The sequence below is a fragment of the Ischnura elegans genome, chromosome 13, assembly GCF_921293095.1.
Source record: "Ischnura elegans chromosome 13, ioIscEleg1.1, whole genome shotgun sequence".
Lineage (NCBI taxonomy): Eukaryota > Metazoa > Arthropoda > Insecta > Odonata > Coenagrionidae > Ischnura > Ischnura elegans.
In genome coordinates, this window is record NC_060258.1 from 13,970,268 (window position 1) to 14,042,356 (window position 72,089).

The 72,089-nt window shown below is 37.3% G+C and overlaps 1 long non-coding RNA gene across 1 annotated transcript; it reads left to right on the plus strand.

Moving 5' to 3' along the window:
• The first annotated feature begins 19,162 nt into the window (after positions 1-19,162).
• LOC124170104 lies at positions 19,163-42,148 on the plus strand. Its single transcript, XR_006867314.1, has 5 exons — positions 19,163-19,269; positions 30,695-30,792; positions 33,593-33,690; positions 38,120-38,290; positions 42,001-42,148. It is a non-coding gene; the product is annotated as an uncharacterized LOC124170104 (long non-coding RNA).
• The last annotated feature ends 29,941 nt before the right edge of the window (positions 42,149-72,089 follow it).

The window sequence follows — 72,089 nt, forward strand, 5'->3', positions numbered from 1 at the left end:
GAGAAGAAGTCAAGACTAACATTAAAATAGGGAAGCATAAACTGATAGAGGTGGATGAATTCTGTTATTTGGGAAGCAAGATAACTAGCGACGGGAGAAGTAAGAAAGAAATTATTAGCAGAATAGCCCAGGCGAAGAGAGCATTCCACCATAAGAGAGACCTGCTTACAGCAGGAAACTTAAATATGGAAGTAAAGAAACAATTTATAAGAACCTACATCTGTAGTATGCTCCTATACAGAAGTGAGTCATGGACAATGACCGCAGTGGAGAAAGCAAGGATAGAGGCCTTTGAAATGTGGTGCTACAGAAGAATGATGAAAATCAAATGGATCGACAGAGTTAGTAACGAGGAAGTCCTAAGAAGAGTAGGAGAGAAGAGAAGCCTCGTGAAAACCTTAATAAGAAGACGGAACAACCTTATAGGCCACACCTTGAGACATGATGGCCTGATGAAGACAATCGTCGAAGGACATGTGGAAGGTAAGAATGGAAAAGGAAGACCTTGAACAAAATATATGTAAAAAGTAATGAGAGATGTGAAAGAGAAGAAATGCGTAGGTGTGAAAAGATTAGCTGATAGGAGAATAGAGTGGAGAGCTGCGTCAAACCAATCCTAGGATTGTTGACCAATGACGATGATGACAATATCTTGTTTTCTATTATTTATGAATACAATGGAATGCCTTTATAACGAACGCCAGTATAACGAAACATTCAGTATGACGATTATTTTTTGTCCCTTATAACAAAATTTCAGTTAAACGAATGTATTTCGGCGGTCCTTAGGATTTCGTTACTAAGACATTTTACTGTACATTGTATGCTACATTTTGGTTTTTACATTAATTTTGTGCAAAATGCCAGGAATCTTCCATATTTTGCTGTTGTAACTGTGTACATACATTGACTAACATGCTATGAAAAAGCAAGCAAAAAATGTGCCATCATGTACAATATTGGTATTATTGAAATTATATTTATTGCATTCAACTTTTATCCCCATATTCAACTTTTATCTCTCAGATATGAAACGAGTTTTTTTTCTTCCCCCAGATGGGATGGGATTTGGTAAACGTGACAGATTCTAAGATTAGTATTATTCGCAAATCCCTAGGGAAAGTATTTTCGATTTGACTTATAAGATTATTTATTGAAGTATATAGTGAGCACTTATTTTTGTAGCATAAATCCTGGAGTAATATTTGTATTTCAATTCACGGCCAAATATAAACTGCAGTCATGTTGTTGGTGATTGGGATAAATGGTGCTAATTTATATTATCACCTCAGATAAATATTATTATTCTAAGATATCACCACAGATGAATGACTTGCGAAATGCCTTCATGGATTCTTTCATGTATGGAGTGTTTACTCTTTCTAGGAGGTATAATATGTACATTTACCGATTTTTTTAGTAAAAAGATGTGTGTATGTATTCATAACTCAAGGTCACTATGAAAAATATTTTGGTAACAAAATTATTTGGATGTTCCATTTTTCCTTAACGAAGTATTTGGTGCCTTTAAAGTTGTATTTATACATTAAGACTGTGGTTGTAATCATGACTGAATATTCAGACAGTCTTTAAAGTTTTGATGGTGTTATTATCATTTCAAAACTATTTAAAACTATAGCATATATATGCATATAAATGCATATAAAACATATATGCATTTATTAAATTGTTCCATTGAATTTGACTCGTCAGATTTGTTACTTAAATATAAAGTCAGCACTTGTTTTTGTAGCATTATTCCTGGAAGTAATATTTGTATTTGAAATCACTGCCAAATATTTATTGTGATCATGTTGTTGTTGGTTGTGAAAAATGGTGCTATCTTATACTTTCGGCTCAGATATTTTTATTATTCATAGACATCACCACGGATGAATGGCTTGTGAAATGCATATATGAATTCTTTCTTCTATGTAATATTTACTGGTACTAAGAGTTGGATTTTGCAAATTTGCCAAATTTTGTAAGTAAAAAGATATGTGTATGTATCCTGAACTTAAGGTCCCTCTGAAAAATATCTTGTTAACAGAAATATTTGGATGTTCCATTTTTTTCTTCACGAAATATTTGGTGCCTTTTATGTCTATTTTTGAAGTTGTACTTATGTATTAAAACTGTGGTTCTGTTCATGAGAGAATATTAAGAATGCATTGAAAGTTTTGAAATAATTTTTACTATGTACTTCAAAACTATTTAAAACTATGCATTTATTAAATTTTTCACTACAATTTGACTTATGAGATTTGTTACTTAAACATAAAGTGAGCTCTTGTTGAAGTGGCAATGTTCCTAGAGCAGTATATTTATTTGAAATCATTGCCAAATATTTATTGTGATCATGTTTTCGTTGTATGTGAAAAATGGTGCTATCTTATATTATCGCCTCAGATAAATATAATTATTCCAAGAGATCATCACAGATGGATAGCCTTTAAAGAGCCTTCATGGATTCTTTCATACATGGAGTGTTTACTCTTAATGAGAGGTGTATTTTCTCCATTTTCCGATTTTTGTAAGTAAAAAGATATTTTTTATGTGTGTATAACTCAAGATCCCTTTGAAAAATATTTTGTATACAAAAATATTTGGATGTTTCATTTTTCCTAAACGAAATATTTGGTGTCGTTAGAGCAGTATTTATACATTTAAACTGTGGTTGTAGCCATGACTGAATATTCAGACAGTCTTTAAAGTTTTGATGCAGTTATTATTATTTAAAAACAATGCCTTTATTAAATTGTGTGCTTGGATTTGACTCGTCGGATTTCTTACTTAAATATTAAGTCAGCACTTGTTGATTTAGCATTATTCCTAGATTAAGATTTGTATTTGAAATCACTGCCTCATATTTGTTGCGATGATTGAGTTGGTGGATAGGAAAAATGGTTAAATCTGATATTTTCAGCTGGGAGACATATTATTAATCAAAGATATCACTGCAGACGGACAGCCTATGACATACCTTCATAGATTCTTTCATCTGTGGAATACATATTCTGTCTCTCTGTTTTGCAGATCTTTGTGTGTGAAGGCAGTTTTTTTATGGTAAAAATATTTGTACTAATATCCGTAACATGATATACAATCAGGGCATACAATCAAGGCATAATAGGCACGTGTCTAGGGGCATCACAGTCCAAGGGGCTCCTTCAGGGGCGGCAGTTCATTCAGTGACAGCAGTACGTGATGTTCTTATTTTTTAAGTTGCTCTTCTGTTTTTATTGTATGAATTAAGGGTAGACATTATTTTTGGAAAGGTTATACATTATGTGTTTTAGTTGCATTAAAGTTAAACTCTTTCATGTTGTTTCACTCCAAGCTGTTTTTCTTTGATTGAATAGGGTGGTTTCCTATCATTTTTTTATTCCCTCAATCGAACGATTATTACTCCTACAATACGTATTTCATGCATTTAGATTTTTAAACGGTGATATCTATTTTTCGCGATTAAATGAAAAGAGAAAATTATCAAACGCGCGAAAACGCGACGGCTAAGTATGAATGCTGGGGAAACTCCGTAAGACATCGTTCTGTTTCGCGTGGCCGCAAGTGAGGCCACCTTAGTGTGAGGCTATGAGCTCCGCTACGACGCAGAATGCTAGCAGATAGCAGAGTACCATGCTAGCTGGTAGCGCTTGGCTTAAATAAGGATTAGTAATGCCTTATCAAACGAAGGAAACTTTCCGACCTTAGGCAGTTTTAATAGTTGATTATTAAAAGATGTTTCCCTGAGCTCTGTGGCTCATTCATGCATTGGTAATCTCAGACGATGTAAAACTCCAATCTACTCGAATAGAAACTAGGTCCCTGTGACGTCACATGGAGTGGCATCCTATGGGCGCCAATATGTCCTTTTTCAAATGAGGATAAAATTGACCACTGCCATTCGTCTAAACTGGGATTTCTGAAACCAAATAATTTGTAATCAGTGGTCAAATAGTAGTTTTCATCATAACGAGCTCTGTGATTGTAAGTTTTGCATGATGATTATAAGAATGATAGTGTCTTCCAGTCTTTTAAGTATTGCATTTGCCTATCCGTATTTCATGATAATATAGAAATAACCATATTGTATGGCAAAGTCTAAACATATGTTTAGACAGTGGTGTATGGTAAATTTTGTTAACATTCTGATAACTTCATTAATGTTTGGAATGCCAAAAAAATGCACCAGTACACACTAAAAAAGGTATGTAGGTAGCAGCGTAAATGAATTTTGCTCAAGATAACCTTTAAATAGCCGTTTACTGCAAATATTTGTTTGTCTACTGTAATTAAGTTGGGGTATTCTCTATGTTTTGTCGTGTGTGTCTTATAAGTTGCACTGTCTTTTGACTGGAACTACGCCTTTGAGTATAAAAAGAATTATTATTTTCCCATTCGTCATAATAGGCTTCAAAGAACTATCTATACATTTCGGTTTCAATTGATTTGAGTGAGGGACATTAGTATAAGTCTCATCATCCCCTCTTAAGTCGATTGAAAAATCGTAATTTTCAATTCTCTTGTGAGAAGAAGATAATATTTACAGAATAGGATTATTATAAGTAACTTTATTCTTCCAGGAATGCAGTATTATATAGTTAATTTATTGTATACATCTCAACAACGGCGTAAAACGTAACGTACCGTCGGAATCAAGAATCGGACATGGGGAAATATGGCAACGCAGCTTCATGGAACAAGGAAATGACGACAGTTTCGAATGGAGGTTTTCCAGGTCTGTGGACACAGTCTGATTGCATTGTGCTTTCCTTACACCCATAGCTCCACCCAATCTCTACTTTCGCCCTCTCCTTCCCCACTCGTTCACCTCCCAAGGGCAAATAGGGTTGTTCATCAATTTTGTTACTGTCTCAAATGAAAGTACACACGGAGGGAATACTGGCGGCAGTGTCAGCGCTTTTCTATTAATCAATTTAGACCTTAAAAGGCTAAGAAAAAAGTGTGGATAACGTGTGAAGGGTCGGCTCAAACGCTCCGAAAGCGCACGATGGTTGCCGAAGGCATGCTGACGTCACACACAGCGAACTTCTCGCACAACCTGTTTAACCCCGTCAATAAGCCTGTGATCCTGCGTCGGCGAAGAGATAACGAGGGTGAAAATGGAGGAAATTAGGAAGAAGGCGCATATATATTGCTTTATACCGCTTTGTAAATCGACCACAATGAGAAATCCGGGAACACTTTTCAATGCTGTGCCCCTTAATTCTCGTATGCGAAGAAAATGGTTTACTGCAGACCAAAAATCAGCGGAAAAACATCGTATTATTGCTGTGAATATCATTTTAATGTTAGTGTTAAATGTATACTAAATTCCATTGTTATATATAAGATTTATAACAACAGTAAACGTGATATACTGTTTTACTTGCGGTCTTTCTAAATAAGTCAAACGGATTTCGATCGAAAACAATTTTTATTGAAGTTATTTGAGGGAAAATTATTTACAAAAGATTAAGAATAATGATTATCCCACTTCTATTCAATGATCACCGAAGTTAATTGATGCCAACTTAGTCTTGGATTAGTACACCAGAGATTGCCATACAGTCGCCAAACATAATGTCTGTTGATGAAATATTCTCGAGCATGTATACACATCAGGGAGTTTTTGAGTTGGTGGAAACAATAATATAATTGACTTAATAATGCAGTTACCAAAAGAGGTACTTAAGGAACACCTAAAGAAACAATGTACGTCATTGATTTGTTCTTTTTAATATTGAAGTTTGCCACCAGAGACATTTTCATCATCATCATCAAAATTAAAATCAAATTACAGCTTGGAGAGATTAGGAGACCAATTCCAAATCATTGAGACAAGAGCTTCTTCTACTTTCCACACAACTTTATCTCTTATTTCAAATAACTTTAGAAATTTAATAATTTTTCCGAAGCATAACAAATTTGATCTACCGCTTTGTGTCTTTTCAAGCCAATTACAGCAATGTACAGAATATAATTGAATGTTTAGAAATTCAAATTCGAAACCCCCTTTGATCCAATAAAACAAGCTTTGAGGTGGAGTGAGCATAAAAATGCAATGCCACCAAATATTTGGTACCTTTTGAAAAAAAATGAATTTTTAAATTTAGTTTCCTTTGGGTATGGCGGAAGAATAAGTGACAACAATTTTTTTCCAGTATTTTTTTCTTAATTTGTGCTCAGAACAAACTCTTCTTTTCATAGTGTACATATTATTGTCTTTTAAGTTCGGTATAACAAACTGCTGAATCGCCGTATTCTTCTCTAGAAGTGCTGAAATAGTTTTCAACCCCCTAGACCCACAGCACACGCCGATTTTTGGGACGGCCGTCCGCATTCCAATGGTGAACAATGGAAGGGCATGGGAGATTGCACATGACCGACCGCGCAGCGGCACCGGTAAAAAGTCGGTTGGCTACTGACCATTGCCACTACGGATCTCCGGCGCCGGCTCAACAACCAAGCAACTTATCTTTTCACCTGTAAAAATCCGGCGTGTGTGCGAGCAGCGCTTCACCGGTGAAATATCAGCCGAAATATTACTGGCTATCCAAAATCGGTGTGTGTACAAGAGGCCTTTCATTAATATTCACAAGAATATAAATATTGACAACAATTCGCAATTCTTTGTTACGATGCAGACGAATCTGAGAGGGACATAATTGATTATTTTACGACATTAGTTACCTTTAATCACCATAGTTTTTATAGGATAGAAATCACCAAAAGCCTTTAAAACAAAAAAAAGCATTGTGTGACAGGGATTGTTATTATAATAAGAAATGTATCCCTCGAGAACCATTTTAACGTTTACCAGGGTATAATTTGAACAAAAATGGAAGCCAGCCAAGGCCGAGTAAATCGTGACAAAATTAAGTATTTGATGAAAAATACACTCATAAGTACAATTACCATATTTTACAGTGTTATCATAGTTAATATGCATTAAATATTACCTTACCCGCTTGACTCCTTGAATTTCCGGAGCACTAAAAATGTCATTATTAGATTTATTTTCTGCGCATTTAGATTGTTTCTTGCCTTGACCTCTATTCATTAATGATTAAAAATGAGCATCAGAGCACTCCCATTAGGAACGGTGTTAGAATTAGCCCTCTCATAACCACAATCCGAAAGCCGTTTCTCGCCACGGCATCCACAAATTCAAGCACGGCGTTCACCGAAAGCGCGCAGTCAGCGATGTAGCTGTAGATGTAGAGTGTGTGACGTCAGAGCCATTCGAGCGTGATTTCCCGCCGGAACTGGCCGTTTCAAAAGCGCACGAATTTCAACGGAGCACAAAGGAAAATGCAATGCACCTATTGCAGAAATTGTTTCACCAATGTGAGTTATTAGCCAAAACTCACCGTTAGCATCTAATTGAATGGGTAATTTCGTCTGAGGTTAACACCCCTAATAGGCAGCAACATGGTCACATGTGGATGGTTACGCCACTGTGATGGATTTGTAGTTATTCGTGTGCCATGATTTGCGATCAACGCCATCGGAGATTAAAAACGTAATTCTTTATATTTTTGTGTGAGTATGATTTCACGTGTGTCCTGTAAATAGTTGCGTGAGTCTATATTTTAATCAGTGTAATTTTTTAATTTCCTTCATTGAGTTAGTGTTGATTATTGCTCATTTTTCGGGTCTGCTGTTTAATAAAATGGATTGTTTATGTTCTTTGAACATGGTCGTACTATTCATCCATGTCTAGCCGATGTGAACTAAATTTCAAGAGAAGCAATTGGTATTACTGATTGTAAAATTACTCCAGGTCCATTACTTTTATCCTTAGCATTGCCCAATTTGTTTCTACTCCCAAATGATGCTTAAATGTCAATTGTCTTGAAAATATTCCATGGTCGTTCAGTTAATTGTGGGTGGAATTAAAGTTTGAATCATGAAGAAGATTTGCAAATGTGTGAGGGTCGTTGATTTTTCAACGAGATTCCTTATGGTTGTGCTTTTTATTACTCGAAACGAAGCAATGGACTCTGTGAAGCCACTTTCTTTAGTAATGAGTTTGATGTTATTAAATTCTTTCAAGAAGTTATTTCACAGAGTGTAACATTAGTTTATCTTGTATAGAGAGCATTGAAGACGTAAAGTTTAATACTGTTCAATCAAATGTTTAATACTGTACTGGACAAACAAATCGTAATAGAGCAGCGAACTTCACAGGAGGGGAAGAGGGGATAGATCCCCCCAAAGCCTAAAAGAAATTAAAAGTTATTAAAACTGTTGCCAAGTTTTGACATATAATAATTGCATCTGCTTAAAGTTAAGTTATAAGTGAGAAAATGATGACAAATGTGCTCCCATGTATGTTATTTTGCAAAAATTTTCCCTGACTGCGTTTTTTACGCTGCCGGGGGGGGGGGGAGGAGGAACCCCAGGTCATACCATTCCCTCAATTCATATTAATAGTTGCGCCACTCTGATGGATTCATATAGTTATTCGTTATCAAAGATATGCAATAGACGAAAATGAAAAGGAGGCTTCGTCTATTTCCACTAATTTATTTTGTATGTACATGTTTCGAACCATAGAGGTCATTATAAAGTACAAAAATTGAATGGTAAGTAAACATATATATACTCTTTAGGTAGCACCTCTTGTATTGCTAAATTGCAATCTGGAGCAGTCCCATTTTGGGAAACATCTTTGGGAAGAAGATCGTGAAAGCGACTTTGTACCTGAGATACTACATTAAGAGAAGAAACGGAGTAAGTTGGACAAAGTGGAGGAGCTAGAAATAGGAGGAATTGACCAACGGTCAATTACCTAACGACATCCTTTTTGAAAGGTTTTAACGAATCCTAAGTGTCCCTTAGCATCACGGATGGAGAAAAATCCAGAACCCTACCACCCCACTTCACTCACTCTAATTCAATACCTCTTCCTTAACCCCAACTCACGGGAAAACCCTTTCCAGTCAACAAACCACCCCCCACCCTCCCTCCGTCTCATCAGCGCCGTCAGCAAACGGTTGATTTCTCAATACAATCCCCACTTGGGGGATTTCCAAGCCAACACCTTCCCCTCCCCCTTCCGACACCCACTCCTTCCACTCTCTCCCCCATCCCCTTCAAAGAGTATATAAATGTACGCTTACCATTCAATTTTTGTACTCGATAATGACCCCTATGTTTCGGAACATGTCGTACGGACAAAATAAATCAGTGGAAATCAACGAAGTGTCCCTTTCATTTTCGAGCATTAACTTCCACATAGTTGAGCCTACTACAATTACACGAATTCACAACAGACGTCATCGGAGATATTTATTATAGCCTCGTGATATTTCATACTCTTTCTTGTTGATTTTCATCTGCGCAAAAGCCTGGAACTCAAATTCGATCTCTTTTTGATGAGCTGGAGCGCGGAAATATTTATGAGAGCTCAAAATTAGACGACAGTAAAATGTTCCTACACTTATACCACAATCGGAACAATGTAAAGTAATATAAATAAATGAAGATATTATATTTAGTTTAGAAAGTGACCGTTATAGCCCTATGGAGGCGCTGCAGTAATTAGAGATTTGATTATTCATCTCTTAGCAAAGGGTAAAGTATGTGTGGATTGTTTTGTTGATTATATTCTATATAAAATGGGCGATTTGCCATTCCTTTTATTATCAACTCTATAAAATTGCATTTCACTGCGTGGAATATTCGTCTTAGCACATAACTTCTGCCGTCTCCATGTTTCAATCAACAATTGAAGAAAACAAATGTTTGCTGCAAAACTATTTCAAATCGGAGTAATAAGTTACGGACATTAATATCGGGAATGAGATAAGACTCTTTAATTAAAGAGAAAATGAAGAAATGCATAGCTATAAGGTGTGTTAAGACCTCAATTTCGGGACATCAGGACAAGGTAGGTTTACTGGATGAACTTTTATTTGGATATTTTATCAGAATATGGCACTCGGGTTAATCCTTTGAAAATTATTTTACCTCTTCACGGCTCTTCTTGGAAGTATTATGTTAAATTAAGATATCTGATGTCGATGTAAAGTAATGAATACTAAGAGAGATACTTTTAATTTTATATTCAGGAAAGAAATAGTATTAAAATTTTGAGGGATAATGCAAAGAAAGTGAAATGCAAGAGAGTAAAGAATATGTGACAAACTCCAAAAGATACCAGCGTGTTGAGATATCAATTTGAGGACATCAGGAGAAGGTAGGTTGGCGAGATTAACAGTATGAATAGAATGTATCGTAACATTTTATTATTCGGGATCAATGAGTTCCATTTACTTTGAACATAAGAATGAATGTGCAAGCGATGGCGTTTTCCAGAAATTTTTTTATGAAACTGTCGACGGCTTTTAATGTAGCTGTTGCATTAGTTCTTGATTTCTCATTTCGATTTAAAGTAATATAAAAACTTTTATATTACTACCAGATAATTGGAGAATCAAAGCAAATGGAAATAGTTTCATTTTCATTTAAATGGGAACTAATGCTTTTTCACTTAATAAAACAAATGAAGTGCATGAAAATAAATAGACAACAATTACTATTCCACTTCATTTGAAGTGCTTATAATATTAAAAGATAATTATTTTGCCAACCAAGTAGGCTCAGGCATCTCTTTTAAGATAGATAAGAAAACTTTTATTATGCCCAGAGTATATTTTAAAAATTATCGCTGAAAGTTTAAAGTCCGGTATTGATGATGAAAAAATTGAGACATCCACTTGGTGCAGGTTGCTCTTAAAATTTAAATTGATTGCAACATTCCACTCCATCAAAACAAATAAATTGTGAAATAATATTGTAGGACAATGCGATTTTTATATGATAATAACTTTAATTCTTGCAGGTCAAAATGCACCGGACTTGCCCTTTAGAAAAAGTAATATAATCTTACATTAACCACATTTTTCGATTTTGATACTTAAAATATTCTTCTAATGGTTATTTTAACATAAAAGATTTCTTTTCTACTTGTATTCATATTAATAATGTATGCAGCCGTTGGATATTATTTTCTTCTTTGTTTTTAAACGTTGCTCCATTTCAAAATTATTTTTTTACCCTTTATCCCTGTTATTTACGTTTTTTTTAAACGACTTTTTCGTGTTATTGATCGAGAAATGGGAGTTTATTGTCAATTTGTTATCATATATGTTCCGTTTATTGGTTTCAGTCAATTTTAAAAAGAGAACCGTGTACGATTCCTACAAAAATTATTACTATTCTTATAATTCCTCTCTCTCATTTGCCGAACATCATTCTCTCCAACACTATCAGTATCCCCTCCTCAATCAGTAATCCTTCCTTCCACGCCTTCTGTCTTTATCAAATCTCATCAAGAATCTGCTTCTACTCACGCACAATGCCCAGCACTATGTTGTACCTCCTCCTCTCCTTCTTATCTTCACCATACTTATCTTTAAACTCTTACACAACGATCCCCTCACATTACTCCTTCCTGTTCATGAACCATGTTGCCCCGTTTGCTAACGCAATTCTCTGCCTGATTTCTTTACTGCTGTATCCGTTCTCTTCCGGCGTGCTGCCTAAAGAGTTGAATACTCTCTCTGGTCAAGTTTTTTTCCCATCTACCGTTTTATCTCTTCCTTTCCCTCTCTCGTTTCCCAAACACAACTCCCTCCAACACTTTTTTCAACATATCCTCACCAAATCAGCAATCCTTCCTTCCATGCCTTCTGTCTTTATCAAATCTTATCAAGAATCTGCTTTTCCTCATCCACCATGCCCAGCACTTTGTCGTTCCTCCTCCTTTCCTTCTTATCTTCACCATACTTATCTTTAAACTCTTACACAACTATTCCCTCACATTACTTGTTCCTGTTCGTGAATGCCACCATTGCTAGTTCAATTCTTTTCTTGATTTCCTAATAACTGTATAGGTTTTACTCTAAAGTGCTGCCCAAATAATTGAATTCCTCTATACGCTCATATTTTTACCCACCTACTATAGTAACCTTCAGACCAGTAGGTACTCATTGTCCAATCATGGTTGGGGACCCAACAAACTCGGTGGGAAACACTTCCTTCTCCACAATATTTTCAATGCTTTAAGGTATTTAGAGCGACATCGCTTGATCCCAGTATACGAGGGCTGCCCGGAAAGAAATGTAACAAATTTTTTCTTCGACATTTATTAATGGAACGTAATGAGAATCACAAACACGAAAGAATGATGTTTCAACTCCAAGTCTCCCTGAACGCTGCAAATCATGGACCACCGCCGAACTGCCTTCTGATGTCCTAGTCCTCTGAAACCAGCAACCAACTGTACATCTATTGACAGCAGATGCTCCATTGACTTTGCACAAACATTTGTGAATTTCCTCTACATTTTTTTCTCCTCAGTGAGAAATTCAATCAGGGCATGCTGCTGGTAACGCACATCACTAACAGATGCCACTTTGAAACAGTCCTGCTGCAAATCTATCACTCGGATAAGCCAAGACTTTGGTGTACGCATCCATAAAACTTCAGGTAAGCATAAGTTAAGTTTCGCATTCACACCATTGTTATCGACTGAGAAAGCAATCGCAGTACATTACATATTGGGAAACCCTTATATATTATCCGAACACATTTACATTTGCCAAAAACTTTGCTCATAATGAATTCTCTCTCCACAATTTGAAGTTACAAACAGCCTCTCTGGCTCGAGAGAAAGACGTGCTTCTCCATAATAGCCCATGTTAAATTGTTCTAGTTGGTGCGAAGGCTTCCGCGGTGCGCTAGTACTGTAGGCTGCATCTTCCGGGTTTCACCGCGTCGTGGTTGTGTTGGTGACAACAGTTTCTCCTGCATTCCAGCAGGCGTCTTCAGGTCGAAGTAATTATGCTGTGTTTTGGCTGCCGTTATATAGGCAGCCCAGTGGTGTAGGTTCGCCCTGATTGGTCGCCTTGCGGCCAATAGCGTGGGGAAGGTTGTTGCTGAAGGTGAGTCTTAAACACGGCATAATCACTTCGACCTGAAGACGCCTGCTGGAATGCAGGAGAAACTGTTGTCACCAACACAACCACGACGCGGTGAAACCCGGAAGATGCAGCCTACAGTTAAATTGTTCTAATTTCACAAAAACGGCACGTGGTAATCCCTTTTTCTTGAGGTCATTGTAAATTCGTCTTTTACGGAATATGCGACCAATGGTTCTTCAATTTCTTCTTATTTTCACCCAGGAAAGGGAAAAATGAGGAAAATTTAGATAGGGAATAGGTAGCAAAGGGAGAGAGAGAAATGGTAGAACGAGGCCTTAGACGGAGAGAGAGAATTATATTGTGCAATGTGGACTTCTCTCCTCAATCCAAAACTGCAGACGAAGCTTCAGCAACAACCTTCCTCAGGATTTCCTAATCCAAGTATTGATTCTTTTCTTTTGATTGCATTGCAATTGATGTTATGTTTGAAAGATGTTTCGCGTCCAAATATTTCGTCTAAAAGGAAGAAGTTAGAGAAAATGTCGGTATAATAGATTTTTTATTATTATTTTATCCAATTTAAAACGTTATTTCAGGAATATAGATGTTAAATCAATTACAAAAACAAACCATTCTGTCTAGAATTGTTTACATGTAATTATGCTGCAAGAATTTAAGTTATCAAGAACCGTTTAGTAAAATTCCTGCATATTCCATCTCCGTGCACATGGAAACGAGCCAAGAAAAATATGAATTTTCAAAAACGACATTGTAAATTCCCTACCCTCCCTCTCCTTATTTCGTTTGTAGATTATTCCATACAAGGGTGTACCCAGGATCAAAAGTATAGGAAGGGGAAAGCCATGGTTATTCAAGTTGTAGCCTTTAATACGGAAAAGATGATTGAAACTGGCATTTTAATAAAACTATCACGGTGCTTTACTACTTTTTTTAAATCATTTGTTAAAAAAAAACTTAGTCTTGTTACATACCTTTCACTACTATCATTTTTCGTGGCTTTAAAGAAACTTTGTTGAAAAATAAAGTTTCAATCCAGTCCTGATTTTCCTTAAAGACATTTCCTTATAGGGGGGCATCTCCCTCCTCTTGCCCTTCGTTGGATACACCCATATAACTTTAGATTCCCGGAACTTTCCGGCCCCTGCTTCCTCATGTGTACCTGCATGAGTGAGAGGTCATTCCGGAGCTTTTGTACGTGAGGAAATAAAGCCGGTCCCATTAAAACTCTTTTTTCAAGGTTCCATTGTAGATGGACGGAACATGGACACATGTTGGTGTTTTTCACTAGCTCTTTGGGTTTCAGACGATTGTATAAGGGGTCCATCATCTGACTTTTTATCTTATCTCGTATCCTTCATTCCATACAATAGATATTAGTGAGTGATGTTTGATAAAGGATTTCATACTGTACAGACTTTTTGGTAAATCATGTGTTCACGTTGGGTCTATCTGTTTGTTTCTTCTGCCTTTGAAGACGGGGCAGTTATTGAAATTACAGCAGTGAGCGATGAAATTTAGGAAGTGTATTACAATTATGGACAGGTGTGAAGGAGGCCAGAGAGAGTAGAGTGGAAAAGAGAATAAGTGAGAGATGAGTAGAGGGTGCTGGATACATAGTCACGGAGACATTGATTCCATTCACGGGGAGTAAGCACTCACAGCGCTGCATCTAAGCAGCTGTTTTGTGATAAAAACCCTTGAAATGCAACCGCTACTAAGCAGCTAAGTTTTGAGCGCTCATTCCCTGCTTGCAGCGGTATTTTGAGTAGCTATTTCACTGAGCATTCGTCGCTGTAAAGTTGAATTTAAAATATGACGTTTACAGAAGTGACGAGCCAGGTACGCGAAAAGCCGTTATAATAGTTTCCTTAGTGCCACTGATATGTTAGAACAGCTCGGATGAAAATCACCGTGAGACCGTAGATTAAAAACTAGGTGGAAAATCTTTTGCCAACTCATAAGCAATTTATTTTCCAACGAAGTTAACATGTCCCACGAACGCCTAAATTGCTGATGCAGATAATGTATTAAAATAGAATAAAACTAGGTAGGCTTATAAAAACAGATAGGCTTCCGAGTATATAGATTAAAAATGCATTTTTTTACTCGATAAATAAGAAATTTTTTATGATAACAGTATTTAGGCGATGAGAGACTTCACAAGATAAGAAATTCCACAGTATCGCCTCGCAGGAGAGGTAAACGGAGATAAAGTGGACTGTGGACAGACAGGGAGAAGCAGGGAGATAACAAATGGTGGATAAAGTTTAAAACAAACAAGGAAAGAACGCTTAAATCACGCCTAGCGCCACACAAGATAAGTGATCAAGGAAGTACCTCCATGTCTTCGTCATGAGATTTTCCGACTCCTGTTTGTTCGCTAAACACCTCGAGCGTACCTCTCTGTTTTCGTAGGGAGAATAATATTGGAAAATCGGCAGCCGCTTCTGCGTGAGTAAATAAAAATAAATCACTCTATATGTGAAGGGGGCTTTTGTTGCGTAATTAATTCAATTTTACTATGATTTTCAAAAAATAAAAAATTACGGTACATTGTCTTGCTTTTGATATATATCAAATCTGCGTTTTCGTAATATATATCGATTTGCAATAACGCATATAACATTATAATAATATATACAAATAGTTGATAATATTTGTTATCACAACTTACTCCTTCGGTAAAAAAAGTCACCACGCTAAAAACATTTGTGATTTCACGTACATTCAAATTCATTTAAAAGGTCTCCACCATCTTCATTTTGAAAGTACTAATAAGGCTAATAATTGCATTGGAAAGAAACTGTGAATAGTCAAAGGAAAGGTGCAAGGCCATTCATCCAACGTGGAACAGACGGAGCACTGTCATCACTCGTCCACTTGTTAAACACCTATGCGCACAGATGCGCCCTCCTCGGTTGTAGAAAGAACCAAAAATGAAAAGACGAGCAGTCATCGCTGCCGAATGAGTAATGCCTCGTTCAGACTACGATTGTTCAAACAATCGTTGGAACTATCGTACATTCACACAACGACGGTTAATATCTGTGCTGCTCTCTAGTGCTGACATCTAAAGTGAATGAGAAATTGACGGTTAGCACAGCTGTTGAGGTATACAGGGAAAAGATATTACTGTGTTCAACGTGCGTTTAACGAATAATTTTTCTTCCGCCCATAGTCTCCCTCGCATGGACGAATCCATGAAGAAAATAGAGCAAAGGGAGATTCACGAACTTTTCGTCTTTCTATTGTCGCTTCCACTTCCGGTCTCTCAGCGCTAAACCATCGTAAAGCGGCAACCTTCGGAACTACGTGAACTTTCGTCAGCACATGCATTCACAGGGTTAGATCTGCCCAGGGGCACAGCAGGAATTAAGGCTGGGGGGTGTATTTAGGAACAACTAATACATGGGTGTTTGGTGGTATGGATACCCATCAGGATAAGTGGTAGGTGCGAGATTAATTAATTGCGGAATTTTAAGATAAACGGTTCAAAATGGTGAGTTTTTCGGCTTTCTGAGGGATATATTATTAATCCTTACACTATTCTATTAGTAACATCAATCCAATTAAGTAAAATGGATTAAATTTTAATATTTCTCTAAGCTCTGAGGGGGGGGGGTTAACCCCCAAAACCCCCCCTTTGTTGCGCCACTGGATCGGCCAACTATCGTTAGGACGATTGTTTAGACAAACGTTATCTGAACGAGTCATAAACACATCCAAGTTCCATGCGCTTTGATTGTCTTTAGTTTCTTTGATGTTCGACGCCAAATGTCAGTGGGATGCTCTCCGAGGCTATTGCATTGCATGGCCGCGAAAGGCGGATGATTGTAGCTGGCAGAGGAATTCAGTGACATCTTGGTGACAAATGAGTATAAGCTCTTGTTTTGTCCAAGGATGCAAATAAAAATTATTAACTTTGCGGAGGGAAACTTGGAAATTTGTTCTGCGTTGGTGAAAGCACCTCGAGGTGCTCGAAGCTGACGGCGCGCTGACACATTGTCATTGTTGTAGATATTTTTATTTAACTAATTGGTACATATATTTTATTGGGGTATTAGTGTACTGCATATATCACCTGACACAGCAATAACATACGCCAAATTGGTCCATATTTACCTTCGGTTGGAAGATAAAATATTAAAAACTCCTTAAGTTTATATAGGAGTCATACGTTGATAACCTCACGTTGTCCGGTGGCGCTTCTCATCGGTCAGCTTCAGCAAAGTATCGCGCCGAAGTGCGTCGTCGGCCATCATTAATGTTTTATAGTGCATCAGTGAAGAAATCTATAATCATCCAGCGACACAATGCTCTCGCTATCGTTTCAAATGTGCATAATCCAATTTATTTACGTCCTTGACAACCGTCCCTCTGATTAAATGGGACCGCACAGTTTTTTTTTCGCCTCTTTTTAATAGCCGTTTGTCCTTTCGCCTCCATTAGAAATGATTCTGTTTTTGTGGAAGAGCCATACTTGAGCAGTCATATCAAGAGTAATACATTATTTGTCCTGCATGATACTTCACGGGGTATGAAGTTACATACAAATATGATATAGATAAAACTTTCCGAAGGGAGCCCTAAAAATTTCTTCTAGGCTGGTGTGAGTACCAAGTGGTGTTAGAAACTGACCGGATGGTAAAACAGTAACTTCGTTCCTGCACCTTCAACACCAACTGCGAAAGGGTATAGGGAATGTTTTAATATCTGTTATCATTAACAAAAAACTCAAACATTTATTGGGTGATACGAATGAAAAAAGTCACCCCCATTAAAGTTTGGAATCTTCAAAAATAATTTCTCCTTGTGTAATTGAGTTTATGCCGGCCGAACCCTGAGTAATATTAAGACCAGTTTCAAAAAACCTATGGCTCATATTAGAAACGTCAGGCAAAATATAGAGTGCTATCGACTTGTAGATATTTAATCAAGATCATCGGAATTTTCAAGGCACATGGGATGATGAAAATTGACTAATTCAGGCAAATGAAACATTTTTCATAACCCCAATAAAACATTCCGTCGCTATTTATCTTTATCAGCGCATTTAATGCATTTCCATCGGCGGAATATATTTGATAACGACAAAACTCAATCGCCAACACGCGTGGTGGGGCATGCCTGCACAAGTTGGGCTACATCCAACGACCTCGTTTTTGTAGGCCAGGAATTGACTGCATTGCCAACGAGGCAAACACTTATTTCTTCGGCCGGCACATTATTGCAAACTTGTTAACCTCATGTACTATGGAGATCAAGACATCACTATAGATGTATAGCGTTGATAAAACGGATAATTGGAGTTAGGAAGTAATTAAGCATTCGTGCATGTGTCAAACCGATCAAGAAATTTAGAGTCCGCACGTAGACAGCAGATCACTCATTTATTCATTAAATTTTCCCAAGGGCTGTATAAAATAATATGAATCGTCCATTAAGAAATTGCTTGGCTAATAAATATTTTTTCAAATCAAATTCAATGAGCATTTTTTAATATAAATGAGAAATACACTTTCTTAAAATAAATAGATAAAATATTATTGCATGAAAATTTGTTACGCTGAGCCAGCGATCGTTCCAAATATGAATCCTTCCAATGACCCATTAGATTAGTAAGATGAAACGACGTTATTCAGTTGGAAACAATCAAAGTTATGCTTCCGCAACTAACATTCCTCAATTAGCTGCTCTCCTCTGCCTTTCTTAGACATTCAAACTTTATGCTTCACGACCCCTTATTATACATATATTTTTTTTAAATCACGAGATGTGGGTCAATATTTTTTCTTAGACATTATAATCGACTCGTACTACAAAAGGTTCATTTTAAAAAGATACCGTTTTTGTCTATCATTATCGTTTCTCACTCAAAGTATCTGTTTTTTAATAGCTCACTTCAACATATCTACTTTTTAGAAGTATTATAGTCATCTCAAACTTGCATTTTATCAAGTATTTTATCATTAGTGTACTCGGTATTTCACTCCAATAAAATCTCCCCAATAATACGCCATTTATCTCTGTTTGTTAAGTCAACACCTTATCCAGGAAATCTTCCTTCGGTGTGGAAATCGCACACCTTCCTCACGTGAACGCATGAATCACATGACATCTATGATCGCCGTTATTGCGAGTACTTATAGATAAATAGCAAAAAAAACGGAGGATATGAAATGGGTGTAAGATAATCCTTCGCTTACTTTCCGACCGGAGAAGACGCCGTTTAGACGCACCTTGAAGACACTGAGCTAGAAGAAGACTGCCGAATTAGCCTGCCTTTTCATTTGCGAGGTCCAGTTTTGCTGTGAGTACAACTCCAATAAGTTTACTTTGTGGTATTTTTATGCTCCGACGTTTCTAATTATTATATACCATTAATTAGGACATTAGAATAGTTCCCTCGGATGTAATCCAAGATGGCGATCCCTGCGTTTTAAAAAGTTGTTTGCATTGACGAATATTGAAAGATTTGAGTAGGATGCATTGGGTTGTAATAAGTCATAATTTGTCTTCCCTAGACCCCAATATCTTTCTCTTTGCAAATGGAAGTACCAAAACTTCCCTCACGTTTATCACCTTTAATCTTTTCTGGCTTTATTGCATTTGCCTTCCTATCTCAACTCTTGCCACGAATGCAGTGCTACCAACACTGGAAAGACGACCTTTCTTCCAATATTATGGCGTATGATAGAGAAGACTGCTGGCTTCAAAGATGAGGCTTAGTTAGGGATTTAAAGGAATGCGTGCGTCATCCTGCAGACATAAAAGATCAAATGTTGATTCAAGTAAAATTTTATAAATGTATTGATTAAAAATGGTTTTAGAATGGGAAAAACTGTGAATACGCCCACAAAACGGGGCACGGGAAAGTGAAAAATCGCAACGTATCCACCTAACATCACCAACTGTGCATTCCATGCATTTGCATGTAATACAATTTTCTCTTGCCATCTATGCAGACGATATTTATTAGTCCCAATAATTCGCTCCAGATGATCTGGGTATATCTGTGCCTCATAACAAACTTTCTCTTCTCCCAGAGCTGTATTTTATCCGACGACTTTGTTTCCGTAACTTTCCCGGCATTACCTGCAAGAAAACGAATAGGGTATTTATTATTGGTACTTTCCATCCACCTTAGCAACCATTTAACAGTAAGTACTAATAACTTTACACCTCCTTGTATACATTTCCGTTGATTTGCGGAGCGATATAATTTATTCTGTGGTAAAAAAACATGTACAGAATCTTTAATGATTGGGTTGAAGATTTAAAGCACAAAGCGATACTAAAGTTTTTCTTTGTGCAACAACATGAGAAGTATTTTTAAAATTATCCAATGGGATGAATGCGTCTACTGATGCTCTTAATATTAGTCGCGAGGCGAGGCGTCGGCCGATAGGAATACTGTTCGTGGGCTGGGCGTGGCCGAAGCTAATGGCGGACATTCAAGGCTACTTATCTCGAGTAAAAATCAGATATGAGCTCCTAAATTGACCTCTATTAATTTCCCATTAGAATGAACAGAATATTTTATTGCATTTGAGGATTTGGGATCAATAATTTCAAATAATGTGAATATAAAAAATAATGTTGATAATAGTATTCTACAGATACTCTCGACGGCTTTTTATTTCACTGTTGCAATAGGTCTTGATTTAAATCCTTTTAGTTTATATGACGATTTAAAATGCTGTCAAAACTTCATAAGCCTTTTTCGGCCAAAGTTGCGAAAACACAACATTATCAGGAAATGCACAAAATGTTTCCATTTACTTTTATTCATATAGAATTCGCAACGTTCGATAAATTTATGCTCAAACCGATTTTATCGAGATAATAATGACATTTAATAAGTATCTCGATATTTTAGAAAATACTCAAAATGTGTCAATTTTTATGTCACATGGTACGCAAGAGAAATATATTTTCCTAAGAGTAAATAATCCCTTTTTCAAGTTTCTAATTCGCCCATATAAACCTCTAAATTTCTGTTATTATATGTTACGGCTTATAGGTATTTCGTCAGTAATTTAAACGAAAATCGGATCGCGAACAAAATGTCGTGTTTTCGCTACATAGGCCCAATTAGGTATCTGTGGGCAATTATCCAACCCACAATACCTTACAATGCTGCCTCGTAGGAATATGCCGGTTTTATCATCATATATGATTCTACGCTTTTCATGCCACGTATTTGACAAATATCTTTATATTCGGTAGTTAAAGTTTTTTGATATGATGTTGTATTATATCCGGTGAGATATTGTATTATTTAACCTAAATCCACTATAAAATAGAAACTATTTACGATTTGAAAGGAATTAGAGATATCAGAAGAGAAAATATTTGCTTTATTTCACATTTTAATTGGTACTAATTTTATCATTGCAGATTGAGTTATAAAAAAATTAATGACTATTTATGAAGTACAGGGTGGGGCAGAATGGACTACCTAGTTTCAGACAGTCACTGTCGAGTGCGCAGGTGTGTTAGCGGGGTGGGAATAGTGTCGTTTGGTGGGGGAAGCGATGCCATTTTTTAGTAATCGCCATGAATTGATCTGGTGAGCATCGAAGCTTTGTCATAGAAACGTTCTTTATTAACAATAATAGTGTATTGGCAACGCAGAGGGCTTTTCGTAGGCAGTTTGGTTTGGCTCGTCATAACAAGGTTCCTGATGTAAAAACCATGACGAAATGGATCACTAGTGTGCGGGCGACTAGACCTCCACTTCCTAGAAAACCAGCAGGGCGACCTAAAAGTGTTAGGACACCTGAAAACATCGTGGCAGTGAGAGCGTCCATTGAGCAGTCCCCATCGTGCTCTGCGCGGAAACATGCTGCTGCCCTTGGAATATCGTCCAGAACAGTAAGGCGAATTTTACACACTGACCATCACTTACATCGCTGCAAGATGATGGTCGTTCAAGAATTGAGTCCACAAGACTGAAACGTACGGATGCTTGCAATGCAATTTTAACCTCTGTGCAACCCGACGCTATTCTGTGGTCTAGCGATGAAGCGCCTTTTCACCTCTCCGGCACAGTTAATAAGCAAAATTTTCGGTACTGGGCGACTGAAAATCCTCATGAACTTCATCAAAGACCTCTTCACAGCCCCAAAGTGACAGTTTGGTGCGCCGTGTCCTCCATAGGCATTATTGGGCCTCACTTTTTTGAATCTCGAGGTTTAACTGTGACTGTTATCTCTGAGCGTTATTGTGAAATGCTGGAGAATTTTTTCAACTTAAAGTGGAGGAGTATGGTCAGCAATATGACACATAAGCCTTTTGGTTTCAACAGGACAGTGCCACGGCTCATACCGCCCTTCGTTCACGCCAAGTCCTGCAAAGACAGTTTCCCGGCCGCCTGATCTCATTACGAGGCGAGGTTCCGTGGCCCCCTCGCTCCCCGGATTTGAGTCCATGCGATTTTTTCTTTGGGGATATCTCAAAGCTGAGGTTTACAAAGTTCAACCAAGGACCTTGGAAGCTCTTAAGGAGGCAATTACAGATGTCATCGTTGGAATATCAGAAGATATGCTGAGAAGAGTTTTCGAAAACTTTTTTAAACGACTCAATATGTGCATTGCTTGCCAAGGTCGTCACCTGGATGAACAAATTTTCAAATTCAAATAAAATTAAAATGGCATTGAATGCAGTTTTGGGAAATATAAACGTTTTAAAACTATCTTTGCAATTTTTTTTACAATTCACCCGTCAAATCAGGGAGTCCATTCTGCCCCACCCTGTACATGAAAGCAGTATTGGTGGACTAAAAAAAACAAATTTTGTAAATTCATATGTGGTATGGCTTTTTTTCTGTCGTTTCGGCAACTACTTCTGGTCTAACTATTTGAAGTCCCTTGCCAAATTCGTCCTTTCATGCTTCACGAATCCGCGATTAATTCTTAGACCTATCTTTTGCAATGTTTATGGACGTGAATTGCATACGGATATGTCATCTACTTACTCATTTACTTCACTTTTTAGATACGTCCCTGCTAGATACGATTTGAAGTCTACCAGTGAAATTTACTTTCTTTGCATCGCATGAACAATTGCCGGTCGTCAGTAAAACACTTTTCATTAAATTGATAAACTAGGACCTATTACCCCTGAATTCTAGTGCGGCAATTTACATTTGCATAAACAAGTAGGTCCACAGCTTTGATTCATTTACAATACTCCCATATCACATGAGGCTATGGAGTAGTGTTTTCTTTTTCTGCTTAAACGTTTCCATGTGCCCAACGGGAGCGTTGAACTGGAATAGCTGTCCACAGTGACAACCGAGTGTTCATTCCATCAATAAATGCTAAGACCTACAGCTTCATCAAATGCTTGTTTTCACATTCCTCTTGGTCAAATGCCGATATTTTTACTGTATTCTATCAGGGCCTTTTAAATTTGAATAAAATTTTTGCATTGTGGAATTGCTGGAAGTTAGGCATCCATTTTGTCATTACTCCGGATATTTGTCGGCCTGGCCGTAAGAAACCCAAAAAAACTTTACTTAATAAGCGCCTACCTTATTTATTCCTTTCATCTTAACTCAATGAATTCTAATATGCTACCTGGGATATTGTTGTGGAAGTCGGTGATAACCCTAAATATTAAAAAAAAAGAACTTTTCCGATAACTATCAGTGACAGAAAAAAAACTTTCCCAAATGAGGTCAATAGATTATCTATTTGAGTAATACGATTTTTTTAAATAAAAACTCTTTTGACATTTAAAATGAAGAGTATCCTTGCAATTCATTTTTGATTTTTTCCGCACATTTCGATTCTAAACAAGTAGGAGAAAACGTTAATGTAAAATAAAAGTCATTCCTCCCCTAACGAGACAACTCTGCTTTTTGATAATGAGTTTAATGAAAAATACTAATACCTTTTCTAAGGAGTTACAAAAGAGCTCCGCATTAATAAGTCTCTACATCTGATGTTTCGTCCTGTATTTCAAATGTTCCGTAAATGTCAACGTCTATATTTTGGTCTTCAACCCATTATCAAAATGTATATGAATGTACAAATTTTGTGTTCCATGGAACTCAAAATGCTTTCATGTATTTCATTAAAAAGTCATAAATTGTTGTATTTCAATCTGATATTGATAAAATTAATTCCAATAAAATAATTTTAAATACAGGCCGTTCTGAGATATTATTCGGTTTGACTAATTTATACACAGTAGAATTGTTTAGGAGGTAAAAATGTATTATTGATAAGATTTATTGGATCGAAAGATATATCAATCATGGCACAAGAGAATCTTAAAAGATATCAACTGATTTATTTATCAATATATTCTAAATAATTTCAATTTATGTGTAATTACAAACAAGGACGTATCCAGAATCAAAAGTTGGGGGAGGGGTAAGCAACGTTTGATAAAGTTGTAACATTTAAATGTGGAAAAGTTTAACGAAAATAATATTAGAATCATAACACAAAGAAAATTATAATAGCACTTTCATTAGTGTTTAAAATAAATTGCTTAAAAAACTTAGTTTGGTTACATGTCCTGCACTAATAATTTTTAGTGAACTATAAGATTTCGTTTCAATCCAGTCCTAAAACTGCCTGAAAGACTTTTCTTTAAGGGTAAGTCGTCTCCCCTTCCTGCTCCTTGCAGAGTAAGCCCATGATTACATATATAAATAGAGTATAACTGTTGATTCCATACAATCTCCTGCTCCTACTTCCTCATATGTATCTCTTTTAGTAAAATAGGACATTCCGAAGCATTTGTAAGTGAGGAAATAATGCCGGTCCCTTAAGCTCTCCTTTATCAAAGTTTCACTGAAAATTGATAGAAAAAAGGCGCTTGTTGGTGTTATGACTCTGGTTACTAGGGGTTTAGACGGTTGTATTGGATGTCCTCCGTATGAATTTTTATCATTTCTCGTCTCATTCATTCCATACATAAGTATGTGTGAGTGATGTTCGAAAGAGGGTTTCATAGTATGCAGCCTATTTGGTGCGTCATGTGTTCACGTAGAATCTATCTGCTTGTTTCTTCTGCCGCTTTAAGAATTTATGAAATTGCCACATATACCGATAACATTATGGATGTGCATTATGAGGATGTATAGGTTATAAGGAGGCAGGACAGAGTAGAGTGAAAAATAAATTAATTACGAAATATGAAGACGGTGCTGGATAAATGGTAACGGAGGAAGGGACATTGGTTACATTCGCGAGGATTAGGCAATTAAAGCGTTGCACATCAACAGCTGTTTTCTGCTAAGTCCCTTAAAAGCGCTCTGGTTTTCGAAGCGTATTTTGGGCCACTATTTCACTGAGCAATCGTCGCTGATTGGTTAGAGTTCAAGTATGACGTTTATGTAGGAGTAAAGAATTGTAAGTTAGAAAAGGTTATAATAGATTTGTTAGTGTTACTGATCTCTTAGAACAACCGTATTTGAATCACTGTCATACCTTAGGCTTTAAACTGGACTAAAACTATCAAATTAATCCATTAGAAATTAATTTTCGGACGAAATATACTACGTATTCTGAAAAAATTACATGCAATAATTGATCAGATCCTAAGAATAAAATAAGATACAGATACTACAGATGATTTGAAATGTCGTACGTTTTTAGGTTAAAATGTCGTATTTTCCGCTTACACGGCAAAAGACTTCTCATAGTAACAGTGGCTGTACGATAAGAGACATAAGGCGATATGAGATAACAGTTTGGCGCAATCGTAAACCCGTCCGTAAGAACCTATGCACTCGAGTTTGAAATTGGATTTACAATTATCTCAGAGTGGATTATTGACTGTGGGAGCTGGAGGAAAATCATTAAATGAGAAATGATTTGAAACGCGTGTGCAACTGAAGAAGAAAACTATATTGTCAATCTGACAAGTACCCGGATTTCAAATTTCAGCGATAATGATAAATTAATATAGTTTAAATATATTAGAGAAGTGATACTAAAACACTTCAAATCAAATAGCACAGTATTATTGTCAAAGATGTTCTATTTCATTCCATTTTAGTTTAACCCTTAAGTGCACGCTAGCGGGGTTTTTGCCGCACTTTTACATTTTTGATTTTCCCAAGTATAAATTCAAATTTGAGGGTATTTTAACGTATCTAAGTTAACTTCAAATAAATAAAAGCACAAAAATATTTTTCCCATTCATTTATAAACTAAAATATCACATAATTATATGCAAATTTCTTGAAAAATACTTCGACTAATTTTTCAAAAGGAATTGCAGACGGCAATGTAGAACAAAGGAAATCTGGAATAAAGTCAAAAAACACACAAAAAAAAAAGGAAATGTATATGCTAAATCGTTAATGCAATAATTAAAATTTTAAAAATAACAAAGTATACTAGCAAAATTAATTTTTCAATTTTTTCATCCTTATTGGCCATCACTGCCTCTAAAATGACATTTGTGACATTTTTTGACGCAGATGGAATGATTATTGCATATTAATAGAAAACATTCGTATATTTACCGTATTATAATTTTTACATTTTCCACGTGTAAAACAATGACCCGCCCTACATTGACGTTCATATGCAGAAGCCGATAATTCAGGAATTTTCCCAAGTCTCATTGCTAGAAAAGCCTGTGTCTGCTGGAAAATTACCTTTTTTCACCCTGGACTTGAAATGTTTATCTGCAAGGCTAAATGCGAGAGCTTCCATGAACTCCATTCTTGGTATTCGATGGATTTATTTCTAAATTCTTAGCTGCAGAGATCACGTGGCCGCTAAGAGTAGCTATAAAAATAAACCGGAGAAATTGTGATAGAGGTCACCTTCGTATTCGTCTTGAAGGGGAGTAATTTACACTCTTCTGGTCCACAAAATCGACACCTCCCTTGGTTGAGTTGTAGTTCAGGATCATTTCAGGTTTTTGCAGTTCGTTTCGATTTCCTCTTTGCAGGGCAACGTAGAAAGCACTTCAAAAGAATTTCACATTTGTTTCGTTTAGTGCAGTACAAAACAAGAGTTCAGGTATCCTGGAAACCAAGAAATGAAGTTGCAGCCTATCGAATTTTTCAGGGTAGAAACTCCTTGTGGGTTTAAGGATTTTTTCACGGTACCTAATAAAGTTAGACCATTTTCTAGCAAATAAATGGCTAAATCAAGACTTGAATAGTAATGCTTTGCTGTTATTTTCCCATTTGAATTCATGAATTCCCGTTGCTATCGCGAACGCTGTTCTGTAAATCATCAGGCCTGTTCCATCTGTTTTAAAAGCTCTTCTAGCATCTCCCTTTCAACTTTTATTTACAGAGAGAGTGTATTTAATTCCAAACAAATATATTATTTCTATACGAGAAGTAATGATGCAACCTCTGATTCTCGAGTACACATGAGATAACAGTTTTCCTTCAATATACAAGTTGGTATTCTCGACATTTTTTTCAATCCCGTTCAGTAAAATCGTTTTCGGCAACAATTCGAGTTCAGTTGCGGCATTCTTAGGAAATGATGTTTGCCCTGGTGAAATACGAACAATGTATTTAGCTTTTGTTTGGGTGTTTGCAAATTGTATCTTAGAGTTCAGCCAAAAAGTTTCACCGTTTTCTGTTGATCTAGACAAACGTTGAAATTATGTGGGCGGCTAACAATATTATTATCATCAGACTGCTAACTCTCGCTGGAATGTAATGTGTCTTCAAAAAAATTCTTCCTCCCCTTCACTTTAATGTGAGAAATCAAAAAAATATTTTCCATATCGTGGTTTACCTGCCCTCCCCTCCCTTCTTCATTATCAAGCGTTTGAAGCACTCGTTAGAACTCAACAGGGTGATAAATACGTACTGACCTTGGAATATCATATACTCTACATTAGTCATCACCGGCTCGATTTGTTCACAATTCTATAAAATCATAATGCAATTTATGTCCATAAGGAGGTTACGATTCCTGAATCTTGATGCAATGCCTTTGCAGCATTATGGTCTTTTCCCGCAGGTAGATACAAAGAGTGCCGACCCTTGGTCTTCAAACTCCGATGCATAATACATTATAATAAACGTGCATCACTTATTTTTCGGTCACTAGTTGAGTGTATGTAGTGCATTTTTACATAAATGTAATGCATATTTGATTATGTAGACGAAATTTTTAAATTACGACATGTGGTTTGAGGTTGACATAAATTATGCAAATAATAATAGTAAAGAAATGATAATGCAAATGCTTATAAAAATATAATAAATACGAGACAAAATATTAACATAGTATTGCAAAAAGGATTATGCTTCCAAGTTTCCACGGTGATGACAGATTATCAGTAGCTCCTTAGTATCGTGTGAACGCCATCTAGCGGCAAATCTCCCAAAGTTACGTCGTTCTCACTTTGTAAGATTCTAACGCAATAGTTGGTCGTCACATTGACGCAAACATATGTTCTTCGTGGAGGGAAAAGTACAGAAATAGAATAACAAAGTATGCCACAAGTGATCCATTCACAGTAAACGCGCTATTTCGAATTTTTGAAAAATGCGGCAAAATCCCCGCTTAGCGTGCACCTAAGGGTTAATGGATCAGGTGAGACAAATTATCTCGATTACTTAAAAAATGGATGCATTAACAGTTACTTTCATTCTCCAATTATGTGAGTGTAAGATTTATTGTAGTTTTTTATTTATGTCAATTCAAATCGACAAGAGAAATAACGAATTTATTCAAAACGTTTGTATCAAGAGCCTTCTCAAATTTCGTAACGGCTTTACAGATATTAAATATTAGAGGTCAGTATTATAAAAAAATAAAGTTGTAATCATTTAGATCTGCGACATCCGTGAATTTTAGTTAGTTTTCAGCTAATCAGCAAATTGTCAGGAATCCAGTTGCTAGGATCTCTCCCTAAGAACAAACAAACCAGTCGGCGAGTTTGATACAACGAGTAAGCAATAAATATTTCATACGATTTCCGAAGCAAATCGAAACTTACGAATAACTTTATTATTCTTTCTCACATAACAGGAACAAACGCAGTTTTGCTCACCTTTTGCACAGACTATTAAATATTTTTGCCACTAAAACCAAATATTTGAAGATTGATCAACATCATTACTAAAGAACTTTAATCATAACCAAAAGCAAACCTTCACAGAGTATATTATTCGATTTCTAGTAAATAACGACAACCATAAAAATGTCTTTTTCAAAGCGCCACCACTATTACGCAGAATAAATATAATGAATGTGGCAAACTTACGTTCGACCAAAAATTTAAAAATTCTAGGGAATATTCTGAAAGCAATTTATAATAAAATATGTATTATCAGTAAGAATAACTACAACTTTGTTCAGTAATGCAAAGGATAAAATTGATCCCTCACAAAAGTCTAGTATCTTCGAATGTAGTAGCTCCTACTGTAATTCAGTTTAAGCCAACCAGACAATGAGAAGTATTAAGGCCAGGTTCAAAGATCATATGCCTCATTTTAGATACGTCAGGCCAAATACAAAGTGGTATCGAGTTCAGTATATTTAATCAAGTACATAGGAATAGACAATGAACATTTAATGATGAAAACTGACTATTTTATCCATATGAAACCGTTTTCATAACCTCAATAAAACATTCCGTTGCTATTCATCTTTATCAGCCCTTATAAGGCATTTTTATAAACGGAATGTAATTGATAACGACCAAGCTCAATCGCCTACACGTGTGGTGGTGCATGCCTGCACAAGTGGGGCTGCATCCAACGACCTCGTTTTTGCAGGCGAGGACTTTAACCCACAGCCAAATAGGCAAACACTTATTTCTTCGGCAGGCGCCATATTGAAAAAGTATGAATCTCATGCTATCTGTTGAGCAAGACATCGTGGACGCGTTATGTCGAGTGCCTATGGATATGTAGTGTACATAAAACGTTATATATTGGAGTGAAGAGGAAATTACCTTACGTGCGCGTGTCAGACCGGTGAAGACGTTTAAAGAATTCACGTACACAGCAGATAACTCATGTATTTACTTAATTTTGCCAGAGACTACAATAAATAACCTGATTTGTCCGTTCAGAAACCGCTGGGATCATAAACATTGTCCCAAATTGAAATTGATGAGCGTATTTAATATTAATGAGAAATACACTTTCTCACAATAAAGGAAGAGAATACTACTATCCTATGGAAATATGTTACGCTGAGATGGCCATCTTAGCAAACAATGAATAATTCGCATGACCATCTGTATCACTAGATAAAAAAGGTGAAACAACATTATTGAGCTGGAAAAAATGTAAGCCATACTTCTGAAATTCACATTATTTAATTAACTGATCTCTCGCTCCTTTCTGAAACTCACAGATTCGCTTTGTGCCATTAAATTGATCTTTTTCAAAAGATATCGGCAATATTTTTGTCTATCATTATCATTCTTCACTCAAAGTATTCGTTTTCTATAGCTCATATCAGCAATAACTTTCCTTTCCTTTTTAGAAGTCTGACAGTCATCTCAATCATGAATTTCATGAAATACTTCCTCAATTCTGCACTCCTTATTATTTGCTCCAGTAAAACCTCCCCAATGAATGCGTCAATTACCTGTGAGTCAATAACTCATCCAGGAAATTTTCCTTCGGTTTGGAAATCGTAGACCTTACCCGACCTGAAAGGCATGAATCGCATGCTATCTATGATCGACGTTATTTAGAGTACTTAAAGATAAATAGCAAAGAAATCGTAAAATTAGAGATGAGTGTAATATAATCCTACACTTACTTTCAGACCTGAGAAGACGCTGTTAAGACGCTCTTTGAAGACAGCAAGCTAGAAGACAACTTCTGAATAAGCCTGCCTATTCATTTGCGAGGTCCAATTTTACTGTGAGTACAATTCCTCTCTGTGAACTTTATGATGTTTTAATGTTTCTTCCTTTGTAATTTTTATGTGCCATTAATTAAGAGATTAGAACAATTCAATTCGCATAAATGAAAGAAGGCCTTTTCCTGCTTTTTACAAAGTTCTTCGACGAAGATTTAAAGGTTTTTACAAGAAGGAATTGGGTTGTAAGGTATCGTGATCTGTCTTTCCTCGACCTCAATTTATTTCTCTCTGGAATAGAAGATACAAAAAAATCCTCTCATTTGTCACCTTGAATATTTTCTTGCTTCATTGCATCATCCTTCCTGGCACAATAGTTCTTGCCCTTGAGTATAGTGCTTCTAACCCTGGAAAAGCGACCTTTCTCCCAGTGCAATGCGTATGTTAGAGCAAGCTCCAGCATTCATATGCGAAGCTTACCAAGGAACTCTAAGCAATGCCTTGCATCATCTTGCACACATAATGGATGAAATGTTGATTTCAGTGCAATTTTACAACTATATCTATTACAAATGAATTTAAAAATGGGAAATATTGTGAAAACGCCCACAAAGAAAGAAGATTGAAAGATTTTTACGAGGTGGAATTGGGCTATATTGAGTCATGATCTTTCTCCCCTCGACCCCAAATTCTTTCCTTTTGGAAAATAAATTACCGCATGATCCCTCACATTAGTCACCTGAAATCATATCTTGCTTTATTGTAGTCGACTTCTTGGCAGAATAATTCTTGCCCACGAATGTAGTGCTTCCAACCCTCGATAGATGACCTTTCTTCCAGTAAAACAGCGTATTTGCGTATGTTAATACTGGCTTAAGGCCTCATCTAATAAGCTCAGTAAGGGACCCTGAGGAATTAGTTGCATCAACTTGCAGACGTAATTAATGAAATGTTGATACAAGTTAAATTTTACAATTATATCGACTTGAAATGAATTTTAAAATGGAAAAAAACTATTAATATGCCCGTAAAGCAGAGCAAACGAAAGTTAGCGAGATGATATCGTATTTACTCACCTGCACTAGCTAAAAATTAATTGAACTCGCAGCCTCGTATCTTCATTTGTCGTTTATGAAGATGTTGTATATACATCCTGATTTCCGCGTCAATTGATCTGGGTATATCTCCGCCTAACAAAAAACTTTTTTCTTCTGTTTGAGCTGTAGCTTACCCCACGACTTTGTTCAAATAACTTTCCTGGAATTAGTTGCAAGTGGACGAATGGGGTATTTATTTTTCTTATTATTCATCCACCATAGTAAAATTCACAATACTAATTATTATACTCTTCCTCGTACTATTTTCTCGACTTTCATAAGTATGATGCAAATCGTTACGCGGTAAAAAAACATATAGACATTCGCAATTGATTCGACAGACGATTACGGCCACGAACCGTAACACAGTTATCGCCTTGTTTCGCCACTAGGAATTAACTTTTGTCTGCGAATTTCCCAGAATGAATGCGTGTCCTGATTCTCTTAGCATTAATCACGATGCAATCATGTGAGTCAAACGTCACGCGGCATCAGCCAATAGAAATGCGGTTCATGGACTGGGCGTGGCCGAAGCTGACATCAGATATTTAAGGCTGCTTATCTCGAGTAAAAATCGGATATAAGCTGTTAAAATTTACCTCTAATTGGTATTATTCACATCTTTTTTGTTTGAAATATTTTAAACGAATTCATAATTTTCAGTGCTTTCTACTATTGAGTATTTCAGTATAACATGCAGATGATTTCCGATAAAGATAGCCTTAATATAGATTATTCTTCCTTCTAGTCCCTTTATCTCTCTCTATGAAACCATCGCTTGTAGTCTTTCAGCCAATGATAACTCACGGCCTCTAAGAGCGATTGTAATGCCACTCTAGTCTTTTAATTGAATGAAAGTGGTGAATACGGAAACTGACGGAGTAATCTATTGTTTAAGGGGCGGTGGGAATAATTGTGTGGTTTACAAAATGATGGCTCAATGAATGATCTTTTCTTTCCTTCCTTGAAAACCTATCACTTTACAATCAATCATTTGGGACTTTCGAATTGATCGTGCGATTTTGGATTTACCAATTGATTTTCCGCATAAATCCCTTATTCAATCTGACCTATATTGAATGAGACGCATGTTGAAAGTGTTACTCAGTGTGGGAGTATGCTATCCTGGAGGAAATTCGCGCAATACGAGGGCGGAATGATATCCAACACACTTGATAGAACTGCACAAAATGGCCGAACTCCCACATCTATTCCATTGACCGAACTGACCGACCTTCCATGAAATGCCTCTATTTTTATGAGTGCTGTTCGATTTGAAATGAAAAATTAATATTTCGTCCCATAAGTAGCTATTTAAATCTTAGGGAGGCGCTGCAATCATCAGAGCTTCAATTAAGCACATGTTTGGAAAGTGTAAAGTGTGGGTGTATTACTTTGTTGTTTATAATTAATAGAATCCTGCGATTTACCATTGCAATTATCATTAACTCTGAAAATTGTATTTCACTATGTGGAATATACGTTTTCACAAATAATTTCTGCCGTTTCCATGCTCCAGTCATCAATTAAAGTAAACAAATATTTGCTGCAAAACTGTTTCAAATTGAGGTAAGGAATACGGACATTGATATCAGAGATGAGAAAATATTGTTAAAGAAAAGAAAAAATGAAGAAATATATATATTTTTATGGTGTGTTAGGACATCAATTTCGGGACATCAGGACAAGTTTGGTTGACAGGATAAAAAGCAGACGATACGCAATATTAGAAATGAGTGTAGGATAATCCTCTGTTTATTTTCAGGCCAAGGAAGACGCTGTTTAGACGCTCCTTGCAGACAGCAAGCTAGAAGACAACTTCTGAATAAGCCTGCCATTTCATTTTCGAAGTCCAATTTCACTGTGAGTATAATTCCAATTCTAAATAATTTCTGTGATATTTTAATATTCTTGCACATGAGCTAATTTATATGCCATTAATTGAGATAATATAAAAGCTTCCTTGGTAATATTGAAAGAAGGCAATCCTCTGCGTTTTACAATGTTGTTGGCATGGGCAAAGATTGAAAGATTTTTACGAGGAGGAATTAAGCTGGAGTAGGTCATGTTCTGTCTTTTTTCAATTCTAATTTATTTCTCTCTGGAATAAGAGATATCAAAAAAATCCCTCACATTTATCATCTTGATTCTTCTTTTGCTTTATTGCACTTGCCTTCCTGGTGCAATGTGTTTTGCCTACGAATGCAATGCTTCCAACCCTGGAAAGACGACCTTTCTTGTAGTAACACATGGAATTTGCGTAATTGTAGCAGGCTCCAGGGTTCATCTACTAAAAGAATAAATAACGAACGCTAAAATTCCACACTATTTAGTTTGAATGAACGCCGAACCGATTTCGACACGTAAGGTCATTATCAAGGCACAAATCGGCCTTACTTAGTTTCACTTATGTTGCATATATATTTGGGTCGGTTTTTTCAAATAAAATAAATTAATGTGGAGGTTTATCATTCGTTCTATGTTCTCAAGAAGATCAAAAATTTCCATCAATTGTCGCCGAACACTGTTACTTACGTTAATTATGTTCATCTACGAAGCTTAGTAAGGGACTCTAAGAAATGCGTTGCATCATCCTGCAGACATAATGAATGAAATGTGGATTCATGTGCAATTTTATAACTATATCGATTAAAAATTAATTAAAAATGGGAAAAACTATGAATATGCCCTCAAAGAGGTGCACGGGAAAATTTTCGAGATAGCAACGTCTTCATAAACCTGCACTAGCAATGCATTCAATGCATAAGCTGGTAAATAATTTTTCTTTTGTCGTTTATGCAGACGATATACAGTTCCTGATTTCTGCCCCTGAACATCCGGGTATATCTGCGTCTAACAACAATTTTTCTCTTTTCTTTGAAATGCAAGTAGATTATCCCACGACTCTTTCCCATAACTTTCCCGGCATTAGCTTCAAGCACACGAATTGTGTATTAATCATTCGTATTATTCATCCACCATAGCAACCTTTTTACAGGACTTATAACTGTACACTTCCATGCAAACATTTCCATTAACTTTCAGCGGAGCGATATAATTTACTCCGGGGTTAAACAATATACAGATTATATTTATTGATTAGGTCTAAGATTTAGGACATAAACCGTTAAATTATGAATGACCATTTCCGCCGTTATGAGAAACGTTTGGCTATTTATTCCACGGGATGAATGCGTGTTCTGATTCTCTTAGCATTAGTCACGAGGCAATTACGAGGTTTACACGTCACGCGTCGTCGGCCAATGGCAATAAGTTTCGTAAGTTGGGCGTGGCTGAAGCTAATAGCGGACATTCAAGGCTGGTTATCTCGTGTATAAATTGGACATGGGCTCTGAAAATTTATTGGGCTTTTTCTCCTGTTGAACATTTAAAATTTAATCTGCAGATGATTTCCGATAAGGATAGCAAAAATCTAGGTTCTAATACCTCCCCGTCAATTTGACCCCCACACACCCCGGTATTAGTTGCACCTAAACCACCCCACCACCGTCTTAATTCCTAGCTGCACCCCTGATCTCTTGTACCCTCTTTCATCCAGGGACAACCCAAGGCCTCTATGAGCGATTGTATTGCCACTCCAGGCTTTTAATTGAATGAAAGTGGTGAATACGGAAAGTGACGGAGTAATTGGTTGATTGAAGACCGGTAGGAATAATTGTGTGATTCATAAATGATGGCTCAATGAGTGATCATTCTTTTCGTCCTTGAAAATCTATCGCTTAAGCAATCAATCATTTGGGACTTACGAATTGATCGTGTGGTTCTGGATTTACTAATTGATTTTCCACACACGTCCCTTATTCAATCTGACCTATATTGCATGAGATGCATGTTGACAGTGTGGCCCACTGTGGGGTTATGCTATCCTGGAGGAAATTCGCGCCATACATGGGCGGAATGTGATCCAACAGACTTGATTGCACTGCACAAAATGGCAGACCTTTCATAACTATTGCCACTGTTTGCAATGAGCAAGGAGGTTCTAAATATTAGGAGGCGCTGTTTCTTAGTTTTTAGCATGGTCAGAGTTCCGCCGAATTAGCTTGACAATTTTTGGACTTAATCTCCGACTGATATTTTTACGTGGCTAAGTTTTGCTCTGGAAAATTAACTACATTAACCCATTATGATCCAATGTTCAAATCAATATCAAAAACGTATAAATTTTGAGCTCTTTTGAGAAAATATCGAAACTGCATATTATTTTGTGGTGTATATTTTGTTGTCGAAATACTTATCTACCTCGATAATTATGATAGACTGCAAAAATTTTCATCTTTTCAGAATGAAAAATCTTGAAATTTCTCCCACAAGCAGCTCTGGGTTATAAAGTGTTAAGTGAAAAATGCTTCCATAATCACTAGTACTTAGCCGCTAATTGTCATTGGAGTTTTCCCATCATTCGTGATTCTTCAATTTATGTATAAGCTTTGTGTCCTGTTACCCAATTTAATGGCGAATATCCTTGAAAATATACTTTTGCACGGTAATTATTACACATCCATCGGCTGTAATGAAATTAAATACCATTATAAGTGCAGAGAAATAACTAGTTTTCTCTCGTAAAATTCTATTTTCAGCTGGTATGTTTTTAAAACGTAACCGCAGTGATTTTTAAATATTTTGACCAAGGAAAATATGTTTGAGACGTCACTCCGCGAAGCCTACCGATGGCGTTTAAAATAAATGTATACAGAGTGCATTCCATAGTTTATTTCAATGCATTAACAATGTTATGCATGCCAAAAATTTCACCAATTATTGAGCATTGCCTCTTAAAGGATTAACAATGTTTTTTCTTTATCTTTCTTTCAAAGAGCGATTTATTGGCCCATAACTGTGATGAAAGCAACTAATTAATTTTGATATCTTTTATTCCTTTGTATAGATATTATTCTTCTATCCTAAAAAAAACAATTTCTTTGATTGCAATTGCCTCTACTCAATTCAAATCAACTCATAATAATTTCTATCGACCGTAAACGTCATCAATATCGAATGAATAAAATCTTCTCGGGTTAAGCACCGGGTCAGGCTTTTTGAGGCCAAAACTACGATCATTTGTCATCAATATCACCAATATTAGGTTCGCCAATATCAGCAAAAGAGACCACATATCAGTGCGTGAGTCGTGTTACAAACGTATCGAAGACTGAAAAAATTTTGTTTTGAAAGTATCAACCACGAAATCGTGAAAAAGTTACCTTCACTGAAAAATAAGTTTTTCAATTAGATTTTTTGGGTTGATATTCTTTATTCAGTGATACGCGTTCGAAAAAAGTGCACCAATAATGCAACAAGTGATAATACGCTTGTTCTCTGGATTTGCTACCTTGGGTTCATTTTAATGGGTTTACAAAAGTGTCCACTCGCGTAATTGAATAGCAATGATACAAATGTCACGGAGAAATAGGGTAAAATTGGGAGCGTTTTTTGAAACTTATTCTCACGGTGATGTGATGTATCAAAAGCATAAATTTTCAATGCTATTTCTCATGATTAAGAATGCATATATCCCTGCATAGTATTTCAATCCTAAGTTTGTTATACCCACTGCAGGTCATCTTTTCTCCCTATCTCTCCCATTGCCAGTTCTTCAACCTCTTTGAAGCTCTTCTTTCCCGAATCCTTCTTCATCTGACTCCCATATTTGTCCTCATGTCCTACTCTGGACACTTTTCCATCAGTTTCTCATTCCAATATGTTTCCCATTATATCTGACTCCGTGACCAATTCACTTTGTTCTTCTTTGGAGTACAGCGATCTCTAGTGGTCTTTCTTCCACATAATCTCCTTTCTCCTTATTCCTCACCCTATCCGTCCATTTCGTCTTCAGCATTCATCTCCAGCACCAGGTCTGCAAGGCCTCTGTTCTTTTCAAATTACTTTCTCCGATAGTCCAATATTCTGAACTATAGTGCACCTCACACATATTTCAACTTACTTCTTCACGATCCTCAGCTTTACGATCTATTTGCATAGTATCCATGAATACTCCCTTAGCTGACGCTATTCAACACTTGGCGAGAGTCGTGCTTCTACTATCTCTTGTAGTGGTACTCTATTCCATTTTTTGAGATCCAGGAATTATCACACAAGCATTTATGGCAGCACTATAGTTACATGCTTGACACAATTTCTGAATTAATTGAGCACTTGACGAACGTATATGGTCAAGCATACTAAAATGCACACTTATTACTGCCTTTAATGATTCCACGGTGCTCTTCAGCTCCTATTAGCTAACACGAATACTTTTCCCTCGATCAAGGAGTTTTGCCATGCTGAAATCAGGAATTGCTCCCCTGGCTTCCCAGGAAGACCTAGAGGATATGGTGTCACCAGGCGCGAGTCTACTAGAGCTGGATCCGCTGATGAACCACAACTCCACCTCCTCAATTCCTGATGCATCAGCGTTTAAGATAGACGGACAGGATGGTCGGTACGTATGAGAGCACTTCTCACAGCTTACGCTACTTTGTATCGTTTAACAGAGAGCTCACATTTGGGACACGAGGGAATCACTGACTCCACACTACACCGCAGAGCACAGAGAAGACACAAATTGTCGGCACGAGAGTGGAGCCAAGGCAATGGAATTGGATAATTGAAATCTATGATAGTATCTCTAAACGTTTCTTCTAGCATCCTAGATCTAATTTTTCTCATAGCTTTTATTTTTCCTTTAAATCCTCCAATCAATCGCTAACTGCAGAAAAGCAGTCCAAGTTTGATAATTTATCTTTTTTTTAACTAATTTGTTGCTACGCGCAAGACGCAACGCTTCCTACTAAAAGGAAACACGCATGCCAATAAAACCAAGCATATGTTTCCATAAAATGTTATGTTTTCAGTAGGAAACGCTGAGTCTTGCACCTAGCAACAACTAAAATAAAAAAAGTAAAATCGTCCAACTTGGAAATGACGACTTTCTGCAGTAACCAATTCATATTAGGAATGAATGGCGGTTGAAATGGATAAAACGTTTCAATCTAGTACATATTTCGATTGATGGCTATTTCTCATCACATTTAAAACAAATTATTCCGTCGTATTTTCGTACTTCACATCAAAAGAGTATCGCATCCTACGTAGGGTTTTAAATGATGATCTGTGAGAGTCTCGTCTCGGTGGTCCAGACGAGACTTGAATTTCTCGCCATTGTCGACAAGACTCTCGGTGCGGCGAGAGTCACCCATGGGACTATAGTTCACTCCAGTCTCAAGAAGTCTTGCCCCTTTATACTTACGCAATGCGTAGGCCGGCCCTTATTTTTCAGAATTTCGAAAAGTTATGTTTTCCTGGTCTCAAAATGATCCAAATGAGGTTTATATTCAAGAGTTAAAATTTGGTTACTTTAAAATAACGGCAACCCGTGCCCCAAGGGCCCTAAGTACTAAGGACCCTCAATTGAGTTTCTTGGGATCAAAAAAGTGCTATTCCTATGTAAAACGTAAAAGTAAAGCCCTTTAGGGCCAATTTACTGTTGGTTTTGACCTATCTCTAAGCGTTTAGGAGATATCTTCCGTCGTAATGCAATCCCCCCCCACAGGGCGCCACCTCGCACCGCGGCACCGCTGAGGCACGGCCCGCACCACTTACTACAGACTTCCCCTCCACCCTCTCCCCTCCCTCGGCAAAGACTTTGCTCCTGACGACAAGATTTACGTGCTAGTGGTACAGTATGGAATAGTTTGCTCCTCTTGTGTCATGATTAATGTTGTTAAAGCCCATAATGTCAATTTTAACCCTTCAACACCGTCCTATGCACGAGTACTGGGTACCGACCCCTTAAACCTTGATTTTTTGCCGCCATACGGCCGCGAACCATTCCAGCAGGCTTTGTTCCAAAGTGCTTCTTATGTACAAAATATTATAAGCATGTGATACAATTGTGTCTATGAATTATAAAGGAATGAAGGGAATGGGCAGGGCTTTCAGGGCTCCAACAATAGATAGAAATATTTAAGGAAGAAGAAACGAGGCAGTCAGTTTACGGATGTAGATCACTGTGGAGAGATGGAGATAGTTCTTGTCTATAGTGTGCAAAGGATAGGAAGTGATAAGTTTTTTAGGATGTGAGGAGAAAAGTGGTGAAATAAATACTTTATCATGAACGTGACGTTCATTTTAAGAGTATACCAAAAAGGAAAGGCATGTAATCAAGACTAAATCCAGGCATTGAACTGTTTGGAAAAGAAAGTGAAGAAATACTCGGCTCAAATTTACCTACAGTGAGAGAAGTACTGTGTGTTTTCTTTATCACCTAATAGGTTCGAAATTTATAAGACTTAGTGCGAGAAAAACCGTGAGAAATGCGTCTCTTCCATGGTGCAAAACTAGAATTCCTGTTATTATGGAAAATAAGGTGATTGAAAAGTTAGAAAAATGACGCAAAGAATGGATGAACGTGCAACGACATAAAAAGAGCGCGAACTATAGTGGAGATGAATGTTAGAGATTATTTCGTCACAAAATTTGATGATTTGTTTGAAAATGCAAGTAGCAGTACCATTGAATTTTTTGATGCACGAGGAGGAAAGCGCAGTTAATCTCTCGGATAAATGTGCTTGGGCTGAAGAAATAACGTTCTTACGCAAATAAAGAGGAGAACAAAATGAAGTTATCGGTGGGAATAAATATGCACTCCATTATTTGATGCGCACATACGAGGATGGAATGAACATCCAAGAACGATTTGCAAATTATTCGGGCTCATCAAGTGGGAAATAATAGTGCAGCGAGAGGTGTGAAACTAATTCAAGATTTTTAGGCAGTCACTTTGAAGGAAGAGGGCTTTCCAAATGTATTACTGAGTGTGACTTTTCATCGTAGTACAACCCTTACGTGCGGAAAGGCACTTTAATTGCCAAATATGGGATGTCAGTGAAAAACTAGAAATACAATGAAAATGTATTTTATTCTGGTTAATGTAACGAAATTCATGTACAGAGTGAAAATAAATTCATCCCTTGGATTGGAAGTATTATTATGGCAATTAAATTCTTTCTAAGGTAAGCACATTTCTTCAGAGGCTAGATCTTGCCAATGTGAGCAAAGTCTTTGCCGAGGGAGGGGAGGGGGTGGAGGGGAAGACTGTAGTAAGTGCTGCGGGCCCTGAAAGCCCTGCCCATTCCCTTCATTCCTTTATAATTTATAGACACAATTGTATCACATGCTTATAATATTTTGTACATAAAAAGCACTTTGGAACAAAGCCTGCTGGAATGGTTCGCGGCCGTATGGCGGCAAAAAATCAAGGTTTAAGGGGTCGGTACCCAGTACTCGTGCATAGGACGGTGTTGAAGGGTTAAAATTGACATTATGGGCTTTAACAACATTAATCATGACACAAGAGGAGCAAACTATTCCATACTGTACCACTAGCACGTAAATCTTGTCGTCAGGAGCAAAGTCTTTGCCGAGGGAGGGGAGAGGGTGGAGGGGAAGTCTGTAGTAAGTGGTGCGGGCCGTGCCTCAGCGGTGCCGCGGTGCGAGGTGGCGCCCTGTGGGGGGGGATTGCATTACGACGGAAGATATCTCCTAAACGCTTAGAGATAGGTCAAAACCAACAGTAAATTGGCCCTAAAGGGCTTTACTTTTACGTTTTACATAGGAATAGCACTTTTTTGATCCCAAGAAACTCAATTGAGGGTCCTTAGTACTTAGGGCCCTTGGGGCACGGGTTGCCGTTATTTTAAAGTAACCAAATTTTAACTCTTGAATATAAACCTCATTTGGATCATTTTGAGACCAGGAAAACATAACTTTTCGATATTCTGAAAAATAAGGGCCGGCCTATTACGCATTTATTATTAGGTATATATTTTATTTCATCTAAATGGTTACACCAATGCTCATTTTGTCAGTAATATAATAAAACAGAAACATTCAGTTTTAAATTAACAAAAAAAGAACTCCTACACTGAATCACTACACATCTTTTACCAATGATTATGGATGATAACTAAGATATCAAAAATCATGATCATCAGTAAATTTTGATTAGGTAAGTAATAAATTTTTTTTCTTAAATTAGCTATATCAATTTTTTACAACATGTATTGGACGCACAGTGATTGCTACCTTTAGTGATTCTATGTTGTTCGTCAGCTCCTATTAGCTAACATTATTACTTTTCACTCGATCCAGGAGTTCTGCCACCATGCTTAAAGCAGACCTTGCTCTCCGGGCGTCGCAGAAAGACCTGGAGGAGGTGATTTCAATGCATCCAGACACAAGTACAGAAGAGCAGCAGCCACTGATGCAACGCTGTGGCAGCTCCTCAGGCATTAACGTATCAGTGACAGAAATAAACTACCAGGATGATCGGTACGTATGAGAGCACTGCTAACAGCTAACCCTTCTTCGTTTCGTTTAACTGAGAGCTCAGACTTTGGGCACGAGGAAAATGCTGACTCAGCACTACAACTACACAGAGAAAGCAGAAACTGTCGGCATGAGAGTGGGGCCAGGACAATAGAATGGGATCCAAATCTATGATATTTTCTCCATAAGTTTCTTCTAACATTCTTGAGCAAATTTTTCTCATAGCTTGGATTTTTCCTTTAAATCCCCACATGAATCGCTATTTGCAGGAAACCATCTCGAAGTTTGATGATATCTATTTTTTATCTAATGTTTTGCTAGGTTTATGACTCGAAATTTCCTACTAAAAGTTAACACGCCATGATAATAACACCGAGCATACGTTTCCATATTTTTTTTTATTTTCCATAGGAAACTTTGAGTCTTGCACGTAGCAACAACAAAGAGAAATGAGTAAAAATCGTCCATCTTGGAAATGATGACTTTCTGCAGTTAGCGATTCATATTAGGAATGAATGGCAGGCGAAATTGATAAAATGTTTCAATCTAGTACGTATTTGATTATTGGCTATTTCTCAACACGTTTGAAACAAATTATTTCGTCGCATTAGAACACTTCGTTTGAAAAGAATATCGCATCGAGAAGTCATGCCCCTTTACTCCTTTTATCTAAAGAGTTACACCAATGTTTATTTTGTCAATAATACAATAAAATGGAAACATTCAGTTTTAAATTAACAAAAAAGAAGCACTGAACTATTACATGCCTGCTTCCAATGTTTATTGATGATATCTAAGGTAATAAAATCCATGATCACCAGTTAATTTTGGTTAGTTAAGTAATAAACGAATAAAGGAATAAATAAGGAATTTCTGGAAGAAGAATAACTCCCTACAGCGTAACTATATCATTCGGGGCACCCAGTTAAAGGCAGTTGAATCCGTGAAATATATGTAGCAGTTAGACTCAAAATGATCTATCGTGGAATAAACATATTCGAGAAATTACCGGTCAAGCTAATCGTAAAATGGGTTTTGTTAAAACAATATTAGGAAAGTGCGACGACAAAGTGAGAGAAATTAGCTACTTTTCCATCGTTAGACCACATTTGGAATACGCTGCCAGTGTTTGGGACCCTCATGAAAAAGGCTTAATAACAGAGTTAGAACGCGTGCAAAGAAGAGCTGCCAGGTATGTGAAAGGTCGTTACGATAGTCTTGTAAGTGTAACTGACCTCTTAGATAAACTCGGATGGGAATCTCTGTCGGACCGTAGATTGAAAAATAGACTAAACCTTTTAGATAAATTCAAGAGCAGTGTCTTTTCTGACGAAGGTAACCATATCTTGCGGACGCCAACGTACTACGGAAGATCAGATCATATAAATAAAATAAGAGAGATAGATTGCAGAACAGACAAATTCCGAATGTCATTTTTTCCACGATCGATAAGAGATTATAACGGCAGCAATAGAACTCGTAAATAGATTGCATGACTTGTAGTGTAGCCTACTAACCTATGTTAAACTTAATGCATGCTTCTGAATTTCTATTCTATATTCTATTTCTAACAGCATATAGTAGTATAGTTTGTTATTATACAGGACGTTATTTGTGTTCGGTTTGGTGTGCATGTGGGAGTCCAAATGCATGCTGCATTAGTGATGAGCGATATATCGCTAACTGTGATTAAATCACCGTTACTGAAAAGTAGCAGTCACTGTCAGTGATTCAACATTCGAAATCACTGTGATCGGTGATTCAATCACTGGATTCGGTTAAGATAGCTCTGGCTGCTACTAAGTGATATGCGATATATCGCCACCTGTGATTGAAGAGAAGTAGCCGATCACTGCCGGTGACTAAATCACCAAATACTCGAAATCACTGCGACTGTGAACACGGTGAAGTTAGCTTCGGCAGCCCCCATGATGCTACCAATAGTAAAATAAGGATGTCTTATTCATCTTTAATGATAAATAAGACATTCTGTGCGAAATATACAGCCTAAGCTTTGAATTATGATGGTTTGATTATAAATATGCATAAAAAATGATTGCCCCTTATGAATTCTTTTGCCACATCAAATTTACTTAATTATTGTAATATACACTCGGAATCAGAACTATTCCCTCAAAAAAATATTTTGCCTAATTTTACAAATTTCTATAGGTTTATTTGTTCCTATTGAGGAGAGCTCATTCCTTGGAATTGGACGAAGTAGCAGGAATAGCAGCGCCACAAATCACCGATGACTTTAAAGAGTGATTCACCTCGGTGATCGCAATCACAGTTAAGAATCACCGTTACTGATGAGTAGCAGTCACAGGTAACGAAGTGATCCGAAAATCACAGTTCCGCTCATCACTATGCTGCATGCTAGTGATTGATCACCCCCTGCTAAGCACCCTAGAGGTGGCTCGCAGGGTATTATGTAGATGTAATGTAACCCCACCGTGCGGGGCACATTCGGGGAGGGGGAGATTGGAGGGCAAAAGGGGAGGGCGGAGGTGTAGCGGGGATATTCCGTGCACCTGGGGCGAGGGAATGGGATTTTGGGGAAGGGTAGGAGGGGGAAGTTTAGGGGTGATGAGACCTGAGACAGGAGCGTTCGGATAAAGAAAGCCGTTCGACTGCGTAGTTCGCTCAACATAAATTTAATGAGTTTAAATATGATCATTTACAAATACAAGCAAATCAATAGCAAAAGTAACAATTAACTTCTCCTTGAATTCAATGAAATACAACGCATAATTCACTATGCTGCACAACAGAAAAATTTCAGTCCTTAACCTAAACCCAAAACAAAATCACGCTACACGTTTTCACATTCATAACCCATACAAAAACCACAAGAAAAAGGGACAAATAAAAAAAAAACAAGAAACGGGGGGGGAATGGAAATATGAAACAACGAAATAGATATTGCACAGAAATTCACACGGTAATGGGGGAATTTTACAAACATTTTTTATGAATTCTCTTCTTGACTTGGTGAAGTGGGAAATTTCTTCTGTTCCTTGAGGGGGGGGATGGGATTCCGTGGCTTTTTCTCTTACAGTTTGTTGAATTTTCGGGGCTCTCGATCTGCTGATCGTGGCGATTCGGTTCCGCGGCGTAGGCTGCTCTGCGTCAACTCCGGCAGGTTCACGAGTGGGAGATGGCCTCTCTGCGACAGTTGGGAGATCCTTTCATCGGCACCACGAGTCTACCTTGCAACTCCTATTCGCATTGGGCACCCTCTCTCTCTCTCTCTCTCTCTCTCTCTCTCTCTCTCTCTCGGGATCTCTCCACCAACTTTTTCTTCTCTGCCTCCCCACACTCCGCCTACTCTTGGGAGCGTTTTTTGTTGCTTGGAACCGCCAAAAAAAATATCAGCCTTTTTCCTCCGGTGCACCACGTTATATAGCCATTGAGGGGAGGAAGCACCGGGGAGGGAGGGGTCAGGGGAAAGAAAGGGATGATGCACTTGGGGCTGGACGGTCACTTCACCAAGGACATGGGGGGGGGAAACCACGTTCTTCTTCGTCTTAATAGTTCGACTTGCACACTTTAGGAGGGGGGGGGGGAGAGCATTATACATCAATGTGGGGAGGAAAATAGGGAAACATCAAATGGGGACACAATGATTCATGACACACGCTCAAAAACCCTCTTACACTCACTCACACATTCATACGAACACATAACAAAAGAAAAAAAACGGCCTTCCTTTACCTCGCACTCCCGTCTCATGCGTCACTATGTAAGCGGGCAGAATGCACCGGTTACAGTAGATATAAACAATTTTGCTTAAATTTGCTATTTCGATATTTTATCACAACAAGTGTTGGTTTTGGAAGTATATGTATACCCTTTCTTTAAATGATTTTCTAAATTATTCTCAGCATATAAAAGAGATATCTAAAATATAGTTATATTTTTTTATTTTCTGAGAGAACCCGAGAATCTCCACGGGTTTCTGAAAGAGTCACGACTTCTCGAGACTAGTGAAGACTCTCGCACCGACAAATCCAGGACATTTAAGTCTCGTCTCGACCGCCGAGACTCTAGGGTAGTCGAGAGTCTCGCACAGCCCTTGTTTTAGGTCTTCAGCCACCTTTGGCAGAGTCTGATTGGTTGATGTCATTCTTCATAAAAAATCTCGCCCGCTGTAGATTCCGTAAAAAATATTCTTGATTATGAAGGAAGATAGTTTTAACTTTGTTCATGTAAAGTTGAAAGTGGTATTCACCACTATTTGCAGCCAAAATGGGATTCCTTGCTCTATTTGTGATCTCCCTACCACTGGTATTTGTGTTTAACTGAATTTTTGCAGAATGTCAAACTTTAAGTCGATGGCGGCAGTGATTAATATTATAATTTTTTTTAAAAGAATAAAACCTGAGACCCTGATTTGAATGAAAAAATTTCTCGCACAGGGTGAATTTTATTCCAAATGAGTCACTTTTTGACCGAACCAGCTGTATGTTTATTTTTGAATGTCCATTTATAAAACATTTTGATCATTTTTAAGCTGCCAACTCATACAATCAAGGCGAAATCATCTAATGTGGAAATGATTTTATATTTAGAGCGATCAGCACCCTTTGGAAATGCACTGAACTGAAATGAAAATGCACTGACGAGAGGCCAGGGGGCTCAGGCTGAACGCCAGGAAAGCGTTCACCCCTCATCAACGAATGGGGGAGTCTGGATGTTTATATTTCTACTCTATAATTTAAAAAAGCTTCTGGAAAAAATATGAGAGAAGAAGTATATCTTCTAAACTGTAGTACAAGGCAGACTTCTATTACATAAAATACCTCTAATGGTACGGAGGCTTCCAAGGACGTTGGTAAAACCTTAGCGGGTTAAGTCCGCTGAAACGAACCAACGCGGCCGTAACCCTTGAAAATCTATCCAAATTTCTATTATTTTATTATTTATTCAAATTATTAGTTATTTTCACCATGTTTCATGTGTGTGCATGTTTTCCTCAGCATATCTTCTACATTTTACTTTGAAACCTCAGTATTTTAAATTATATCCACTGGTCAGTACATAACGATCATTAACCATGGTAAATATTTTAGTTGATCAGGGAAGAGGACCTTTCGTACATACCTGGTATGGTGACCTTTCAGCCGCATTCACTAGAAATGGGTTACGAGTCAGAATATGATATGTAAAATACCAATATCTTGGTTTTCTTTGCATAAAATTTGAGGCTAAAGTAGCCCACTGTCTTTTCCATATCTAATGGAAATGTCTTCAGATCCCTCTCTGACTCTTCTATGGCTGGCATGTAGAGTTATACCTGCAACAAGTGATTATTTTAAGCGGCCGCATTGCATATCGACTTCATATGGTTCTGCTTTGTCAGATAGTAGCACTGTAATCGTTCATTGCGCTGAGGATAACCATATCAGCATTGAATATTTGGTTGCTGGATTCTCCCAATACCCTGCTTTACTTTGTTGTCTTCGTGATATTTGCTTAACCGGGCATTCATGTTGCCTCTATCTCCGGCATATTCATCTTCACTCTGGGGTATTGATTCCATATTTTGGTGCCTATATCTTAGGTTAGAGTCCTGAGATTTTATAGGAAGCTGATACTTTACCTGTATCAATTCAAAACAAGAAGTTGCCCTTTCCTGATGCCAATTTGTATTCAGGTTATCTTCTACAGCATGCAGCCACATTTTCCGCGCACACCCCAGAAAGCACCTACCCTCTGGCTTTTGACTGAATTCCACATCGATACGCAAGCCTTCATCCTGGGTCTTTCTCGACTGGTTGGCCCTTAGGTATTACATGACCTCACCATAGTAAAAAAGAGGAAAATAATTTTAATCGGGACACCAACCTTAGAATACGTCGTACATGGCAACTCGCAATCCAAAGGAATACTTGATAATCTACTCCTCAAACCTCTTGTTCCCTTCCCCCCACTCCCAGACACGGTGCCCTATGCACAGAATTAAAAGTTTCTTACAAATCTTACGAATGTTCTGGGAGCCTATATCATGCAATTAAAAAAATCAAGTCTTATGGGTTTTGAAATATAAATAATAAGGGATAATAAGCGACGTGTCAAAGAACCCAACGCCGCTTTGGAGGTGGAGCTAGTAGAGGGGGTATTTTTTTCCTACCGCAGAACCCCATTCCCTCACTGGGGACGTTTTCTTAGACATGGACGGGTAAATGTGATGCGTGGGAGTGCACCAGATGAGGTTTTACTCCTGGATTGGTGGGAAATACAAAATAAAACTTCTTAAAAGTATGGGTTATAGGTGGTAGGGAAGAAGGAACGGGCGCCTATTTCCTTTCGTCCATCTCTGCATAAGGTACTGGTGGAAGAATGTTCTGGGGTGACAAAAATACCCTCACGCTGGGAGGACTTCCTTCACTTTTTCTTTCCGTAGCGTTTCACTGACCCAAACATTGAGACTATGCATACCTTCCCACAAAGCTTCCTTATTCTTCATTCATCGTCTTCTTCCCCCCTCCCACTAAGCATGATTTAACTTCCCTAAACCCTAATGAACCACCCGAGCTGCATCTTCTTGGAATGAAGGGAGGGCCACCGCGAGGCGTTTTGACAAGGCTTTTGTTCCCTGTCCCTCATGCAGCCTTGGAAGGATGAAGAAAAAGCAGGCTTTGTATCTAATTGCCTCCTTACACTCCGAACCTTTTTCGCGATAAGGGTTTTCTACACTTACCTGGCCTAACGATCTGGGTATTCCCTGATCCTTGGCTGTCGACACACTACCACCCCTTCACCTCAAAACAACTTACCTGGCATTTTCTCACATTTCTCCTCCTCACTCGCCCCTTCACGTTAGTAAAACCCCCAATGAATTTATAAGAACCTACATTTGGAGTATGCCCCTATACGGAAGTGAGGCATGGGCAATGACCGCAGCGGAGAAAGTAAGGATAGAGGCCTTCGAAATGTGGTGCTGCAGAAGAATGATGAAGATCAAATGGATCGACCGAGTTACTAACGAGGAAGTCCTAAGAAGAGTAGGAGAGAAGAGAAGCCTCATGAAAATCTTAACAAGAATACGGAACAACCTAATAGGCCACATCTTGAGACATGATGGCCTGATGAAGACAATCGTCGAAGGACAGGTGGAAGGTAAGAATGGAAAAGGAAGAACTCGAACAAAATATATGGAACAAGTAAAGAGAGATGTGAAAGAGAAGAAATACGTAGGAGTGAAAAGATTAGCTGATAGGAGGATTGAGTGGAGAGCTGCGTCAAACCAATCCTAGGATTGTTGACCAGTGATGATGATGAATAGATTATAGCATTTCATAGGAAACATAATTGCTTCGAAATTAACATCGAGAGTGCTCTCCCCGACGTAGCGACGAGGAAATACTGAGCGTCGCTGCGGCACCGTCAATCCAACGACGTAACTTTTTCATTAGAGGCCAAGAAAATGAAAACGATGAGAATTTAACAAGAAAATCCTACTCTATCGGTTCTCAGCTCAACAAAATATTCAGCGGGGGTCTGTATAATTTCAGGTGGTGACTCATCATCAATGCGAGCAAAACTAGATACAGGCCTCTCTTGGGATGGAATTGATAGCCACTTCGTTCCCTTCCACCATGGGTGTTGCGAATGTGCGAGTCCTCGAGATGCTAAATCCGCTGGATTTTGGTCAGAGGCATTATGGTTCCATAAATGACAAGGTATCCATTCTTGGATTTGACTCACACGGTTAGCAACGTAGGTCATCAGGCGGTAAGAAGGCGTTTGAATCCATCTTAACACAAATGTAGAATCACACCATGCTGTTGTACTTTCCATATTAATGTGAGGAGAAAGTTGAATAGAAGAATATTCTAATAATTTTGCTAAAAGATGTGCTCCACATAGCTCTAAAAGTGGCAAGGAGAATGGAGAACTCTTGTTGAACTTTTTTTTCCGATCGTTCCGGACGGATGACGAAGATTCTCGTCATTGGGGTGCGTCAACCTAAACCATTTAAAGCGTACAATACGTATTCATTTGTACGTTTTCAGTTGTTGTTCGTTGTTCATAATGAATTGATGCATCATAACGTTTGATTGGATAAAGATATATACTAAAAATTAGCTTTTTAACCATGTTTAAACCAAAGACATTACACACTAATAGGCACATATTTCCCAGAATCGGCGTATCTAGGAATTTAAATACACCGGTACGCAACGTGTTAATACTCCAGGATGAGGAATACAGTAATGAAAGAAGTTAAGCATGCTGTAAGTGCATAGAGTCTTATGCGTGGAATCTAAATACGCTGGGACGTTTTCAGGGAAAAATTTTCTTAATAATTATTGGTATCTTCTGCAATTGGCCAGAGGTTTATGAAATGACAAGAGCGACATCAAAATCAACGATTAATAAGCTTAGAGAACGCTTTACCCATTTTGGGCTACAATGTTATAATCATTGAAAGGAATTCAGTTCACATTATTTGAGTTTAAAATTCTGTAAGACCAATGGAAACGTACAATGGATATCATTTCCCTAGGCACCGCTCAACTTCGAACGAAGATTTAAGTGATGGAGTTTCAACCTTAAAGGGGGGCTTTATATAGGTGTTACGGAATGCGAGACAGGCACGGTTAGGTTTGTGTTCCCTAGTGAGCAAGTGTTTGTTTTCATAACGAAAAACTCCTGCTTGTGCCACTAATGAGTCTCTTGCAAAATAGATTTTTGAACTGGACCCTAAGAGAAAGTTATCTTTATTGTCAACATCCGTTGTTTAGATGTATACAAAGAAAAATAGATTGTGACCATGGCGAGAGGAATATAAATTTTAATTTGGGTGGGGTAGAGTTTTAAAAGATTTTCGTGTGTGAAATGCGCCAAATTGTGTAAAAGCGGCCATTATAAAGGTGGTGGGTTTTATAAAATATTTACTTAAAAATTTACAATAACATTTTTTTGGAAAAGGCACACAGATGAGATAAAAATAGTTGGTAAGTTTTACAATGAATATGAATTTAAAGAGGGATACGGAAAAGATTTCAATAAAAAATCTGAACCTCAAATTTTGAGTGGCCTAGGCACACTATGAAAATCAATTTGCAACCTTAAATTTAAAAGAGTAGCATGCTATATTAGTTTTTTTGTCATAATTAAACATTGGTTTTTATGTATTTTCTATGGTATTACAATAATTATGTTAATTTTTAGTTAGTTTCGGAAGGGTTTTTTGTTTCTAAACATTAGAATGTTTCATAATTTGTTGTTGCTTGCTGATATCTTCTTGAATGATAGAATAAACTGTGCTCTTTGCGATACTACAATGTATTTGGGAATTTATGAATCTTTTGGTGCAATTTAGTGTTCTCCTGCTAGGAAGGTATTGCCGTTGAATACAATTTACTCTCTTTGTTTATTACAGCAATGCTGTGGATTATGATTGGACTGAGGACCTAACGGCTGTATTGGCGACGCTGCAAGACATACAGAGTCGTATAGATACGTAAGTTATGCTCATAGTATATAGTTGAAATTCTAGGTGTAATTTTTCGTCATCTAGTTTTAAATTCAGGAATAGGATATACAGTCGCGTAAATGAATCTTGATCATTGATTCTGTGAATTTTTTTATGATCATCGTTAAAGAGCCTGATTGCAAACTCTATATTCATGACATTTTCATTTATTGGGGGAGGAAAAAATTTAAAAATGACTGAAATATCGTAATTTTACTCTCAAAAGTATACGTTTTTTTAGAATTCCAACTTTCACGAATACCACCACTTTTTTAGTTAACGCGACCTGGGTTTCAATAAGTAATCGTCATCTAAAGGCGCATATTACGATGCATTCATCATAATATTGTTATCTAGTCAGTAAACGGTGGAAGAGTGTAATTTATAAAACGAAGGTCAGAATAGGGGAAAGGATGGGTAAAGATATTCGTTTATCAGATTGCTATCCGGACATTAAATAATTTGTGAAATTCCCAAATGCTCTCTAGATCCTAATTCACGGCGCGGCGGTCGTTGCATAATTTTGAATTAATTTTTAAAAAATCATTATTTATTTTAAATTGATCCTTTGGCAGTTGCGTATAAGATGGTCCTTTTCTACAGAGATGGTTGGCAAAGAACGTTAGCTGAAGTATAAAAGCCATATTTTAGGCTTTTAAATGAGATTATACTTGACAGTGCTCTTCTAATGTGGGTTCCCACTGTAACAATTCCAACCGAATCCCGGAAGCAGCTTTTCATTGTGTAAACTGTGTAATGGTTAGAATGGAAATGCGTGTCCATCAGTTGTTTTGGGTTCCATGGCTGCGTGCATACAATAAACGTTATGTTAGAAGCAGTTGTTCTTTTTGAAATGATTTTACGTACGCGGAAAATCAGTATCATTCAAGTGTGATGATGCTCAACCCGCATTTCACCGTAATCGTCTGTATTTCTGGGTAATTTTCGGAGAAAAATGTTCTTTATAAATATTGGTACCTTCTGTAATTGGCTATAGGCTTATGAAATTGTAAGAACGACATCAAAATCAGCGATTGATAAGCTTAGAGAATCTTTGCCCATTTTGGACTCCAATTTTGGACGCATTTGACCGGATTCACATGTATTATTGGGACGTTTCCGTGGGAAATGCCCTTTATAATTTTTGATACTTTCTCTGATTGACCAGAGGTTAATTAAATGACGAAAGCAAAATCACAATCAACGATTTATAAGCTGACAGAATGCTTTGCCCATTTTGGACTTCAACGTTACAATCATTGAAAGGACTTCATTTCACATTATTTGAGTTTAAAAATTCTGTAAGACCAATGGAAACGTACAATGGATACCATTTCCCTAGGCACCGCTCAACTTCGAACGCAGATTTAAGTGATGGAGTTTCAACCTTAAAGGGGGGCTTTATATAGGTGTTACGGAATGCGAGACAGGCACGGTTAGGTTTGTGTTCCCTAGTGAGAAAGTGTTTGTTTTCATAACGAAAAACTCCTGCTTGTGCCACTAATGAGTCTCTTGCAAAATAGATTTTTGAACTGGACCCTAAGAGAAAGTTATCTTTATTGTCAACATCCGTTGTTTAGATGTATACAAAGAAAAATAGATTGTGACCATGGCGAGAGGAATATAAATTTTAATTTGGGTGGGGTAGAGTTTTAAAAGATTTTCGTGTGTGAAATGCGCCAAATTGTGTAAAAGCGGCCATTATAAAGGTGGTGGGTTTTATAAAATATTTACTTAAAAATTTACAATAACATTTTTTTGGAAAAGGCACACAGATGAGATAAAAATAGTTGGTAAGTTTTACAATGAATATGAATTTAAAGAGGGATACGGAAAAGATTTCAATAAAAAATCTGAGCCTCAAATTTTGAGTGGCCTAGGCACACTATGAAAATCAATTTGCAACCTTAAATTTAAAAGAGTAGCATGCTATATTAGTTTTTTTGTCATAATTAAACATCGGTTTTTATGTATTTTCAATGGTATTACAATAATTATGCTAATTTTTAGTTAGTTTCGGAAGGGTTTTTTGTTTCTAACTACATACCTGTTTCTAAACATTAGAATGTTTAATAATTTGTTGTTGCTTGCTGATATCTTCTTGAATGATAGAATAAACTGTGCTCTTTGCGATACTACAATGTCTTTGGGAATTTATGAATCTTTTGGTGCAATTTAGTGTTCTCCTGCTAGGAAGGTATTGCCGTTGAATACAATTTACTCTCTTTGTTTATTACAGCAATGCTGTGGATTATGATTGGACTGAGGACCTAACGGCTGTATTGGCGACGCTGCAAGACATACAGAGTCGTATAGATACGTAAGTTATGCTCTTAGTATATAGTTGAAATTCTAGGTGTAATTTTTCGTCATCTAGTTTTAAATTCAGGAATAGGATATACAGTCGCGTAAATGAATCTTGATCATTGATTCTGTGAATTTTTTTATGATCATCGTTAAAGAGCCTGATTGCAAACTCTATATTCATGACATTTTCATTTATTGGGGGAGGAAAAATTTAAAAAATGACTGAAATATCGTAATTTTACTCTCAAAAGTGTACGTTTTTTTTTGAATTCCAACTTTCACTAATACCACCACTTTTTTAGTTAACGCGACCTGGGTTTCAATAAGTAATCGTCATCTAAAGGCGCATATCTACATCTACATCTACAAATTACCCTGCGAGCCACCTCTAGGGTGTTTGGCAGGGGGTGATCAATCACCAGCATGCAGCATGCATTTGGACTCCCACATGCACACCACACCGTCCAGAAAACGTCCCGTATAATAACAAACTATACTACTATATGCTGTTAGAAATAGAATATAAATTCAGAAACATGCAGTAAGTTTTACATAGGTTAGTAGGCTACACTACAAGTCATGCAATCTATTTATGCGTTCTATTGCTGCCGTTATAATCTCTTATTGATCGTGGAAAAAATGACATTCGGAATCTGTCTGTTCTGCAATCTATCTCTCTAATTTATATGATCTGATCTTCCGTAGTACGTTGGCGTCCGCAAGATATGGTTAACTTCGTCAGAAAAGACACTGCTCTTGAATTTATCTAAAAGGTTTAGTCTATTTTTCAATCTACGGTCCGACAGAGATTCCCATCCGAGTTTATGTAAGAGGTCAGTTACACTAACAAGACTATCGTAACGACCTTTCACATACCTGGCAGCTCTTCTTTGCACGCGTTCTAACTCTGTTATTAAGCCTTTTTCATGAGGGTCCCAAACACTGGCAGCGTATTCCAAATGTGGTCTAACGAGGGAAAAGTAGCTAATTTCTCTCACTTTGTCGTCGCACTTTCCTAGTATTCTTTTAACAAAACCCATTTTACAATTAGCTTGACCGGTTATTTCTCGAATATGTTTATTCCACGATAGATCATTATTGAGTCTAACCCCTAGATATTTCACGGATTCAACTGCCTTTAACTGGGTGCCCCGAATGATATAGTTACGCTGTAGGGAGTTATTCTTCTTCCAGAAATTCATTGCGACGCATTTTTCCAAATTTAATTCTAACTGCCAAGCATCGCACCAAGCTTGGATAGCAGCAAGGTCATTCGTTGGTTCATCTATATCTTTGCTGGAACGAATTTCTCTGTAAACTACAGCGTCGTCTGCAAATAATCGTAACTTACTCTGCACTACTTCGCCAATGTTGTTTATATAAAGAAGGAATAGGAGTGGGCCAATGACACTACCCTGATGAACGCCAGAAGTCACTCTAACCTCATTGGAGACTGCACCGTCTAATACTACTCTTTGGACGCGGTCGCTCAAAAATTCTCTAATCCAGGAAATGACATCTTCGTCTAGACCATAAGATTTCAGTTTTATTATTAACTTTCCGTGGGGTACTTTATCAAATGCCTTTTTGAAATCAAGAAAAATCGCGTCTACTGGAATGTTGTCTTCCCCGGAGACTAAAATATCGTGGGCGAAAAGCGCTAACTGAGTTTCGCACGATCTGCTTTTCCTGAATCCATGTTGATTTCCCATTAATAAGTTTTGCGCGTCTAGGTGTTTCATTACCGAGCTGACTACGATGTGTTCAAGGACTTTGCAAGAGATGGACGTTAAAGATATCGGCCTGTAATTAGATGGCTGTTCCTTGTCTCCACTTTTAAATATAGGCGTTACATTAGCGATTTTCCAGTCATTAGGTACTTCGTGTTGCTTGATGGATTTACTGAATATTAACTGCAAGTAGGGGGCAAGTTCTGAGGCTAGTTCTTTATATACGCGAGAAGGGATTTCGTCTGGACCAGGTGATTTATTATGATGCATTCATCATAATATTGTTATCTAGTCACTAAACGGTGGAAGAGGGTAATTTAAAAAACGAACGTCAGAATAGGGGAAAGGATGGGTAAAGATATTCGTTTATCAGATTGCTATCCGGACATTAAATAATTTGTGAAATTCCCAAATGCTCTCTAGATCCTAATTCACGGCGCGGCGGTCGTTGCATAATTTTGAATTAATTTTTAAAAAATCATTATTTATTTAAAATTGATCCTTTGGCAGTTGCGTATAAGATGGTCCTTTTCTACAGAGATGGTTGGCAAAGAACGTTAGCTGAAGTATAAAAGCCATATTTTAGGCTTTTAAATGAGATTATACTTGACAGTGCTCTTCTAACGTGGGTTCACACTGTAACAATTCCAACCAAATCCCGGAAGAAGCGTAATACTATACTCCTAGAAGCATTGTAGAAATAAGTAAAAATCGTCCATTTTTGAAATGATGACTTTCTGCTGTTAGTGATTCATAATAAGAATGAATGGCAGTCGAAATTGCTAAAATGTTTAAATCCAGTACGTATTTGATTGTTGGCTATTTCTCAGCACGTTTGAAACAAATTATTTCGTCGCATTAGAACACTTCGTTTGAAAAGAATATCGCATCGAGAAGTCTGGCCCCTTTACCCCTTTTATCTAAAGAGTTACACCAATGTTTATTTTGTCAGTAATACAATAAAATCGAAACATTCAGTTTTAAATTAACGAAAAAGAAGCAGTTAATTATTAAACACCTGCTTCCAATGTTTATGGATGATAACTAATGTAATAAAAATCATGATCACCAGTTAATTAAGCAATGAAAAATTTAGCAATTAGTTAAGCAATGAACATTTTTGCTATGTCGATATTTTATCAAAAGTGTTGGTTTTGGAAGTACATGTATACCATTTCTTTGAATAATATTTTTGTTAAATTATTCTCAGTGTATAAAAGATATCTAAATATAGTTTAATTTTTTTATTTTCTGAGCGGACCCTAGAATCTCGACGGGTTTCTGGAAAAGTCACGACTTCTCGAGACTAGTGAAGACTCGCCCCGACAAATCCAGGACATTTAAGTCTCGTCTCGACTGCCGAGGCTCTCGGGTAGTCGAGAGTCTAGCATAGCCCTTGTTTTAAGACTTCAGCCATCTTTGGCAGAGTCTGATTGGTTGATGTCATTCTTCATAAAAAAACTCGCCCGCTGTAGATTCCGTTAGAAATATTCATGATTATGAAGGAAGATAGTTTTAACTTTGTTCATGTAAAGTTTAAAGTGGTATTCACTACTATTTGCAGCCAAAATGGGATTCCTTGCGCTATTTGTGATCACCCTTCCACTGGTATTTGTCTTTACTTGAATTTTCGCGAGCTTCAATTCTCCAGCGGCAGTGTTTAACAAAATATTTTTTTTAAAGAAAAAACCTGAGACCCTGACTTGAATGAAAACATTTCTCGCAAGGGTGAATTTAGTTCCAAACGAGTCTTTTTTCGACATACCCAGCTCTATGTTTATTTTTGAATGCCCATTTATAAAATATTTTGATCATTTTTAAGCTGCTAACTCAAACAATCAAGGATAAATCATATTATGTGGAACATTATTTTATATTTAAAGCGATCAGAACCCTTAGGAGGTAGTAAATGAAAATACACTGACAAGAGGCCAAGGGGCACAGCCTGAACGGCAGGAAAGCGTTCACCTTTCAGCAACCAATGCTTGAGTCTCGGTGTTTGTAATTCCACTTCATAGAATAAAAATAGCCCCCGGAAAATATGAAATAAGAAGTATATATTCTGAACTGTACTATAAGAAAGATTACCATTCCATAAAATACCTCTATAGGTACGAAGGCTTCCAAGCTGTTGACATGGATAAAAGGTTAGCGGGTTAAGTCCGCTAAAACTAACCAACGCGGCCGTGACCCGGAAACATTTATCCAACTTTCTTTGTTATTTTCACATATTAGAGTGTGTTTCCCTCAGCATACCTTCTACAGTTCACTTTAAAACCTCAGTATTTTAAAGTGTATCCACTGGTCAGTACATAACGATCATTAACCATGGTAAATATTTTAATCGATCAGGGAAGAGGACCTTTCGTACATACCTTAAATTGTGACCTTTCAGCCGCATTCACTAGACATGGGTCACGAGTCAGAATCTGATATGTAAAATACCAATATCTTGGTTTTCTTTGGATCAAATTTGAGGCTAAAGTAGCCCACTGTCTTTTCCATATCTAATGGAAATGTCTTCAGATCCCTCTCTGACTCTTCTGTGGCTGGCAAATGGGGGAACCCCTATTATAATAAATTGTTTTAAGCGGCCGCATTGAATATCGACTTCATATGGTTCTGCTTTGTCAGATAGTAGCACTGTAATCGGTCATTACGGTGAGAGTATAAGCTTATCAGCATCGAATAATTGGGTCCTGGATCCTCACCATACCCTTCTTTAGTTCGTTATGTTTGTGATCCTTGCTTAACCGAGCATTCATCTTGCCACTATCTCCGGCATATTCTCCTTTACTCTGGGGTATTGATTCCATATTTTCGGTGGCTAATTTTATATCTTCGGTTAGAGTCCTGAGATTTTAAAGGTAGCTGCCGCTTTTCACCTATATCTCATTTCAAAACAAGATGTTGCCCTTTCCTTACGTCAATTTGTATTGAAGTCATCTTCTACAGCATCCAGTCACCTTTTCCCCGCACACAGTAGTAGGCACCTATCCTCTGGCGTTCGATTGAATTCCACATGGATACGCAAGCCTTCATCCTTGCTCCTTCCCGACTGATTGGCTCCTTTGGTGTTAGAAGACCTCACCATTATAGAAAAGAGGAGAATAATTTTTCTGCAGCCGGGACACCAACCTTAGAATAAATCGTACTTGATAACCGATAATCCAAAAAAACAGTCAAAAACCTTCTCCTCTTTCCTCTCGAATCCCCTAACCCAACTCCCTGACTCGGACACCGATCTATATGAGCAAAAATTCCCTCTTCATCAGATTACCTGCAAAAAGCGACCTGCATTGGTCGAGAAACGTTGGAACCACCTAAAAATTGACGCGACAGCATAGCCCTTAAGTTGTCTATCTAATATCACGAGTACGCGCGGAAGTTTTAACAAAGAATTACCTCACCATAGTTCCTCATGGTTTACTCAGACTATACTTTATAATAGGGAAATTGCATACTTTTTATAAACAGTATGATGATATACTACAGTAAACACTTAGTACTGCAATATACTTTTTTCCGCTTAAAATTCAGTTTATACCCTAGAAAATGACTCCCAAAAGTCGCCCGAGTTTCGCGGGCTAAAAAATACCGCCCCCACTAATCTTTGGCTGTGACGTCATAGTTCAGTACGAGTCCAAGATCCACGCCCAGTAACCGCAGTAACTGCAGGTTTGGAAGAGCCACGTTGCGTTTAAAGGAGAACATGGGTGAAATAAGGAAAAATTACAAGTGGTGCATTGTTCCTCTGTGCAATAACACCCCAGAAAAAATTTTCGTCTGCATTCCCACGGAGGAAATTAGAAGAAAAGCCTCGATGCATGCCGTCTGTCGGGATGAGCGTTACGGAAAGATAAGAGTATAATAAACGGAATGATAAACCCGTGTGCTATGTGAGCGAAGATAACTTTAATATAAATAATATTTCCATATTTTATTGACTGAATAACTTGAAACTGAGATTTTTCGATAATTCGGCCGCCGTAGAATAAAAACTCAACTTCCGAACAAAAATCTAGATAGGTGTTTCTCGATGGCTACGATCGCTACCATCGTTACGATGGACTCAAATTATTAAGGCACTTGTTCAATTTCAGTTACGGAAGGACATAGAAAATTCCATGATGTTTAAAATCAAGGGAGGAAATATGAAAATATAGAGCAAAGTTGATCCTCATGCATTCGAGTGCCAGCCAAGAAGACAGCGTTTTCTTCTACTATCGGCGTCAAATGATGTGCCGCTGTACTTTGCAAATTTATATCCTGGCTTCACTGCATGGTATAATATTGAACTATTCGTCATTTTAAAGGAAATTTTATCCTAATTTTCTGATTTATTTTATTACAAAAAAATTTAAAAATGTACACACGGCCAGTGCAATAAATGACTCCGCGCACCGAAAAATTAGCCGTTTTGTCAACTTCATGAACTTCGCAACTCAACCTTGGGAAAACTACTACGTCTACAGCATTCATCTTCCACATTAATTTACACTCATTAGTGCGGATTAATAAAATGACTTTTGGGTATTTTTATTACTTATATTTTGTTATAAATTAATGAAAATATTTAAACATTATCTTGTCCCATAGTTTATCCCGAAAGATAAAGGAAGTTGTAGATGGAAAAAGAATGGAATCCAGAGGTGGTCACAAAAAATTAATCGCAGCATTCTTTGATTTTATTCTACGCCGTTGCTTGCTTTTCAGAAAAAGTTGAGTCACAAGAGGAATGTTCCGCGGCCCTTGAATTGGAAACTGTGGAGATAGAGGAAGACGTGTGGATCAGCAATTTCCATTTAGATGGTTGTCAGGATAAACCAAGGATCCATTTAAAGGTTGTCAGGCCATCGTATAAAGATAGGATCCTCATGTGCACCACAGGGGAAATGGGGTGTTTGAGGGAAAGTCAAACCTAAAGTTGCCCAAAGAATGTGCAGTTCTATGTTGCTCTTACTCCAGTTAAAACCAAATAGAAATTGGATTGGGATGATATTTTCACCACGGGTTCCAGTGATAGTGAGAGTGCAGGTGATCACGGTCATCGTCGAAGGTCATCCCTCTAGGATTTCCAATACGGAATTTTTAAGTGACAACCGATCGCAATGACGATGAGCTCACCTTTAGAGAAGGTTTCAGATATATCGTGAGAAAAGCTCCCAAAATGTATTCAAGACTCTGTTTGGAAAACATGCACATTTTAATGCTAATTTACGAAGTATTTCATTTCAAAAGTAACTTATTAACACCCGAAGACGTTGTGTTTATTATATTGATCGAAGGGCGGTTGACCGATTCTTTCTGCAGAATAGGAAGTGGCTTCGGGGTTTTTAGTCACAAGATGGTAGATTGTGTTGGAAGTTCGTCTATATTATCGCTACTAAATTGAAACATTAATAGTCTGGCTTCCTCAGAGCTTCCTGTCGCCCTCAAGGCAAGGTATTTTTAAGTTGAAAGTATCATCGACAGCTTCGAGGTGGAAATAAGTTCACCATAAGACTCTACCGGACTGCCAAAAGAATACACATTTCACATGAGTGTACGCTTTCGCCAATATTATACGCAAGTCTCACTTTGTTATGAACTATAAAACATTACAGATGCACATCAGCTACCTTTCCATTTCTCGGCATCGACTTTCCGATCCGACGAAGTCTACAGTTTCACTAAAATACCCTAGTTATCATGATGGAATCAGTAACAGGAAGCTTACTAGGATCAGCCTAAGAATAACCGTATTACTTCATCTTTACGCAATCTATCGCTTTCAATGGAGGAGAAATAGATCAAATAATAGCCCTGAAGTCACAATGAACAACTCCGATACGTCTGCACTTCAATATATGAATCATAACCACGCCGTTGCATTTATTCAAGTACGCAACCTATACTACGGCCGTGCCGCCGTGCCTCGTACTGAACTATGACGTCATTTTTCTACCAGCCAATCATCGGGCGTTTTCGCTTCTCACTTGCATTTGAAAATTCTCGTGATCTTTGATGCATTAAATATCGCAAACCACGTCATAAAATAATAAAAAAACTTTCACCGAGGTATGCAAACATATATTTTTAAATAATTTTGGGGCTATTGATTATATCTGAAATATATGCAAGTTCCCTATTGATTGCATATGTCCAAACTCGAATAGAATCACCTATTTTCAGAGTGTCCGCTGCCATCACCTAAAATTTAAAAAAAGAACTATCTTTGCAATAGTACCTTATCGTCATTCCATTTGTAATATTGCACTATAGTGATAATAGTTTCGGATGAATGGAAGAGCATGATTTACAGGAATTAAGGTTCTCTATGTATTAATATTGAAAGCCATTTCAGTATATCAAATGAGTTTCATTGAAGGAAACCCTTCGAGCACTCATAAAATTAAAGATGTCTAAAATCTGTCTATTTTGAGCCTACGGGTGATGCGACCTATTGAAGCTCGATGTATATCATGAATACAAATGATATTTACAAAGATTTTCCGCATGTATACTATGTTTAAGTCACACGATAAGATTCATATGACAAATACTCGATACCTGATTTATTCCGGTTGAATAGCCAACTCAAAATGTTTGATGTTTTCAACCGTTAGAATAACCTAAGGTTGAATATTTACAAAATGGGAAATCCCTGAAGAGTTAAGGCTACCATGATCAGCCAAAGGAAATTGTGATCAGTATTATCTTTAATATTGAGTTTTTTCAAATCAAAAGATAACGTTCTAAAGGCCTTTCCGCCACAATGGTACGATCTCCAAGCTTCGCCCACAAACCAATATCCGTGCCAATAATAATTAACCGTTCTTTATTCTACCGGCTTTCCTTCCTAATAAATTCCATCCCGAATGATATTGATCCCTTTTCTTCGACAAATAAACATTTTACTGACCTCACTTCCTCCCATCAAATGAAAAACAACCGAATAACTAGCTAAATGCTGAGGTAATGGCTATCGCATAAGTTTGTTGCTTTGTTAAGCTACTGTTTGACATGTAATGTAACTGTCGTCTATCTTTCATTTTTATTGTTACAGGTAATCTGTAAGTTGTTATTTATTTTGTATATGAACTATATTATTTCAAATCGCTTAAATTAAAAAATAGGAATTATTGTAATGAGGAGGGATTGGATGGCTAAAGGAATTATATCGTCTCAATCTCTCGCTCCTATGAAGGAATTCAATATATACCCTTGACATTAGTCTTTGTTGAAGTGTTAACTGTTGCTCTCTGCTTATGGAGTTAAATATCCGAAACAAAAACACTTGATAAAAGGATATTTCATTCAGTGCAGGTGTCATTCTAATTTATGACTAATTTGACTTTCTGTTGCAGGAAGGACGGTTTTATCTCAATGCTGGACATGCTTAAGAAGTTGCTAGAGGAAACTAAAGGGAAAATTATCCGAAGGTGAATATAACGATAGTGTAGTATTATTTCTTCTATGTCACTTGTACATACAAATTTAGGCTAGCAAAAGTTACCCATTACACTTCAATAGGTAGTGAGGCTTAAATGTTGCAATTATTGTAAAAAATGTAAACTATTTTGCTAAAATATATTTTCACATAAGCAGGCAGGGAATGGGAAATATGTTGCGTCACGTGACTTCGCATTATGCCTAGCTCGCTCTGCCAACAACGTAATAACCGCAGCCACTACCCCGCCGCTATCTTGGATGCAGGCAGCACGAGACGTCACCGCACTATTTCCTAATCTAAGATAAAAAGAAGAACACGATGGTAATTTCCACACTTTTTATATATTACAACTCAGCACCGACCATGGTTTCACCACATTTTAGTGTCATTATCAAGGTGAAAAATTCAGTACTCTCTCGGTATATATACCCAGGCCAAGGTAGGAGGTGAGGGCGTATGGAATTGATGTGGGGGAGTGGAAGGGGAACGGTTTTTGGTAAACAAGTGAGTAAAGGACGAAAACATACATCGAGAGGATCGGAGTGAAGGTCAGGGTTTTGACGCCATGGGGATGCATTTTAACAAAGGAGAGTCATCACAAAATAAAACATCATTACAAAGTCCATCCGGGCTATTGGCATTTTCGAATTTTTCCATAAAATCTAGTTTAAGCCCTTTGTCAATACAATGTAAAATATGTTCGTCAAAATTGCTAAAATGGTTACAGAGGCATAAATGATTAGCGAAACAAGATTTCCCATCATTGTATATAAAACTTCTTCTATGTTCCTTCACTCTGCCTTTGAATTTTCTTCCAGTCTGACCAACATAACAAATTCCACAGTCGTCACATTTTAATTTATCATGGATATAAGGAACTTCCACAAAATCGAGCCGGATACGGTTTTATACGTTCCTATTCTAAGGCCAATCTGCTGTAACCACGTTGCCAGGTGGTAAAATGCATTGCAGTGTATAATATTGATCAAAGAGCCTCGAATAGCCTTTACAATGGAATTTTCCACATCTGAAATTGTTCCCTGGTATTTTGTTGCTGGGAACGCTATCAGAATATCCATGGCGCAGAAAAATCATTTTCGTTGAGATACACCCTATACCTACACCGCTCAGAGAATCAAAGAAGGTTATGTGTATGTGGCACTGTAAACTTTCTCAATGCTCCAGAACGATTTGAGCAACGGTTTTCGCTCTATGGCCGAAAAAGAAAAAAACATTCCGGAATTCTTCTTAATGACACCCTTATTTGTACAGATAAAAATATTGTTTAAACTGAAATGCTGATCAATGTCGGACTCTTTACATACTACGTAGTAGATAAGTGACCTCACTCTACGAGTATGACCTCTACACTCCACGGTAAAGCAAATGGACTTATCTGTTTTCCCTCGGTTGAGGATACAAATTAATCCTGTAATATCTCCCTAAAAATAACTTAATAGTGCATACGGCAACGACGTTACATTCAATCATCCCTAAATTGCACCAATGTAATTTTTAACGCCACTGAGGGCTCAGGGTCAGGGTAATGGGGTAACTTTATTTGAAGACTTTTGGCTTTTGAAAAAAGTTTTCTTTTTATCGCTTGGCTAGAACCTATAAATTTTTATGAATGCAGTCTCCAGTCTGAGAACAAATGGTAATCATGTTGAATAAAACTTTTGGGCTACATCACCACGTCAATTCTTGGGTGGCTCAAATATATATATATATATATATATATATGTATCTGTGTCAAGTGGTGGGGGAAAGGGTGCGGGAGGTTGGGGGAGTGGGTCGTAGATTGTTTTTTTCTGATTACATGTTGACAAGTAGGTACAGCGAATTTTTATGCCGGAGTCCCTTTTGAAATTGTTCTTCTCTTCTTTTGCAAGAATACAGGAACAATTTCAACAATGAAGGAGAAGGGATAAGGAATGACGTCAAAGCCACGCACACACTAATCTCTCTGTCATATCAGAGGAATGTATCGTCCCGTAGGGTAAAACTACCATATGTAGGTAAATTTTAATACAGTTTGAAGAAAATAATTCATGAATAAAATCAAAGCGTTTAAGGAGTGCCGTTATCCACAGAAATGTTAAACTGACTGAAGCAGATAGTTAGGTAAAAATTATTGACGTTTGTGAGTATAAACCAGTAAATGAAAAAGTTAAAGCTGAAGTCAAAGAAAAAGGGTGATGTTGCCGATAGTACAAGCATAAATGAGTTATTTGTATTGATGAGGAGAATGGAGGAGAGTAGAAGGTAGGATAATAAAAGGTTATATGAGAAATTTGAGGAACTGAAGGAGAATAGATAGGAGGATAATCAAAAACTTGAGGAGAGCAGGAAAGAGGATTGAAAACAGAATGACGAGAGATGTGAAAGAATGATGAAGGAAAGGAGGGAGTGTTTTTTGAATGAGCGGTAGGAGAGGCAGAATCTTAAAAAAAACTCAAATACTTAGATGGGAAACTAGAGGGAATTAAGGATGTAGTGAACGAACGGATTAAGGAGGTGAAAAGGGAAGTGAATGAGGAGGCTAGAATTGTAAAGGAACAGGTGGTAGTGATGTCCCAAGACGTGCAGGAGGAGAAAATCCAACAGGAAAAGAGAATTAAAGATCTCGCAAGGGAGGAATCCGTCAAATGAAGACATGAGGTACGACTTCCATGACAAACATTCCAAGTCCCCCATCCAACTTGCAATTCCATGGAAGGCCGCATGAACACCCCGTTGCATTCACGAGAGGGGATGAAAATTACTATTCAGTTCACGCAATCCCGCTTAAAGTTATATCGCGATTTTTCTATCAAAAACTAATTGAAGGTGGGAAGGGATGGGCCGGCGCAATTTCTCCTTTCCCAGAGGACATGGGAGATTTAAAACGTGTATTTTGTGCGCGGTACTGGAATAAGGAGCACTGTATTAATTATCAGATCATTCATGGATATATTGGAGGGCACCGGGAAGTAGTATGCAGGGAAACACGACCCAAAAAATCACCGCAATAAGACTTTGCGAGCCGCAAGAGAATAAGAAGAAGATAGTGGCGTTATTAATACGACATTTCCCATAATAAATCCAAAATTTGCTCCAAAGTTCTGAGGTTGCTACGCATGAAAGACTCTTAATAATGCTCGGACGTATTGCCCTATCCCAAATGCCTGCAAGAAGGCCAGGTGAGACACACCCGAATGTCAACGCGATATGAAATCAGACACGCCGTGGGTTTAATTGGTGGAATTGCGGAGAAAATAGAGGTAGAGGGCAGACTTAGACCAGGAGAGCGGGGAGGGGGGGGGAATGAGAGAGGTCCGAATGCGGGGAGCCGTGACGAGGGTAATGTGCTCCAACCTTAAATGGATTTTTCATTTCCTCCTCCATAGACGAGTTTGGGTCAAACGACTTCCCCCACCCAAACTCGCCGAGTATGAAAGTGGAAGTCCCCATTCGACCGTATAGGAAGGACTCCAGTCTCGAGTATGAGGAGGAGGGGAGGCCTCATTTGTGCCCAGAGATAGAAGTGCTCCAATGGAACCATTCGATGTATGCTCTTGTAGACACAGGAAGCCAGGTCTCGGTGATTTCTGAGGATAAGGTTAAAGAATTGAAAGGTTTGGGAATTAAATTTCCCACTTTACCCCTTGGAAAAACGTTTACGATTGGGGCCGGCCAGCAGAAATCAGCTCCAATAACCCAACAGGTGTTGATCACTCATGCGATTGGCAATAATATGTTTGGCTTAATATGCTTGGTTGTTAAAAAATAAATTTGCCCCGTAATTTTAGGGAGAGATTTGTAAATAAATCTGCAGGATGTTATTGGCATTATAAAGTATGTCGTGATTTTTGAAATTCCAGAAAAAACGTGTTGTTGATCGGGAATTTGATAAATGTGAGGACGACATGGTATGCGGTACGTTCGCGGAAGGGGAGGCTTCATTTGAGGAGGAATAAAACAGGTGCATAGGGCACGTAGGTTTTGCGGAAGATGAAAGGGACAAGATGGCTCAATTTATTAAGAAATATAGCGCGTTATTTATGCCATCTTTAGCCCCCGTCAGAGATTTTTCCGTCGTTCCGTAGCCCCCGTCGTTCCGTATGTTTTTGAAGTTTAAAATTAGTGTTTTGTTAAATTTTAGTCCTAGGCGATATATTATTTTCCGCTTTATTTCTTTGGAAAGGTGTAGGACGTTTCCGCGGGTCACATTTTTTGTGCAATATGTGCATAAGTTTTTTTCGTAAATACGTTCCTCCGTATTTCCTTTTTTAGAGGAGAGGCAGATGTAACCATCGCCACTTGGCCAATTATAATACTTACCGCCAATCAAGAGAAGGGTGGGGTGGGCAGGATAGCGAGAGAGGGTGGAAGACAGTTTGACTAAATGACAAAAAAGGTGGGAAATAGGGAAGCGCATTGAAGGAGGAGGAGGAATTACGGATGACGCCAAAGCCACGCACACAATAACCCCGGTTGTTAAAAATACCATTCGTAGGTAAATTATCATACAATTTGAAGAAAACGATTCCCAAAAACAAAGCTAGAGTCACCTTTAACACCGCGGTAACGTTGAAGAAACGATTGTGTGCTTCTAAGAACATATATAAGAAGGCAAATATAAATGTGTTGTATATTCACCAAAGTGCAATGACTGTAATATTCACTATGTAGGACAGACTGTGAGGAGTTTTAAAGATCGAGTGATTGAACACAGGAACAGTTTTATCAATAATGACTAAAAATTATGTTTTGCTAACCATTTGAACTCTTGTAACCATTTTAGTAACTTTCACTTTGATTTTTTACATTGCATAGACACAGGGCTAAAACTGGACTTTTATGAAATATGTGAAATTGTTAACAGCCCGCATAACTCTTATATCAATGAAACGTACTCTTCTCAATCACCTCTTTCAACCCTGAACATTCCTCCCACTTTATGAATTCATGGATGCTTTGATTTTTTTACCGTCACCAACACCTGCTCCCATCCTTGGTGCTATGATTTCTCATCGAACCTCCCCTATTCACTGCCTTCATGTCATCTCTAATCCGCCCTTCTTTATTGACCTTCCCTATTACCCACCTTTTTAGTCAAAATGTCTTCTCCCGCCTGTTCTATGCCCCACCCCAGACTTCTCTTGCTTGACGGTATATATAGATCTGAGGAAGGCCAATTTCTACCTTGATAATGACACTAGGTGCCGAAACCGGGTCGGTGTTCATTAAGCTAATATAAGATGGCAAATTGGTTAACCACTGACTGACTCATCAAAATTCACAGCCCAAACTGTGGTAGGTGTGGATATTTGGCTTATTAGATGTAAAAGTGAAAAAAAATTCATCGGGAGGAATAATCTTAAAACTTGAAAAAATCGATTAGTTTTCGAGATATATCGACTTGAATTAACATGGGAGCCTTATGGGACTAAAGATTTTTCGCTTTTATTTTGTACTTTAAAACGCTTGAGGAACATGATATTCAATGGACATAAAGTAGATTTTTTGGTCGATTTTTTGGTACGGTTGTCATGGCGACCAATTGATATTTAGTATTTTTTATTATTTTTTGAACGTTTTCTATGCTTTTCTTATGGAAAAAGTTTAGGATTTTTTTTGACCAACTTGCAATAATCGTACGACAAATTCCTTGACTTATTTGGTGGAGGATTTTTTGGTTGATTTTTTGGCTATCTTGAAATTTTCATATGTCAAAACAATTCCGAGGAATAAACGATTTCGATTTTACATTGTCGAGATGGGCGAATTTTCAAACTCGGATTTCAGCCTTGAGACATGTGCCATATGAAAATTTGGACTCTTCTGGAAAAACCGTTAGAGGGTACTACGTACTCTCACGTTTAAGCTTACTTTCGCCGTAACCCTCTTGGTTATAAAAGGTTGCATTCGATTGAGCCATTTTTCAGACCTATTTACATAGTTACGGGGATAAAAATTATGGCAATATGTAAAGGAAGGAATGAGTTATGCGTACACATTAATTATTTAGATGAGTATTGTTTCCTAACGAAGATATATTAATATGAATTAATATCTTTGTGTATTAGGTCCCCGTAAGAAATACACGCATCGCCCTATTACGTCACCAATATAAGAACATAGGCGAAATTTTGAAAGCGGGGATAGTAGAGAAGAGAGGGATAAGGGAATGGCCATCGAATGGAGGGGTTAAAAATAGGATGCGAATTTTTCAATACAGGTGGCAGTATAGTAGAATGTACGATTCGATTTTTAAAGCAAATACGCAAATTGGCATTAAATGATAAGTGTATACGTTGGACCAATGAAATTCAGTGAATTGGTACATCATGGTATTCCTCACAATGCGCAATGGAAACATGTTTTGTATATAGTCTCACGCTCGATATATATCGAATCTACTTTTTCTTAAAATATATCGAATTGCTATAGCATATAGGATTTTACATCTAAGGACATAGTAGACCAGGAAATATATAGTAGATACCCATAGACCAGAAATTAAACCAAAAACATTGCGAATTTTAAAGTACAGATGTCAGTATGATCGAAAAATCGATTCGATTATTATAGCAAATACGTTAATTGGCATAACTTCAATTGTGTTTCCGTTGGACCAATGAAATTTGGTGAATGGGTACATCTTTGTATTCCTCACAATGCCCAATGGAAATTTGTTTTGTATGCTGTCTCACGCTCGATATATATCGAATATAATTTTTATTAAAATATATCGAATTGCTATAACACATAGGATTTTACATCCAAGGACATAGTTGACCAGGAATTATATATAGATACCCATAGACTGTAAGTTAAACCAAAAGCAATGCGGATTTTAAAGTACAGATGTCAGTATGATCGAAGAATCGATTCGATTATTCTAGCAAATACGTTAATTGGCATAACTTCAATAGTGTATCCATTTGACCAATGAAATTTGGTGAATGGGTACATCTTTTTATTCCTCACAATGTCCAATGAAAATATGTTTTGCATGTAGTCTCACATTCGATATATATCGAATCTGCTTTTTCACAATTTATATCGAATAGCTATAACATATAGGATTTTACACCCACGGGCATTCTTGACCAGAAAATTATATAGTAGATGACCATAGACTGGATATAAAAAAATGTCATTGCGGATTTTACATTACAGATGTCAGTATAATCGAAAGATCGAATCGATTATTGTAGCAAATACGCAAATTGGCATAACTGGATTAGTATTTACGTTGGACCAATGAAAATTGGTGAATGGGTACATCTTGGTATTCCTCACATTGCCCAATGGATATATGTTTTGCATGTAGTCTCACATTCGATACATATCGAATCTGCTTTTTCACAAATTGTATTGAATAGCTATAACATTTAGGATTTTACACCCACGGGCATTGTTGACCAGCAATTATATAGAAGATGACCATGGCGTGGAAATAAAATCAATATCGTTGCGGATTTTACAGTGCAGATGTCAGTATAATCGAAAGATCGATTCGATAGTTATAGCAAATGCTGAAATTAGCATATTTTGATTAGTATATACGTTGAACCAATGAAATTTTGTGAATGGGTACATCTTGGGATTCCTCACAATGCCCAATTGAAATATTGTTTGTGTTTAGTCTCACGTTCGATATATATCGAATCTACTTTTTCTTAAAATATGTCGAATTGCTATAACATATAGGATTTTACATCCAAGGACATAGTTGACCAGGAAATATAGAGAAGATTTCTATTAACTGGAATTAAAATCTACGGCATTGCGGATATTACAGTGCAGATAGCAGTTTTATCGAAAGATCGATTCGATAATTGTAGCAAATACGCGAATTGGCATAACATGATTAGTATTTACGTTGGACCAATGAAATTTGGTGAATGGGTACATCTTGGTCTTCCTCACAATGCCCAATGGAAATATGCTTTGCGTGTAGTCTCACGATCTATATATATTGAATATGCTTTTTCTTAAAATATATCGAATCGTTATTACATACAGGATTTTCTATCCACGTACATAGTTGACCAGGAATTTTAGGGTTGATGATCGAAGACTGGAACAGGATTGCGAATTTTCAATACACGTGTAAGTATAGTATAAATCGATACGATAATGATAGCAAATATACCAAAGCTATTTTTTTCAAATTGGAATATCTTGAGAATAACTATTTTTTAGTACCAAAGAAATTTGGGGAATCGTTACAATTTAGTATTTTACACACTGCATTATGGACATATGTTTTGCGAGTGGTACATCTTTATATATTTATCTAAGGAATCTGCGTTTCATTTTCAAGTTTCGCTTATCACAACGCTTTTGGACTTTAAGAGTTGAAAAATAACCACAAAGTCATCACTGTCTTGAAATTTTAAAAACCTTATTCCAATTATGTCTCAGTGCTAAACTTAGCCTATTCAAATAATGAACTATCCGTCAAATGAAATCATATTGAAAATAACAAATAATTTTTAAAGTAAACAATTAAGTTCCTTGCCCTTTCAAAAACCGGCAGGGAAATTTTTGAATATTTTAAACACTTATGGACACAATACTCGACAACACGTGACACAACAATGTTCTCACCCTCCTAATTACCCGCTTGAAGAATTCAAGCACCCAATCGACTCGTTTAAATATAATAGTGTGGAAGTTTACCATACGTTCTTTATTATCATGGAGTTAAAAATACGCTGTAACCAGTGAAAGCGTTTGAATGTAATTATTCTCAGAATGTATTGATTAAAATGTTGTAGACAACCGGAGGTTCAGAGCCACGGTTTTCCATAGGCCTAATTTAAAGAGTTACAATTTTTTCAATACGAAAGGTGACTTATATCAACTTTATAAACATGTAAAGGATATGTCAATAACACTTCTTCACAAGACTTCATCTTTTCACTTAGAATGCACATTAATGCCTCGTTCTAACAGT